This window comes from Balaenoptera ricei, chromosome 13 (genome assembly GCF_028023285.1).
Source record: "Balaenoptera ricei isolate mBalRic1 chromosome 13, mBalRic1.hap2, whole genome shotgun sequence".
NCBI lineage: Eukaryota > Metazoa > Chordata > Mammalia > Artiodactyla > Balaenopteridae > Balaenoptera > Balaenoptera ricei.
Window position 1 is genome coordinate 13,501,531 of NC_082651.1, and position 72,089 is coordinate 13,573,619.

The 72,089-nt window shown below is 41.3% G+C and overlaps 3 protein-coding genes across 3 annotated transcripts in view; all 3 read left to right on the plus strand.

Moving 5' to 3' along the window:
- The window catches only part of IL36G (interleukin 36 gamma), a 4,633-nt gene extending 4,099 nt beyond the window's left edge, over nt 1–534 (plus strand). Inside the window, exon 3 of the mRNA XM_059943487.1 lies at nt 334–534. Coding sequence (XP_059799470.1) covers nt 334–534 — 201 coding nt within the window. The remainder of the gene's footprint in view (nt 1–333) is intronic.
- Nucleotides 535–17,454: 16,920 nt separating this feature from the next.
- LOC132377312 (interleukin-36 alpha-like) lies at nt 17,455–20,022 on the plus strand. Its single transcript, XM_059943488.1, is given in 6 exon segments — nt 17,455–17,467; nt 17,569–17,634; nt 17,637–17,681; nt 17,852–17,893; nt 17,896–17,990; nt 19,807–20,022. Coding segments are annotated over 6 exon segments (477 nt in total).
- An 11,883-nt stretch (nt 20,023–31,905) lies between these two features.
- On the plus strand, nt 31,906–36,382 carry IL36B (interleukin 36 beta). The gene is made up of 4 exons (XM_059943489.1): nt 31,906–31,924; nt 32,480–32,587; nt 35,221–35,360; nt 36,152–36,382. Exons 1-4 carry the CDS (start codon nt 31,906–31,908, stop codon nt 36,380–36,382), a joined length of 498 nt encoding a protein of 165 aa, XP_059799472.1.
- The last annotated feature ends 35,707 nt before the right edge of the window (nt 36,383–72,089 follow it).

Below are 72,089 nucleotides of genomic sequence, written 5' to 3' on the forward strand. Positions count from 1 at the left end.
CCTTCCTTTTCCTGGGGGTGGGGTGGTCCCCGCAGCCTCTTGTGCCGGGAGAGTTCCAATTTGTCATTCAAGGGTGGCCACTTGTTCATGAGCCTGTGCCTTGTGTCACTCCATGCCATCTCTGGATTTGAGGGTGGGGGGCAGGAAGGTGAGATTTCATGTGTGCCCACTCTGCTGTTCCTTTGAAATGGGTTTTTCTAGGCTTGCTCTAATAGATGGATAGGGTTGCTCAAACTTCGGAACATTTACATGTTGTGTACAAGTAATGTTGAACTACTCAAACAGCCTGTGCTTCTCCTTCTGGCATTTTCTGTCCCGTTTCCGGACCGGCAGACACTGTATCTGTGCAACCAAGCTAAGCCCATGAAGCCCTTCCTCTTCTACCATGTCCAGACAGACATTAACTCCACCTTTGAGTCTGTGGCCTTTCCCAGCTGGTTCATCGCCTCCTCCAAGAGAGGCCAGCCCATCTTTCTCACTTCGGACCTGGGGAGAATGTACAGTACTGCCTTCCGTATGAATTTAAGGATTTAACTCAGCCTAGAGGTGGCAGCTTGGTCTTATTAATTTCTCGTTCTCAGCGTGTTTTCACCTGTATTATCTCAGCGTCATTGCACATTGATGCTGAGAGGTGGGCTTGTCCCTGTTCTCATCTTATTTTATGAACGGAGAAGAAGCAATGACCTCGTGGCACCCAAGGAATAGAATGTGGGCTCCAAAGCAGGAGTGAGGCGGTGATGTGTGGCTCTCCTTTCAAGCTGAAACTGTACATCTCTCAAGCCATCTGTACAAGGACATCGGGACCCAAAACACAGTAGGAACACCTGTCCCAGGGGTGGTTATGAAGAACCACGAATTCAGAGCTCACCAGTCTTACCCAAGATCCTGGGACTAGCATGGAGCTGATCTTTGTTTTTGTTTTGCTTTGTTTCCTTTCCTAATGGGATTACATTTCCCATAATCTCTATATGTTTCCAGTATATTGTAAGGGGTGTAATATATCCTTTTAAGGGTTAGGAACTTGTAAAGAAAACCAATTCTTAATTAAATTATTTATGTCTAATTCTAATAATCTGTTACCATCAAACCAAATATAAACTCCATGTGTTTATATGATAAGAAAGCTAAAATTGTTACAAAATGAAATAGGAAACAAGGAGTAATCTGAAATTACCAAGAGTGATTGAATAAGGACACCGTAGTGGGTAAGTCTGGCACTGGGGCTTAGCTGAGGGGAGAAGGACCCTTATCAATGGTGATAGGGTGGTGGGAGGGATAGCGTATGTAAAAGTCACCACTATTTGACTACTTTCTGTATAGTCTCATAGCCTTGCTTTCTTTTTTTTCTTTTAGCCATTCTCACCATCCACCTACTCCCTTTAAAAACTGCAGTAAAGTTGCCTTTTTTTTTGAACAGAGAGCCTAAATTTCCCAGCAGCCATGCTTCAGATGATATATTCTGCTGAAATGAAATAACTGACTATGGGTATAATTGTAGAAGGATGTATCTCAGATCTGGTTCTGCGTATCATAGATTTCTTATTTTGACATACTACAAATGCAGAAAATTATGTTTGCTTGAATACAGTCAACAAAAGAGCACCAGTAACTTAAATTTTTTTAAAGAACTTTTGGACAATCAGACCACATACGCTACTAGGCACGCTAGTAAGCAATCAGTCAACACTGATTTAATGCAGTGTCTCTTGATTCTTAAAAGTTTTCTTCTTCAGTGAAATATATTTTTAACATGCAGTTTTATAAAAGTCAACATTAAAGTGAACACTAAGCTAATTAGTTCTGGAATATCAAATAGAAGAATTAGTCATTGGATATTTAGTACTACACTCAGTGCTAATAAATGGTGACAGGTTGTTACATCTGCCAATTTACATTGCTACATTATCAATTGTTACATCTGACAACTGGGATCTGATGACACATTTGCATGTGACATGATTGTGGTTCTGAGTGCTATGGCATCGCCATCCTACCAGGCTGTGTGATGATTCAGTTTTCCCATCTCCTTTCTCTACTGTGAAATCTTTGTTCATGCAGGCACTGTGACACCCTGGATTGTTACTTGGCACGTGTAGGAACTCACACAAAGCTCTAATATGAGCCCTGGTGCCATGTGGCTGGGCTCAGGGGTAAGGTGGTCATTCTGGTCATCCCCAAGAGATTCTGGTAACTTATTTAAGAGTAATCAAAATGAAAACATATGGAATTCCCAGGTTGTCCAGTGGTTAAGACTTGGCACTTTCACTGCCATGGGCCCGGGGTTCGATCCCTGGTCAGGGAACTAAGATCCTGCATGCCGCGCAGTACGGACAAAAAACAAACAAACAAACAAAAACAAAAACATAATAATCTCATAGCTTGTGGGACCCAGAGAACAGACTTCCATGGACCCCTGGTTTACCCATTGCATTTGAGAAATAACATACACAATATGGCACAGTGTATGAAATCATGGAAGGCCCCTGTGAGCAGCAACCTCATTTTCAGGCGATTGCCTTGCGCGTTTCTGATTTTCACGCATTTGCTGTATCAAATACTCTTACGTTTGAGTACCATGAGCTCCAGGCCAACATTCATTGAAGGATTTGTTTCCTTTGGATTTTTAGCAACTAGATGCGACAGACAGCCTTGATGCACTGGGAGAGGAGCTTTTGGATTCCAGGGGGGAAATTAAGAACCTTGCCACCAAAATCACAAGTATAGAGAAAACAGTTGAGTGGGATGTTTTTCTGTTGAGCTGCTTTGGGGCTCGCATCTTCTGCCACCAGAGTTGGTGAAGGGCAAAGCCTGTTTCCTGAAGACACTGTCCCTTGACTTGTGAACAACTGGGCATGGGGACTAAAGATGCTGCCCCAAAACCCTGAGACCAGTGGTTGTAATGAATAATTATTCATGTCAATGAAACATCAGTTTTTATTTCTTAGACTTTAGGAAGTTATTTAAAAGAAGATTCTTACCAAAATAGTACATGTCTATGGTTAAAAGCAATATTCTCCTGCCTCAGTCCTATTTCTGAGCCAACTGCTTTCTGTTTCATGAGGCAACTGCTAAGTCTTTTGCAGCTCTTTTTATGTTTTCCTCCATGTGTCTAAGTATATGCTTTTACTTCTATTTCTTTTCTTTTTTTAATTTATTTATTTACTTTTATTTTTTGTCTGGGTTGGGTCTTCGTTGCTGCACGCGGGCTTTCTCTAGTTGTGGTGAGCAGGGGCTACTCTTTGTTGTGGTGCACAGGCTTCTCATTATGGTAGCTTCTCGTTGCGGAGCATGGGCTCTAAGCACGTGGGCTTCAGTAGTTGCAGCATGTGGGCTCAGTAGTTGTGGCGCATGGGCTTAGTTGCTCTGCGGCATGTGGGATCTTCCTCGACCAGGACTCGAACCTGTGTCCCCTGCATTGGCAGGTGGGTTCTTAACCACTGCACCACCAGGGAAGTCCTACTTCTATTTCTTAAAGTATAAACTTTGTACATTATCTTTTCTATCAGACTGATGTCATTTACATCTCTATTGGGCGAAAGTCATATGCTCTTTATTTTCTACAAGTTAACAGAAAGTAGTAAGTCAAACAAAGTTGTGTTTGTAGAGAGTGAGATGATGCTTGAGTGGGCCTGGTAGATAATGCTCTAGTATGACCTTGAAAAGACACACAGTGTTGGTGGGAATGTAAATTGGTGCAGCCTCTATGAAAAACAGTATGAGGGTTCCTTAAAAAACTAAAAGTAGAGTTACCATATGATCCAGCAATCTCACTCCTGGGTATATTTCCAGAACAGAGGGAAACTCTAATTCAAAAAGAAACATGCACCCCAATGTTCATAGCAGCATTATTTACAATAGTCAAGACGTGGAAGCATCATGGATGTCCATTGACAGATGAATGGATAAAGAAGATGTGGTCTATATATACAATGGAATATTACTCGGTTATAAAAAAGAATGAAATAATGCCATTTGTAGCAACATGGATGGACATAGAGATTAAAGACAAATATCATATGATATCACATGTTGAATCTAAAAAAATGATACAAATGAACTTATTTACAAAACAAAAATAGACTCATAGAAAACAAATATGGTTACCAATGGGGAAAGGCGGGAGGGATAAATTGGAAATTTGGGGTTAACAAATACACACTACTATATATAAAATAGAGAACAAACAAGGACCTACTGTATACACAGGGAACTATATTCAATATCTTGTGATAACCTATAATGGAAAAAAATCTGAAAAAGAATATCTATATAGATATATATATATACATATAGGTATATTGATATATATATAACTGAATCATTTTCTTGTATACCTGAAACATTGTAAATCAACTCTGTTTCAATTAAAAATAAAAGGCACACAATAATTATTCCCCCACCGCTTTTCCAGGAATTGGATAGTTTTTCTTAATGACATCATTTCCTTTAGCCTTTTCATTTTATAGGTGAGGAAAGGGAGGTGCATGGTGTGGCTGTGACTTCCTGAGGGTGGCACTGACATTGAGTATTTGAACTGGAAATAATGATACTCTTGATTTGGGGTCCTTCAATTTCTGTCTCCTGGAGTTGGGATATTATGAAACACTGTGGGAGAAATCAGCAACAATTATCCAGAGCAAGACAGCAAATATGAGCCACCTCACTCCCATCATTGGGGCTGTACTTATCTAGCAGGGTGTCAGCGGATGACCCACCCCAGGCAGAGCACTTCTGGCCACCTAAGCATCATTATGCAATGACATAAGTGTTGAGATGTACTGTGCACCAGTTTCTCAAACTTGAAGCAATATCAGAATCACCTGGGGTGTAAACTAAAAGCTCTGGTGTTTGGGCAAAATTTAGACCTAGTAAGTTAAACCCATTCCCCTCAAAATTCCAACTTACTAGGTTTAGAGCTGGGCCTAAGATGAAAGAGATGCATATGGCAAGGTATGGAGACAGAGCGCGGAGCTCCCATGCTCTCTGAGGGTGCCACTCTCTCAAGATCTCCACATGTTCACCAGCCCAGAACTTCTCCAAACCCCAGCTTTTGGGGTTTTATGCAGGCTTCATTACATGGGTATGATTGATTAAATCATTGGCCATTGGCGATTGATTCAGCCTCCAGCCTCTCTCCCCTCCCTAGAGGTCAAGGGTGGGTGGCACTGTGAAAGTTCCAAACCCTCTAATCAAGCAGTTCGTTTTCCTGGAAACCAGCAAAAGTCACCACGATTGCTCTCCACACCTAGGACATTCCAAGGGTTTTAGGAGTTCTGTGCCAGAAATGGAGACAAAGACCAAATATATATTTCTTATTACGAATCACAATACATGATTGCATATTGGCTGGGCTGTGTCCTAAAGAGGTAAAATAATATTTAGCTGAGTACATGAGATATCAGGAGGCAGGGTTCCATGTACAGACTTTCCCTTTACCACTCGGAAATCTCCCCCTGTCATATGGGTTGGTAACCAAATCTCGTTCCCAGGCTACAGGGGAAGAAGCACATGTCATCTGCAGGGGCTGGGGGTGGAGAGGGAGTCGGGCAGGGAGGACAGAAAAGGCCAGCTCTCAGCATTACAGTGGTGAACCACTCCCTACCCATACCTTTGTGTAAGCCAACTCATAGATGGGCCATCATTGTTGGTGTGACCCCTTCCTAGGAGCTGGTGAGGCCTGGGAAAACACTAGCCACATTTAGGAGAAAATTTTGTTTTGAGAAGTAGAGAGATCAGAGCTAAGAGGACTGGTGAAAAATTTTATTTTTCTATGTGGAAAACTCAGGCTGTGTTCATGGTCTTTTAAAAATGATGTTTTCCAGAAAAAGACTCACAGACGTAGAGAACAGACTTGTGGCTGCCAAGGGAAAAGGAGGGTGGGGAAGGGATGGAGTGGGAGGTTGGGATTAGATGCAAACTCTTATATACAGGATGGATAAACAACAAGGTCCTACTGTATAGCACAGGGAACTATATTCAATATCCTGGGATAAAATACTATGGAAAAGAATATGAAAAATAATGCATATATATATACATATATATGTATAACTGAATCACTTTGCTGTATAGAAGAAATTAACACAACATTGTAAATCAACTATACTTCAATAAAGTAAATTAAAAAATGTTTTCAAGTACATCATCAGTTGTCTAACCCTTAACATTTGAATTTAAAATAATTTTCCTTTGTCAATAGTGCTCTTTCCGGTTTAAGCAAATTGTGATTGCTAATTTTGCCAGTCGACTATAGGCTATAGGATGGGGAAGTGGCCCTTCTTTTTCCCCACTTGGAGGATGTACCATTGCTTTGCCTGCAGGACCTCGCCCTGAGGTTGTCTAGATTAATGCCCAAGTCTATGAAGAGGGACTAAATGTTATCGTTCTTCACAGATCTATGTTTGGTGATTGTAATATCTGAATATTTATACTTAAAGCTTTGATAAATGATTTTATTTTTTCTCTTTGTAAAATTTAGATGAAAGCATTACTGTCTTTCCTATATGACTGAATTTATTTTTTATCTTTTTTTTTTACTGATGTCTGATTTGTTTCTACCTTTTAAATAATTAATATTTTAGCTTTTTTTTTCTTTTGCTTTACACATGGCTTTTAAAATAATTGTTACATACGGCTTTTAAGAAATTGTTATGAGAATTTAATGAAGGAATGAAATTATGGTAAACAATAAATGATAGATATTGTTGTTGTATTATTCTTATTATTTCCAGAAAATTCAGGAAATCTCTTCAGGACCCACTTTCTCTCTTTTTTTCAAAATTTTATTTACTTATTAATTTATTGGCTGCATTGGGTCTTTGTTGCTGTGCGCGGGCTTTCTCTAGTTGCGGCGAGCAGGGGCTACTCTTCGTTGCCATGCTCAGGCTTCTCATTGCGGTGGCTTCTCTTGTTGCGGAGCATGGGCTCTAGGCGAGCAGGCTTCAGTAGTTGCGGTACGTGGGCTCAGTAGTTGTGGCACATGGGCTTAGTTGCTCAGCGGCATGTGGGATCTTCCCGGACCAGGGCTCCAACCTGTGTCCCCTGCATTGGTAGGCGGATTCTTAACCACTGCGCCACCAGGGAAGTCTGGGACCCACTTTCTATATGTTGACATAAATATTGAGTAGGTATAAGGAATATTTATAACAAATATATCCAAGATATAATTAAGAGGGACCCACATGAACTCACCCCTCAGCTGAAGAAACAGAAGACCTTTAGAACACCTGTGTGTTCATTTTCCATTCTATAGCCTTCCCTTCCTTCCCTCAGATGTAACTGTCATCCTAAATTTGATAGTTATGTTTCCCTTGCATTTTGTTATAGTTTTACCACATATGTATAAGTTCCTAAAATAGATGTTAATTAGTTTTGCACACTTTTAGACTTTATATAACTGAAATCATATTGCTTGTATTCTTTTACATCTTGCCTCATGTTCCTGAGATTCATTCATGGTTCTGTCATGTCAGTTTGGGTGCCTTGAAGAGAAGACACCAAGGTGAAATAAGACATGCAATAAATTTATTGGGAGAAATGTACATGATAGATATGGGGAGGAGGGATCAGGGGTAGTCAGGAAGGGCCTTCAAATCATAATGCAGGACTGACACCAGTGATAGAAAACAGGGAAGAAAGAGTAGGAGGAAGAGCCTCAGTCTGCAGTGCAGCTGTGAAAACTCTGAAAAAGACTTGACAAGACTGATGAGGAGCCCCAGAGCAAAACTTAACCTGTAGAGGCTTCTTTGTTGTGAAGAAGGTCTGGCTCTAGGTGCCCTGCTGCTCTCAGACGTTGGCTGGGAGCAGCCCAGGGAGAGTAGCCTTGGCAGGAACACAGCAGTGGATCCGAAGTTGCAGCAGCCTGAGGCTGTCTGCTGACTATTCTCCTGTGACAGGGTCTCTTAAAGGGAGATCTGAGAGGCAAACCTCTGTGGTCACCTCACTCCACACTTGTGCTGCATGAATCTCCTCTACACGTGTTTGGGAGCAGATCCACCTTGATTCCCATGGGTTTCTTTTCCTGAGGAGAAACTGAGAAGCAGCATGTTAATGGATGGAGTACTGCACCTCTTTCTGCAGTTGGTCCCAGGGCTGTGACTGATTTTCACTGTCTCCCTTCTCCACTACCTATTCTGGATTCCCCTTATCCTCAGCTATCACGTTGGCAGGTCTTAGTGGCTTTTCTGGTGATATAACCAAAACCCTCATTCCTGAGGAGTCTGACCGTCTGGTAATCATGTTCTTCTTAGGCTGAGGTTGCTGCGTGTATTTGGTCACAGTTACAGTTAGGCAAAGGAATACCAAGAGGTACCCAAACAGATCACCTGAGTTCCTCAGGTATTACAAGTGTACTAGTCCCTGCCTTCGTGTGTAAAAGACACTCTACCTCCTGCTGCATATGCTGCATCCTGAAGTGTGTCTTCCCATCCTCCCAGAGTATTGCCACTTAGAGGTACTTTAGTTGTACCTTCAGCAGGCCACCCAATGCTCCATTAAGGTGACTGCTTCTGGATGGACCAATAGATCCAGGGAAGTAGTGGAGTTGGCTCATACTGGCTTGCAAAAACCAAATGTTACATTTTCAGATTTTGAAAGCCAGTTGGTTGCTTGAAATTGGCCAAGGTGGGAATATTTACACCATAGAAATTGACAAGTACTACAAGTCATGGCTTATATTCTGTTTGTTTACTTCCTAGGAAGTCAATAGTTAAAAATTTACCAGCATACTACTGAGTGGATTCAATGGTCATGGGTCTGTTTTAGCCCCTCCTTCAATATAAAATGAATTCTCTGCTTGGATGCTATCTTGTGTGGGATTCCATGCCTGTAGATCAGGCATCCCATAATAGTGATGGCTGAGGCTCCGAAGGCAGGAAAGGCATATGTATCAATCCCTGTGAGGACAAACTGCTGCCCTTCTAAGAGGGAAGAGATCTATTGTAGTAACTTGTCACCATGAGATCAGTTGGTTTCCTTGAAGAATATTGCCTTATCAGGGGCTCAGCATTCGTCTCTGTTACTAATAGGTTGCAAAGTCATCCTTGGTAAGTGGGAATGCATTCTACTGGGTGCTGTAGTTTTCTTTTCTTATATTGTCCTTATCTGGCTTTGGTGTCACAATAATGCTAGCCTCGTAAAAAGAGTTTGGGATGGTTTCCACTTCTTCAGTTTTTTGGAAGAGTTTGAGAAGTTAATTCTTTAAACGTTTAGTAGAATTCACCAGTGAAACATCTGGTCCTGGGCTTTTCTTTGTTGGAAAGTTTTTGATTACTGATTAATCTCTTTATTCATTTTTAGTCTGTTCAGATTTTCTCTTTCTTCATGATACAGTCTTGATAAGTTGTATGTTTCTAGGAATTTCTTCTAGTTGTTAAATTTGTTGGTGTATAATTGTTTATAGTGGTCTCTTGTGATCCTTTGTATTTATGTGATGTAAGTTGTAATGTCTTCTCTTTCATTTATGATTTGATTTGAGTCCTCTCTCTTTTTTTCTTAATTAGTCTAGCTAAAGATTTGTCAGTTATATTTATCTTTTCAAAAACAAAGTCTTAGTTTCATTGATCTTTTCTGTTATTTTTCTGGTCTCTATTTCATTTATTTCTGCTCTGATCTTTGTAATTTTCTTTCTTCTGTGAGCATTGGGCTTAGCTTGCTCTTCCTTTTCTAGTTCCTTGAGATATAAAGCTAAATTGTTTATTTGAAATCTTTCTCTTTTCTTAATGTGTTTATCATTATAAACTTTCCTCTTAGCACTGCTTTTGCTGCATCCCAGAAGTTTTGTTATACTGTGTTTCCATTTTTGTTTGGTTCAAGGTATTTTATTATTTCCCTTTTGATTTTTTTTCTTTGACCCATTAGTTACTCAGGTGCATGTTGTTTAATTTCCACATGTTTGTTAATTTTCCACTTTTCCTCTTCTTACTGATTTCTAGTTTTATACCATTGTGGTCAGGAAAGATGCTTGGTATGATTTTAATATTCTTACATTTGTTAAGGCTAGTTTTGTGACCTAATATATGATCTATCTTGGAGAATATCTGTGTGTGCTTGAGAAGAATGTGTATTCTGCTTCTGTTGGGTGGAATGTTCTGAATATGTCTGTTAGGTTCACTTGATCTAAAGTGTAGTTCAAGTCCAATGTTTCCTTATTGATTTTCTCTCTGGATAATCTCTCCATTGTGAAAATGGGGTATTAAAGTTCCCTACAATTATTGCATTATTGTCTATTTTTCTCTTCAGAATGGTTAGTATTTGCTGAATATGTTTTGTACTCTGATGTTGGGTGTGTGTGTGTGTGTGTGTGCATATATATATATATATATATACACACATACATACATACACAATGATTCTATCCTCTTGATGAATTAACCCCTTTATCATTATATAATGACCTTCGTTGTCTCTTGTTACAGTTTCTGACTTAAAATTTATTTTGTCTGATATAAGTATAGCCACCCTTGCCCTTTTTTGGGCAAGGAATCTCTTTTTTCATTTCTTCACCATGAGTCTATATGTGTCCTTAAAACTATAGTGAGTCTCTTGTGGGCAGTATATATAGTTGGGTCTTGTTTTTTTTTTTTTTGTCCATTCAGGCACATTATGCCTTTTAATTGGATTATTTAATCCATTTAAACTTAAAGTAATTATTGATAGGTAAGAACTTACTAATGCTATCTTATTAATTATTTTCTTGCTGTTTCATAATTTCTTATTTCTTTCTTTCTCTCTTGCTGTCTTCTTTTGTGAATGGATGATTTTTTCATAGTGGTATGATTTAATTCTTTCCCTTTATCACTTGTGTATTTACTGTGGGTTTTTATTTTGTGATTACCATGAGACTTACTTAAGCATCATATAGGTATAACAGCCTATTTTAAGCTGATAACAACTTAACTTCAATCATATACAAAACTCTACCTTTTTACTCCTATCCCAATATTTTATGTTTTTGATTTCTCAGTTTACCTCTTTTTATATTGTGTATCCCTTAATAAATTGTTGAAATTAGAGTTATTTTTAATAATTTTGCTCTTTAACCTTTACACTAGAGTTAAATGATTAACACATGTTTTTCTAGTTTTATTCTCATAATTGCTTTCTAGTTTCATACCACTGTGATAGGAAAAGATGCTCATATGATTTCAGTCTTCTTAAATGTTTTGAGACTTGTTTTGTGGCTAACGTGATATGTTCTGGAGAATGTTCCATGTGCACTTGAGAAGAATGTGTATTCTGCTGATTTTGGATGGAATAATCTATATGTATCTATTAACTCTCTGTGGTCTAATGTGTTGTTTAAGGCTGATGTTTCCTCATTGACTTTGTGTCTGGATGATCTATTCATTAATATAAGTGGGGTATTAAATTCCTCTACTGTTATTGTATTGCTGTTAATTTCTCCCTTTAGGTTTGTTAGTATTTGCTTTATATATTTAGGTGTTCCTATGTCTGGTGCATAAATATTTACAAATGTTATATCCTGTCATTGGATTGATCCCTTTATTGTTATGTAATGCCTTTCTTTGTCCTGTATTACAGTCTTCGTTTTGAGGTCTATTTTGTCTGATATAAGTATAGCTACCCCAGCTTTTTTTGTTTCCATTTGCATAGAATATTTTTTTTCCATTCCTTAACTTTTAGTCTGTGTGTGTTCTTAGATTGAAGTGAATCTCTTGTATACAACATATAGATGGGTCTTGTTTTTTATCCATTCAGCCGCTCTATGTCTTTTGATTGAAGAGTTTAGTCTATTTGCATTTAAAGTAATTATTGATAGGTATGTATTTATTTCCGTATTGTTAATTGTTTTCTAATGGTTTTTATAGTTCCTCTCTGCCCTTTTCTTCTTCTCTTGCTCTCTTCCCTTGTGGTTTGGGGACTTTCTTTAGTGTAACATTTAGATTCGTTTCTTATGGTTTTTGTGTACCTATTGTATGTTTTTGCTTAGTGGTTACCATGAAGTTCACATATAACATTATATATATATTGTAGATATATGTGTATATATATATATATATATATATACAACTTAAAAATATATTAAGTTGATAGCAACTTAAGTTTGAACACATTCTAAAAACTCTACATTTGTATCCCCTACTCCATGCTATGTTTTTGATGTCATATTTTATATATTTGATGTCACAGTTTATATATTTTTATTTTTAGTATCCTTTAACCAACTACTGTGGTCATAGTTAATTTTACTACTTTCCTTTGCCTTTTAACATTCAGAGTAGCTTTATAATAGGTTATAACCATAAATAGTGGTTAATCCCCTACCTTTACTATATATTTGTCTTTACCAGTGAGATTTTTATCTTCATATATTTTCCTGTTACTAGTTGGTACTTTTTCTTTTCTGCTTAAAGAAGTCCCTCTAACATTTCTTTTAGGGTCATTTTAGTGGTGACAAACTCTTTCATCTTTTGCTTATCTGGAAATCTCTTAATCTTTCCTTCTATTATGAATGATAACTTTGCCAGGTAGAGTATTCTTGGTTGAAGTTTTTTTCCTTTCAGTACTTAGAATATATCATGTCACTCCCTGCTGGCCCGCAAAGTTTCTGCTTAAAAGTCAGCTTATGGGAGTTCTTTTGTATGTAACAAGTTGCTGTTTTTAAGATTATCTCTAGCTTTTGACATTTTAATTATTATTTGTCCCAGTGTAGATCTATTTGGGTTCATCTTATTTGGAACTCTCTGTGCTGCCTTGTCCTGAATGTCTGTTTCCTTTCACAGGTTAGAGGTTTTCAGCCATTATTACTTCAAATAAGTTTTCTGCCCCTTTTTCTCTTTCTTCTTCTGGGACCACTACAATGTGGATGCTATTCTACTTCTTGTCGTCCCATAGGTCTCTTAAGCTATTTTCACTTTTTAAAATACTTTTTTCTTTTTGTTGCTCTGTTTGGGTCATTTCCAGTACCCTCTCTTTGAGGTCACTGATCCATTCTTCTACTTCATCTGGTCTGCTGTTTAACCCCTCTAGTGTATTTTTTCAGTTACGCTATTGTATTCTTCAGCTCTGTGACTTCTCTTTCATACTTTCTTATATTTTCTGTCTCTTTGTTAAAGTTCTCACTGTGTTCATCTATTTTTCTTTCAAGTTTCATAAGCATCTTTATGACCATTACTTTGAACTTTTTATCAGGTAGATTACTTATCTCTGTTTCATTAGGGTCTTTTTCTGATGTTTTATCTTGTTTTTTTCATTTGGAACATATTCCTCTGACTCCCCATTTTGCTTGACTCTCTGTGTTTGTTTCTATGTATTATTAGGTGAAACAGCTACCTCTTCCAGTCTTAAAGGAGTGGTCTTGTGCAGAGATGACCCATGGGGCCCAGATGCACTATTTCCCTGGCCACCAGAGCTAGGCACTCAAGGGACATCCCTGTGTGGGCTGTGGGTAATTGCTAGATGTAGCAGGACCACAGCTGTGGCATGGTGTGGTGTGGTGTGCCTAGTGGCTCTAGCAGGTGAGAGGGAGAGTGCCAAAATGGCACCACCAATGCTGACACTAGCAAGGCAGAAAGAGAACTCAAAGATGATGCCCACCATTCCCAGAGAGAGTCTCAGCAGGTTCCTGCCTCTCTGGAAGTCACCCCAAGACCAGCAAGTGTATCTCCTCCACACACAGTCCAGCCGCCCTTTAAACTGCCACTCCTGTGTGAGGTCACAGGGCAAGTGAGTCAGTTCATGAGCCCTTTAAGAGCAGGTTCTCCATTCCCTACAGCTCTATGGTTTTTTCTGGACATAAACCCTCTTGGTTTTCAAAGCCAAAGTTTTGTGGGCTCGTCTCTCTGGCATAGGTCCTGAGGATTTGGGATGCCTGATGTGGAACATAAACCCCTCACTCTTCAGGGTAAAGCTCCATATTCTTTTGAGACCTCTCCCACTTGTGGGTTGCCATACCTAAGGTGGGATTTTTGGTGAGACCAAGTCTCTGCCCCTCCTACCCCTCTAAATGTGGCCCTTTTATCCTTTGTTGTGGATGCACTGTTCAGTTAGTTTTCAGGTCTTTTTCAGAGGAAAGTATTTCATATACAGCTGTAGATTTGTTGTGTCCATGGGATGTGAGTTCAGGATTTTGTACACCACCATCTTGATATAGAAGCCCTCTTCTCCATTTTTAATTATTATATTTTTTCTCCTCTGACTGAATAATTTCAAATGACTTGTCTTCTGTTCCTCTAATTCCTTCTTCTGTTAGATCAAGTCTGCTGTTGAAGCTGTCTATGGAATTCCTCAGATCAGTCATTGCAGAGTTGAAGAGTCCTTCAACTCTAGGATTTCTGTTTGTTTTTTATAGATATTTAATGGTTTCTGTTTCTTTCTTGGACTCATTTTTTAAAAAATGCATTATTTTTCTAATTTTGTTTTGTTGTCTGTGTGTTCTTATAGTTCACTGAATTTCTTTAGAGGATTATTCAGAATTATTTGCCAGTCCATTTATCTCCTCTACTTTAGGGTCAGTCATTGGAGCTATATTAGTTTCCTTTGGTGTCATGTTTTCTTATTATTTGTGATCCTTGTGGCCTTCATTGATGTCTGTGCATTTAAAGAAGTAGTTGCTTCTTCCAGTCTTCGCAGTCCAGGTTTGGAAGGGAAAGCCCTTCACCAGTCAGCCTGTCCAGAGATTCTGAGTGAGGCATCTGGTGGTGTCCATTGGTGGGCTTGCTCCTGGAGTCGTTGGACAGGCAGGTCTGGTGCCTGGGTCAGCAGGTGGCTACACCTAGTGCTTGGATCCACAGGGGCTACACTATGCCTGAGTTCACTGGAGCTGGCCAGGTGCCTGAGTTTGTGGTGGTTTCTGGTTCAATCAAACTGTAAGTATTCAAAGTGAAAATCCTTGTGAGGGACTGTCCATGGCCACAGCCTTCCAGGAATGACTTCTTTTCTTTACTACTCTCATCTCTCCCCCTTTTTTCAGTGCCAAGACAGCCTACCCCATGGGTTCCAGAGACTGAGGAAAGGTGAGGGCGGGCCTAGATCTGATTGGCTTGTCCACTCCCCAGCCCCAGGCAGACGCTGAATCCTGACTTCTTTCTTTTTGTACTGATGTGACTAGAGTGCTGGCAGGGGTGTGTTCTATATCAGCACAGAACATATTGTGGTTTTAATGCTCTTTTATTTCAGGTCCTGATTCTGTAAATCTGGGGTAGAGCCTGAGATTCTGCATTTCTGACAAACCGCTGGATGATGCCAGTGTGGCTGCTCCATGGACCACACTTTGAACATCAAGGATGTACAGAACGAGGACAGTTCCATGTGACAATTTGGCAATATGTGAACAATAGCCAAATTGAGTGGTGGGAATTATGCTACCAGAGTTGGGAAGGATTTTTGGGGCTGAGGTGACTATGTTAGACCTTAAACTGAGAAGTGAAAGATAGATACAAATGGACAAAGGAATTAAATCCCAAGGCAAATCCAGTTCTGGCTAGCTAAAGAGAGTGGGGAAGGTGTATCTCTAAATTGTATTCTTATGGAGTTCTTTTCTAGCAGAGACAGAATTTCCTTCATCACATTTGACTCAATTTCCCTTCTCAGGAGCATCTACCCCCTTGGCTATGAAGGATGCCACTTCCATACTAGGGAGAGATACATAGAGGTCTTGGGTTATCTGGTATCACTGAAGCCCCCATCACCTCCGCTAATGGCACTGTGGGCTAAATTTCCAGGCCATGTAGAGCTCCATGTATTTATAGGATGAAATAAGGAATCTGAAAGGACACATAATTTTTCAGCTGTGGTCCTGAATGAGTTTGCATTAGTATATGCAGCATCCATACCAATGTGTCCTGGATGTTTGCTTCTTTGTACCTGATGGCAGGACATAGAGCCCCTCCTCTTAAGATATCCACGTGCGTCCAGTCCTGTATAAGGAGCATGGGGGTGATGTCATAAGCTCTGGACTTTCTTCTCAGAGCATGGAAATCCACTCACTCTAATGGATACTCGGGACAGGACCTCTTTATAGACTCAGCTTGATTCTGAATCCCAGTTTTGACTCGAGGAAGCCTGTTGTACATTTAATTGTAGGTGATTCATGACTCCACACTCCCGAGAGGACAGCTATGGGACTACCTAGCACAAGATCGAGAAGCAAGAATTCCTTGGAAGGGTATAGGGTGTGAACATGAGGGTGTCTTTATGTGGCCGGGTAGGCTGATGAGGTAGCTAGGAGCCTTATGAGAAACATTAGCATTGTCCCACCAGAGGCCGAAGAGGCTGGGACATTTATTCACCAGTCCCTTCCGCAATTGGTTGAGATTGCTCCTGAGATGCAAGCACTTGAGGTGTGGAGCTGACTGGTGCTGGCAATCACCACAGAGAAAGTGAACTCAGATGGGCTGAAAGGTTGGGGAAGAGTCTCGCCAGCACTGCCTCAGCTTCCCTTTGTGGAAAACCTAATGCATGTCTGCTAGCTCAGGGCACTGGAGTATCTGGGCCAACCTCCCTTCCCCACTAATGTAGAGTCCATGAGGGGCAAGGTGTGCAGGAGTTGACCTTGCCCCAGGTGAGGCTCCCTTGAGTGGAGAAGCAGCATGCACACGGGCTCTGAAAAGCTGGAGGAGCATATACTGGGGTGTTTTTTTTTTTGTTTTTTGTCTGAGATTGGCAGGGGATATGATTACTGGACCAGGAGTGTTTAGAACCTACACAGGTCTTAGGGGACCCATCCCTTTCTCGGTCTACCTTGCACCTACTGTGGATTTCCACTCTTAGGAATAACATTACAGTGTGTCATTTTGCAGTATCAGAGTTTAGTCATTGGCCATGGGGCAGTCACATAATGCTTCTTTCCTCAAACTCAATGTTGATGACTATATTCCCTGCTGGCTGCTCTTAAAAGCTTAGCATGCCTCCTTTTTCAGGGTGCATAGACAGGTCACAACCCTGCTTCCGTTGAAATTTCTTTATATAAAGCCTCACTGAATCCCCCGGCACCAGGAACTGACAAATACTCAAGGTTCAGTCCTAACCCCAGTGAGGCAGAACCTCCTCCCTTCACTACATGGATCAAAGGCTTGGGCCTTATTGGAGTCCATCAGAGCACCCGAGTACAGAGGAAGCCATAGTCCATAGTGGTAGGGACACGGGGTCCTTTGTAACCGCAAAGCCTGCTGACCTTTGATCTTCTCTTGCTTCTGGGCCTCTGGCCTTGGCAGTCCTGTCTTCTTAAGGCTCTGGGTTTAGGTCTGAACAAGATTCACAGGTACAACTGCTTCTGCAGGAAGGTAGGCTACATCCAAGAAGGTGAGCAGGTGAGGGAGTGAGGTGAGTTCTGGGAGTGTAGATTCTGACTGGGGTCATTATTGGGCTGGTCACCAGCTCTTCTTATGATTCAGGGTCAAACTGTGGCTTGGGACTGACTCAGGTCCTCTCGTGGGGTCAGTCTGCACATAAATGTCTTCACACCTTGGCAGTTCTAAAACGTCACCACCAATAATGGATGAAAAAGGTAAGGATTCAGGTAAAGTTCTACATGGAAGGGCAAAAAATTGGAAAGGGGGGACATTCTGTACCTTCATCCTTACATTTGCATTTCGAGTTTCTTTACAGTATTTTCCAGGGCAAACCCTGTTCAGGGGAATATTCAGGATGTCAATCAGCAGGTGTGGGTCCTTAAGGCCAGACCCTCAAAGCAGTCCCAAGGAAGCACCTTATGGATCCAGGTGAGTGGCCAAGATCTGTCAAAGGCAGTCTCTTTGGCCAGTACTGTTGTGTGTTGTGTGCTTAGCTTTTTATTCACTATGAATAGGCTTGTTAACTGGGCATATCTCATTGGCAATAATGAACTAGAGGGTGATCATAGTGTTGTTCTGTGACTATGTTGTGTTCCCAGTCACTGTTAGCTTAATCTCATGCAATTATACGGAGACACTTGAGAGGACAGAGGGAATCCCGTCTACCTGGGACTGAAGGAGCCGGAGCTCTGCCTATTCTGCACGGAGGTCAAGGGGCAGCCCACACTGCAGCTTAAGGTGAGTACGGCAAATAAGGGTCTTGTCCATGCCTGGCTAGGAGGGAGAAGCTCATTTATTTCACAAAGTGCTCATTTGATGGAAACTCTAGCTTTTTAAGAATCTTTTAAAGGACAAGTTATTATCCTTATGCATATTTATTTTTGGTTCTTTTTGGGTTGCATATATTATGAGAGAATAAGAAAAAATTGCAGGGGTGCTTTGAAACTAATCTGCTAAAATCACTTATCTTGCTTAAGAAATAATTCAGCAAAGAGGAAGGCTTTTAGATTTATTCCTGACGTCAATAGAATAAATGTAGATATAGAACATATAGGAGACGAATTGGGAGATTAGGATTGACATATATACACTACCATGAGTAAAATAGATAGCTAGCGGGAACCTGTTATAAAGCACGGGAAGCTCAGATTGGTGCTCTGTGATGACCCAGGTGGGTGGAATGGGGGAGGGGTGGGAGGGATGTCCAAGAAGGAGGGGATATATGTATACATATAGCTGATTCACTTCATTATACAGCAGAAACTAACACAACATTGTAAAGCAATTATACTCCAATTTAAAAAAAGAACATAACACACACACACACACACACAGTTGTCCCTTGGTATCTGCAGGGGATTTGTTGTAGGACCCCTCTACCCGCTATGGATACCAAAGTGGATACTCAAGTTCCTTATATAACCTATATAGGCATGTAACCTATGCACATCCTCTCATATATTCTACTTTAAATCCTCTCTAGATTGCTTATAATACCTAATACAGTGTAAACCCTATGTAAATATTTGCCAGCACACAGTAAATTCAAGTTTTGCGTTTTGGAAATTTCTGGAATTTTTTGTTTTTTTCCAAATATTTTTGGTCCACATTTGGTTGACTCCAAGGGTGCGGAACTGGCTGATGGAGAGGGCTAATGGTAGATGTGTGGGTAAAATCAGCTCTGATGGTTTCAGCAGTTGATTATCACTAGGTGGATGAGCCAATTAAAACATCTTTTTGACAAGAGATAGTTTTCAACTTTAAGCGAACAAACTTAATTCTCTGTAACAAACATTTTAGTAATTGCTATTCTCCATTATTTAAGAAATATTTTAGGTTATAGGAAGATCACAAACCAGACTTCTGTGTGCTTTAGGAAATCTCTTGACCTTTTTCAGCAAACAAGCATAGGCAGACACTCAATTTGATGACAGGATATAAAGCAGTGGTTTTCAACAAGGGGCAATTTTGCTCCCCAGAAATTTGTCAGTGTCTGGAGATATTTTTGGTTGCCACAACTGGGGGCTGGGTGATATGCTACTGATCTCTGGTGGGTAGAGGCCAGGGATGCTGCTATACGTCCCACCGTCCCTCCGTACACAAGACAGCCCCTGACAGCAAAGGATTATCCCACCCAGAATGTCAATAGTTCTGAGGTTGGAGACACCTGACCTTAAACAATTCTGTTTGAATTCAAAATTCATGGTAACTGTTATGTAAATATTCCTTGGCTTTCTCCATTTCTAAGCAACAGGTAATGACTAAACCTGTGCTTTGTATTCTCAAAAACTCTGATGTCAACACTGTTTTCCTTCAAAGGTTCGCAGTAAGAACCACTGAAATTGGTGGTCTAAGGTTTCACTCATAAACTTCACATCTGTAAAGTATCTGAGGCTCATAATTTTTAATGGTATAATATGAAATGGAGGTTCCCAGGCCTGTTTTAATGAATGGAGGAGACTATCATCTTGTATAGGAACTGTTAGTGTGTAAAGAATGTGGAACAACTCTTAACAGTTATGTTTCTCCCTGGCGCTTCCTCCTCGCCCTTCAGGAACAGAACATAATGGATCTGTACCACCGAACTGAGCCTGTGAAGCCCTTTCCCTTCTACCATGACCAGAGCAGCAGTACCTCCACCTTTGAGTCTGTAGCCTTTCCTGGTTGGTTCATTGCTTCCTGCTCCAATGGAGGCTGTCCTCTCATTGTTACCCAAGAACTGGGGAAAGCCTACACCACTAACTTTTGGTTCACTGTACTTCAGGCTTAAGGTTGGTCTAAGGTTGCGGGTGGTTCTCCAGGCAGAGAATCTTGTCTTGGTTTCTTCCATTCTAGCTTTCGAAGTGCTTCTGAAACACAGCACTATAAATCAACTATCCTTTAATTAAAAAAGAAAGAAAGAAAAATAATAGTGCTTCTGAGATGAACGTTGTCATACCAACCATTCAACAAGGGAAGGCAGAGTTGCCAGAATTATGTCCAATTTCTGAAAGTACACACCAGGTTAAAAGGGGAATAAGCAGTCAATTCTTAGTCTAGAAGGAAGGACACATCTGTGGTTGGGCTTTTCACCCAAGGGTACCTTACTGCCCTCCATACATCCATGCAATGACCTAACATCCATGCAATGTTGGGCCGAGCTATATGTGCTCTCCCAGGGGCCACATGGAAAACAGTCCAGGGAAACTGAGGGTCTTTGCTATTGCCATGTAGCTAAATTAAGACACCTTGACAAAAATAATAAAGAAAACTCTACTTAACATCCTTGCTAATTATGCTTCAAATAATAAATGAAGGTGATGATTCTTTCATTTGGAGTCCGGATCTCTAGATTTTCAGATACATTTCTCTGTGACATTGTATCAAGATCTTTTGAATCCTGGTGGGAAGAAGCAGACATAGAAATTCCATAAAAGAAAAGACCAAAAAGAAAGCTTAGGGACTTCCCTGGTGGCGCAGTGGTTAAGAATCCACCAGCCAATGCAGGGGACACGGGTTTGAGCCCTGGTCCGGGAAGATCCCACATGCCATGGAGCAACTAAGTCCGTGCACCACAACTACTGAGCCTGCACTCTAGAGTCCTCGAGCCACAACTACTGAGCCCGTGTGCCACAACAATTGAAGCCCGTGCACCTAGAGCCCGTGCTCTGCAATAAGAGAAGCCACTGCAATGAATAATAGTCCCTCTCGCAGCAACTAGAGAAAGCCTGCATGCAACAACGAAGACCCAAAGCAGCCACAAATTAAAAAATCAACAAATAAATTTATAAAAGAAAGCTGAGCCCCTCCTGGGTGTGGCTTGTGTCTCAGTGAAGTTATATATTCTGCTGGTTTGAATGAAGAACTAGTGGTGTTTATGAAACTTTCACCTAAAGCATTATCACTAGATCTCATGGAGAGTTAAATTTGTGAAATAAAAATTTTGTCTATCAGTTGCTCTGTTATGAATGGAATGACTTTAATGAGATATCACGATCATAATATTGATTCCTTGCATTCATAAGGAGTTCTATCATTTGTAAAGCAGGTTCCCATGAAGTCTCCCATTTCTAAGAACCCAGTAGGATAGTTGGGGAATGTGGTATCTTCCTAAACTCAGGTTTCCCCTGGCTTCACTACTGGGGTGGGTGGTACAAAAAAAGCATCATTAATAGAAATCATACTTCATATTTCAGTGCATAATGCTAGTGCACAGCTAATTGGAAAGTTCCCCCATCCCATCCTGGCAATGGTTTCTGAGAGTCTTCTGTGGGTTTTTTCCATGAACTCACAAGCCATAATCTGACATGGCTCCCATTCATCTAGAGCATATTTATTACAAAGGTTTATCTCTTCTTCTACCTTTTTATGAAATAAAGTTTCTTCCCACATCATGTCGGTAAACTTCATTCTCCATTATATGATGATTTCCCTTGTTGTGATTTTTTTACTTTCCATTATATTTTTACTTGTCCCAAGATTTGGAGAAAGATGTGGAGATACTATTTTTCCAAACACATTGATGACTTCCTGGGCCCCGCAGGCATTGCCCCAACCTCCTCATCCCATCCTAACACCTTCTGCCTTTCAGCATTTGAGTGGCCACATCAGTGTCAGAGATTAGATTTATTCCTGGTGATAGATATCACAGCAATCCCTGAGCTTTCCATTTCTCATGGTTCCTACGAAAAGGTAGACCTGTTTCTCCTCTGCCTTTCCTTATGTAGGTAATTTCCCTAGAGCTGTGAGGTGACCAAGACTCTTAAGAGACTAAAAGGAGCTCTATTAAGAATCACACTGAGGAAATTCCCTAGAGGTCCATTGGTTAGGACTTGGTGCTTTCACTTCCGGGGCTTGGGTTTGAGCCCTGGTTGAGGGGAACTAAGATCCCACAAGCCTCGAGGCACAGCCCCCCCAAAAAAAAGAAAAGAAAAAAGAAAAGAAAAAAAGAAAAAAAAGAATCACACTGGGATGATGGGCATAAACTGGATGCTCTTGGACCAACTGGGTCTATGGTCTCCTGGGTGCAAGGTTGGAACCCATGTCAGGCTCCCTAAGAACTCCCTCCCTAAACACCCTGTCCTGGCTGAGGAGCCAGGGTGAGCCCGAATGTCTCTAGGTATATCGATCATCCAGCTGAAGGTGAAGCTCCCAGTCTCCTCTACCTGTTTGAAAGATTCTCCTGGGGCACTGCATTCCTGATATGGGACAGGAGAGCCGCCCCTGACCCTTCTCCATGAGGGGGACAGGAACTTGCCCCTCATCTCAAGTGATGTTCCTACAAGGCAGCTCTCTCCCTTTCTCTCTTCCCAGTCCTCCTCTTATTCATAGAATACTCCATTCATTCCTTTGTTTATTTAACAAATTTTTATTAATCCCAATAATGGACTAGACACTATTCCAGACATTAAGGATATAGTTAACAAGACACACAAGTTCCTTGGCCCCATGGAGCTGGCTTTTTGGTGGTGAGGACAATGCATACATACATATGTACATACACAAATAAATATCCATGGCCATGGAGACATATATTTTATAAAGAAAATAATAGAGAAGAATTAGAAATCAGAGCATGAGTGAGGGGGCTCTTTGAGATAGGGCAGTCAGGGAAGACATCATTTAGAGATTGTTTTTCTTGCAAATGCATAGAAGTGAGGGGGTGAACCCCATAATGATCTGGGGAAACCCACTCCTGCAGGGAAACAGGAGAGGCTCACTGTGAGGATGAGCTATCTGGTGGGAGAATCAGCAAGACGCCAGTGCAGTTAGAGCAAGGAGGGTTGGAAGGGCAGGGATAGAAGGCGTGTGGAGAGACAAGCAAGGGCAAGGTTATGTGTGCTTGTGTAAGCCATGGTGAGAGCTTCTGGGTGTGATGCGAAGCCACTGAAGAGTTCTGAGCAGGGGTGTGAAGGGACAACATCGACATCTTTGATCTTGCTCACTGCTGGGTGGAAGTTTAACACTAAGGAGGTAAGAACAGAACCAGGGAGACCAGTTAGGGGTTATTGCAATACTCCCAGGGAGAGAGTCGGTGGTGGATTTCAGAGGACAGAACCCTGATCAGTGGTTGTGAGTTACATGGAAGCAAATTTTGGCATAGAATGAGTAGATTTTCTTTTTTCTTTTCTTAACATTTAGGCCTGAACAACAATATGGGTTTCAAGGGTAATGATTCCCTTTCACCACCAATGTTGAGGCTGAGTCTGATTCCTAATGCAGAGATAGGAAGCCAGAAGATCTCCAAGTTTCCACCTACTATGTGAGTCTCCTTGGACACAGTGCAGTTTTTAATATCCACCACTGAGCACAAGGCCTCCTATGTGCTTCAGTTAACACAAGGTGCAGGAGACCATGGCCCAAAGGAAACATATCACATAGTGGTTAAGAACAGAAAGACTGGAGGAACCAAGATGGTGGAGTAGAAGGACGTGCTCTAACTCCCTCTTGCGAGAACACCAGAATCACAACTAGCTGCTGGACAATCATCGACAGGAAGACACTGGAACTCACCAAAAAAGATACCCCACATCCAAAGACAAAGGAGAAGCCACAATGAGACTGTAGGAGGGGCGCAATCAGAGTAAAATCAAATCCCATAACTGGTGGGTGGGTGACTCACAGACTGGCGAACACTTATACCACAGAAGTCCACCCACTGGAGTGAAGGTTCTGAGCCCCACGTCAGGCTTCCCAACCTGGGGGTCCAGCAACGGGAGGAGGAATTCCTAGAGAATCAGATGTTGAAGCCTGGTGGGAATTGATTGCATGACTTCGACAGGACTGGGGGAAACAGAGACCCCACTCTTGGAGGGCGCACACAAAATAGTGTGCGCATCGGGACCCAGGGGAAGGAGCAGTGACCCCAGGGGAGACTGAACCAGACCTACCTGCTAGTGTTGGAAGGTCTCCTGCAGAGGCGGGGCGGGGGGTGACTGTGGCTCACCTTGGGGACAAGGACACTGGCAGCAGAAGTTCTGGGAAGTACTCCTTGGCGTGAGCCCTCCCAGAGTCTGTTATTAGCCCCACCAAAGAGCCCAGGTAGGCTCCAGTGTTGGGTCGCCTCAGGCCAAACAACCAACAGGGAGGGAACCCAGCCCCACCCGTCAACAGTCAAGCGGATTAAAGTTTTACTGAGCTCTGACCACCACAGCAACAGTCAGCTCTACCCACCACCAGAGCCTCCCATCAAGCCTCTTAGATAGCCTCAACCACCAGAGGGCAGACAGCAGAAGCAAGAAAAACTATAATCCTGCAGCCTGTGGAACAAAAACCACATTCACAGAAAGACAAACAAGATGAAAACGCAGAGGGCTATATAGCAGATGAAGGAACAAGATAAAACCCCAGAAAAACAACTAAATAAAGTGGAGCTAGACAACCTTCCAGAAAAAGAATTCAGAATACTGATAATGAAGATGATCCAGGACCTCGGAATAAGAATGGAGGCAAAGATCGAGAAGATGCAAGAAATGTTTAACAAAGACCTAGAAGAATTAAAGAACAAACAAACAGAGATGAACAATACACTAACTGAAATGAAAACTACACTAGAAGGAATCAATAGCAGAATAACTGAGGCAGAAGAACGGATAAGTGACCTGGAAGACAGAATGGTGGAATTCACTGCTGTGGAACAGACTAAAGAAAAAAGAATGAAAAGAAATGAAGACAGCCTAAGAGACCTCTGGGACAACATTAAAAACAACAACATTCTCATTATAGGGGTCCCAGAAGGAGAAGAGAGAGAGAAAGGGCCAGAGAAAATATTTGCAGAGATTATAGTCAAACACTTCCCTAACATGGGAAAGGAAATAGCCAGCCAAGTCCAGGAAGTGCAGTGAGTCCCAGGCAGGATAAACCCAAGGAGAAACACGCTGAGACACAAAGTAATCAAAGTGGCAAAAATTAAGGACAAAGAAAAATTATGGAAAGCAGCGAGGGAAAAATGACAAATAACATACAAGGGAACTCCCATAAGGTTAACAGCTGATTTCTCAGCAGAAACTCTACAAGCCAGAAGGGAGGGGCATGATATACTGAAAGTGATGAAAGGGAAGAACCTACAACCAAGATTACTCTACCCGGCAAGGATCTCATTCAGATTCGATGGAGAAATCAAAAGCTTTACAGACAAGCAAAAGCTAAGAGAATGCAGCACCACCAAACCAGCTCTACAACAAATGCTAAAGGAACTTCTCTAAGTGGGAAACACAAGAGAAGAATAGGACCTACAAAAACAAACCCAAAACAATTAAGAAAATGATCAGAGGAACATACATATCGATAATTACCTTAAACGTGAATGGATTAAATGCTCCAACCAAAAGACACAGGCTTGCTGAATGGATGCAAAAACAAGACCCATATATATGCTGTCTACAAGAGACCCACTTGAGACCTAGGGACACATACAGACTGAAAGTGAGGGGATGGAAAAAGATATTCCATGCAAATGGAAATCTAAAGAAAGCTGGAGTAGCTATACTCATATCAGATAAAATAGACTTGAAAATAAAGAATGTTACAAGAGACAAGGAAGGACACTACATAATGATCAAGGGATCAATCCAAGAAGAAGATATAACAATTATAAATATATATGCACCCAACATAGGAGCACCTCAATACATAAGGCAACTGCTAACAGTTATAAAAGAGGAAATCGACAGTAACACAATAATAGTGGGGGATTTTAACGCCTCACTTACACCAATGGACAGATCATCCAAAATGAAAATAAATAAGGAGAGAGAAGCTTTAAATGACACAATAGACCAGATAGATTTAATTGATATTTATAGGACATTCCATACAAAAACAGCAGATTACATTTTCTTCTCAAGTGCGCACGGAACATTCTCCAGGATAGATCACATCTTGGGTCACAAATCAAGCCTCAGTAAATTTAAGAAAATTGAAATCATATCAAGCATCTTTTCTGACCACAACGCTATGAGATTAGAAATGAATTACAGGAAAAAAACATAAAAAACACAAACACATGGAGGCTAAACAATACGTTACTAAATAACCAAGAGATCACTGAAAAAATCAAAGAGGAAATCAAAAAATACCTAGAGACAAATGATAATGAAAACACGACGATCCAAAACCTATGGGATGCAGCAAAAGCAGTTCTAACAGGGAAGTTTATAGCTATACAAGCCTACCTCAAGAAACAAGAAAAATCTCAAGTAAACAATCTAACCTTACACCTAAAGGAACTAGAGAAAGAAGAACAAACAAAACCCAAAGTTAGCAGAAGGAAAGAAATCGTAAAGATCAGAGTGGAAATAAATGAAATAGAAACAAAGAAAACAATAACAAAGATCAATAAAACTAAAAGCTGGTTCTTTCAGAAGATAAACAAAATTGATAAGCCATTAGCCAGACTCATCAAGAAAAAGAGGGAGAGGACTCAAATCAATAAAATTAGAAATGAAAAAGGAGAAGTTACAACAGACACCGCAGAAATACAAAGCATCCTGAGAGACTACTACAAGCAACTCTATGCCAATAAAATGGACAACCTGGAAGAAAGGGACAAATTCTTAGAAAGGTATAACCTTCCAAGACTGAACCAGGAAGAAATAGAAAATATGAACAGGCCAATCACAAGTAATGAAATTGAAAGTGTGATTAAAAATCTTCCAACAAACAAAAGTCCAGGACCAGATGGCTACACAGGTGAATTCTATCAAACATTTAGAGAAGAGCTAACACCCATCCTTCTCAAACTCTTCCAAAAAAGTGCAGAGGAAGGAACACTCCCAAACTCATTCTATGAGGCCACCATCACCCTGATACCAAAACCAGACAAAGATACTACAAGAAAAGAAAATTACAGACCAATATCACTGATGAATATAGATGCAAAAATCCTCAACAAAATACTAGCAAACAGAATCCAACAACACATTAAAAGGATCATACACCACAATCAAGTGGGATTTATCCCAGGGATGCAAGGATTCTTCAATATACGCAAATCAATCAATGTGATACACCATATTAACAAATTGAAGAATAAAAACCATATGATCATCTCAATAGACGCAGAAAAAGCTTTTAACAAAATTCAACACCCATTTATGATAAAAAACCCTCCAGAAAGTGGGCATAGAGGGAACCTACCTCAACATAATAAACCTACCTCAACATAAAAACTGGAAGCATTTCCTCTAAGATCAGGAAAGAGACAAGGATGTCCACTCTCACCACTATTATTCAACATAGTTTTGGAAGTCCTAGCCACGGCAATCAGAGAAGAAAAAGAAATAAAAGGAATACAAATTGGAAAAGAAGAAGTAAAACTGTCACTGCTTGCAGATGACATGATATTATACATAGGGAATGCTAAAGATGCCACCAGAAAACTACTAGAGCTAATCAATGAATTTGGTAAAGTTGCAGGATACAAAATTAATGCACAGAAATCTCTTGCATTCCTATACACTAATGATGAAAAATCTGAAAGAGAAATTATGGAAACACTCCCATTTACCATTGCAACAAAAAGAATAAAATACATAGGAATAAACCTACCTAGGGAGACAAAAGACCTGTATGCAGAAAACTATAAGACACTGATGAAAGACATTAAAGATGATACCAACAGGTGGAGAGATATATCATGTTCTTGGATTGGAAGAATCAATATTGTGAAAATGACTATACTACCCAAAGCAATCTACAGATTCAATGCAATCCCTATCAAATTACCAATGGCATTTTTTGCGGAACTAGAACAAATCATCTTAAAACTTGTATGGAGACACAAAAGACCCCGAATAGCCAAAGCAGTCTTGAGGGAAAAAAACAGAGCTGGAGGAATCAGACTCCCTGACTTCAGACTATACTAGAAAGCTACAGTAATCAAGACAATATGGTACTGGCACAAAAACAGAAACATAGATCAATGGAACAAGATAGAAAGCCCAGAGATAAACCCACGCACCTGTGGTCAACTAATCTATGACAAAGGAGGCAAAGATATACAATGGAGAAAAGACAGTCTCTTCAATAAGTGGTGCTGGGAAAACTGGACAGCTACATGTAAGAATGAAATTAGAACACTCCCTAACACCATACACAAAAAATAAACTCAAAATGGATTAGAGACCTAAATGTAAGACCGGACTCTATAAAACTCTTAGAGGAAAACATAGGAGGAACACTCTTTGACATAAATCACAGCAAGATCTTTTTTGATCCACCTCCTAGAGTAATGGAAATAAAAACAAAAATAAACAAATGGGATCTAATGAAACTTCAAAGCTTTTGCACAACAAAGGAAACCATAAACAAGATGAAAAGACAACCCTCAGAATGGGAGAAAATATTTGCAAACGAATCAACGGACAAAGGATTAACCTCCAAAATATATAAACAGCTCATGCAGCTCAATATTAAAAAAACAAACAACCCAATCCAAAAATGAGCAGAAGACCTAAATAGACATTTCTCCAAAGAAGACATAGAGATGGCCAAGAAGCACATGAGAAGATGCTCAACATCACTAATTATTAGACAAATGCAAATCAAAACTACAATGAGGTATCAACTCACACCAGTTAGCATGGGCTTCATCAGAAAATCTACAAAGAACAAATGCTGGAGAGGGTGTGGAGAAAAGGGAACCCTCTTGCACTGTTGGTGGGAATGTAAATTGATACAGCCACTATGGAGAACAGTATGGAGGTTCCTTAAAAAACTAAAAATAGATTTACCATATGATCCACCAATCCCCCTTCTGGGCATATACCCAGAGAAAACGATAATTCAGAAAGACACATGCACCCCAATGTTCATTGCAGCTCTATTTACAATAGCCAGGACATGGAAGCAACCTAAATGCCCATCGACAGACGAATGGATAAAGAAGTTGTGGTACATATATACAATGGAATATTACTCAGCCATAAAAAGGAACGAAATTGAGTCATTTGTTGAGATGTGGATGGATCTAGAGACTGTCATACAGAGTGAAGTAAGTCAGAAAGAGAAAAACAAATATCGTATATTAATGCATGTATGTGGAACCTAGAAAAATGGTACCGATGAGCCGGTTTGCAGGGCAGAAGTTGAGACACAGATGTAGAGAACAGACATATGGACACCAAGGGGGGACAACTGCGGTGGGGTGGGGATGGTGGTGTGCTGAATTGGGCGATTGGGATTGACATGTATACACTGATATGTATAAAATTGATGACTAATAAGAACCTGCAGTGTAAAAAAACAAACAAACAAAACAACTAATACTAAACTTTCATTGGGTTATCTGTATGGAAGTATGTTAATATAAATGTTTCAGACATTACATGAAATTTCTAAAAATCTTACATGTTCTGGTATAATGTTATAAGTCATAATTCTAGTTATTACTTTAAAATGTATATCTTAGAAATAACTAAATTTCCTTGTCAATTGCACTATTATGAACTTTCATCAAATCTTTAACCGTGGTCATTTTTAAGTCTTTTGTCATTTACAGACAGTTCTGGGTGTACTCTGATGCTTTTGCAAATATGTTCCTATAAAAGGGTTTCATCTTCAAGGAATTCATAGAAAAGACTCTGACAAGTACAGGTTTCTGGTAACTGTACTGCTGAACTGAATGAATAAGCATTTTCAGAACTCTAATGAAAAACTGATGAACTCATAAAAGTGCTAACAAAAGATCAAGATGAAAAAAAAATTAATTACATGGGACTGAGTGAACTGATGAGGATTATTATAATTTTTGTGACTTTCTGTTTGAATTAAAAAAAAAATCCCACAAGAACTCAGAAGCAAAGAATACACAAATCAATTTTCACTGCAAAGTAAAGGAGCTGTTACAGTGGAGGATTACTGGACTGAATGTCAATATTATGACATAGTATGAGTGTGTTTCATGTTTGGTAATTGCAATCATTGTTGCTTTTGTTGTGGTCATCCATTTACAATGCTTGGTGTCAGTCTATTTATCTCTTGTAAAAATAAAATACAGTGTGTGTGTGTGTGAAAAAAAAAAAAAAGAGCAGAAAGACTTGGCTTTTTATTTTTATTTTTTGGCTGTGCCATGCTACATACACGATCTTAATTTCCTGACCAGGGATCTAAGCCGTGCCCCCTGCAGTGGCAGTGCAGAGTCCTAACCACTGGACCACCAGGGAAGTCCCAAGACTTGGCTTTTAACTTAGCTAAATTTCTCAGTAGCTATGTGACTTTGGGTGAGTTTTGTCATCTCTCAGGGACTGTTTTCTTCCATAACAAATAAAGATGAATGGCCCCTAAAGGGTTGTGGTGAGGATGAAAAGATTAATCCGGTAAATCTCTATCAGATACAGAATGAGCTCTCCATATTGGTTATGCAAAACTCTGAAAGGAGGACAATGAATTGCCCCAAATCAGAGGTGAATGAGGCTATGGCTCACAGAAGTCAGTGAATCAAGAGAGCCACACCTCTGCCTCCAAGCAGTCCAGAAGGAAGTTCTCCTTCACTCAGCACCTGGCCTTTTCTGTATTTCCTCATTGGTGTTTCCTGGCATTTACTCTGCTCTGGTTTCTCCAGGACCCCAGCCCGGCCACACCAGTGTTGCCTCCCAGTCACCCACTGAAGGCTTACAGGACTTCTGTTCCGGACTAGCTTTCTTGCCAAAGTGGGCACACCCAGAGCCAGGAAATAACCCTCCTTCCTTGCTCATTTAAAGTCCTGGGAGTCCTGGACAGCTTTACTGGGCCCTTGGATGCAGGTGGAGCTTGAACATTGGACTCGAGGACAAGAGCATCTCTTTGGACAAAGGTAACTCCTGCTCCTCAGAACCATGTGTGGGGAACCTTCTTTCACTGCTCTGTGTCCAACCTTGAGGAGCCTCTCTGGGCCTTGGTCCAAGACACAGGGTGTCAGAGGAGCTGGGACTGCTTCCAACGGTGTAGGTGGTGGTTTGCTTACTTCCTTTCTGGGGATGACTATAGAATCAGGCGCTGCAGATCCTGAGGCAAAGAGGGATGTGAACAACTGGTTCTCATTGTGGGAAGTTTGTGGTCTTCTTGGGAAACTGTCCTGGGATCCTAACCATAAGCCCAGAGGTGGATGTCCCCTAATAGTCAAAATACCTCATGGCGCCCATGGATGTCCTTGCACAGGACCCTTAGAGATGTCTCTTTGGATGAGGGATGGAGGATGATGGGGGTAAGAGAGACAGGGTAGCTGCCCATTATTTAGGATGTTCAAGCTTGAAGTCGGGAGAATTGGTGGCTTGCCAGCTGTATGGAGGGCTAAAGGGAGATAGGCACACATTCTTTCTTCCTTCCTCTGAATCCAGAGACTCGCTACACTAGAAGGTGGTTGAGCTGATGCACCGGAACCTCCTAACAATCCCAGATGTGACGGATGAGGGCATCCTAGGGCCACTGCAGCCATGACAGTGATGGAAGCTTCCATCTGGGGTTTTATGGCCCTGGAACATGATTTCCCATCCTTTATCTCAAATGTGCATCTATTGATAAGATAGGATCTCAGGGCAGCTTTCTCAAAATTTTTTTTTGCACAGAATTCTGGGGGAGGGGAGAGAAACGGATAACATGTTTTTGTTCCCTCCTCCCCGACAAGACCCACTGCGGACCACAACCTGTCCACCATCTGATCTACTTTGTCCTCTTCACAGAAAGCCCTGAAGCCAACATGGAGATTAATCCCCAGGGTAAGTGGTGAATCACAAACCAGCTTGGAAATACTTCCATCTACCCTCTCCAGAGAAAGAGGGGACAAGGGCCACTATCATTTGCTCAAGTTGTAAATGTGTTTGCTCTTGCTAAAATACTCAGATCACAAAACCCGCATTTGAAAATCTTATTTAGCTCTTTTCTTATGATGTGCATTTAGAACTGCTTATTGATTTTGGTAAAGAGGGTAAAGAAGAAACAAATAACATATTGATGACTGATTTAAATATATTTGGTTTTGTTACTACCAAGAAACTATCAGTCAGGAAAAAAGACAAGTCACTGATAACCCTAGAAAAAAGGGTGACTATTGAAAATCTCTTGGACTATGAATGCCTGGAGCTCCTTTCAGATGCTTTCATTCACAAACCAGCCCCTGCCTTATTTTCCTTCCCTTTCTCCTATAGTTACTCTTTGTCAGAGCAGTAAATCTCCCCCTAGGAATTCAAAAGCCTTTATTACCAGGATGCAATAGGAGTCCTGAAGTTTATAATAACCTCATGTGTATTTTGTGCTTTTCTGTCATCTGGCAGTACAATCACTTCCTAGTTACCATCTTATTCGTGATTCTCAGCAGATGGTGTGGGTCCTAAAAGGAAATTGGTTAATAGCAGTTCCTTTTGGCAGCAATGTGGAACCTGGTGAGTGACAATCAAAGCCACTGCGTTGCCTCTTAAAGGGACATCAGCTCCACTGGGGATGGGGTTGAGCTTGTGTGAGCCTGGAAACCAGCTTCTGGGAACTGGGGACCAGCTCAGTGTCCCCAAGGATGGCAAGAAAGGGCAAGATGGTTCCCTCACATAAAGGAAACCCGTACCCAGAAATGAGGGTGTGATGGAGTGGCAGCTCTCCTTACCAAAAGAAAATGTCCTTAGTTAAGAAGGGATTATTCCTTCAATTAGTAGCTGGCCTTCTCCTTGGAGTTTCTCTCTTCTAACCATCGTAAACTCTGTCCTCAGATTTAAACTCCTAAATCTTTCCATTATCATACCTACACTTTTCTAATTTGCTGTCCTTTCTTCTAATAATGGGGGAATATTCCTTCCTCCCATCACTCCATCACATGTCAATTATACCTCAATAAAGATGAAAAAAAGTTAATCCAAATCAGCTTCTTTCCTCTCTTGTTTGTTCCTTCAATGTTTGATTTAATTCCTCTCTTCCTGGCATATCCCATCTTTGTCTGTCTACTGGATTCTTTCTATTGCTGATAGACATGCTCTAATATAACATTTCCAAGCTTAATACTAAAAACCTCCTCTGGATTTGCACATTTCATTTCTACAACCATTCTATTTTCCTATGTGGCAATCTATATACTGCTCTACATAAAATCATAGTCATGGAAGAGTTGGTTATACAACTTGTCTCCATTTCCCCTCTTGTTCACGCTTACATCAAACAATAGAAATTCTGAACTGTTCTTTGCCCACTCCTCTCCAGCTTCTCTTTCCAAGGCCACCAGACCCACTTCTCTGTCCTCATATCTGGTTCCTCAGCAGCAGTCAGCATAATTGATAACTCTTTCTTTCTTGAACACTCTCCATCTTCTCCTTTGGTAAGAACATTCTCTGTGGTTCACTGGCTCCTCTTTTGCATTCTCCTTTCTGACTCCACTTTCTCTATAAAATCTCCAGGTGTTGGAGATTTTCAGACCTCAGCCAGCCTACAATCATCCTACCACCCCTCTAAAGGGATTGAGAGCCGGTCTCTTGGATTGATGTTTTACCTCTACATTCTGGCATTCATGCTTCCAACCCAGACGTCGCCTCTGAAAATCCTACACATGTCCTTTTGATGTCCTCTCAGACATCTCTAACTACATCTATCCCAAGTGGAACTGTGGATCTGACTCCACAAACTGTTCATGGACCCAGTCTGGAGCCAGAAATACAGGAGACATCTTTATTCCTCCTTTTCCTCAATTTCCATTTAATCCATCAGCAGACACTGATGAGTCTATGTGCAAAATATGCCTATTTATGAGATAATATCATCTTTCACCTTGATCACTGTATCACTTCCTCACTGCCCTCCCTCCCACTTCACTTGTGTAGCCTCCTATCCAGCCATCACAAAGCATCAAGAGTGACTTTCTTACTATGTTAATTGAAGAATATCCTTCCCATCTATTTGTGTTTTAGGGGTGGGAGGTGGGGGAAAGGGAGCAGTGGGGAGATCTCAGGCACAGCAGTCTTCTTTTGGAGACTTGAACTTATCAAGCTCTTTTCCACGTAAGCATCTTTACATTTCTTTTCCCTGTCAACACTGTCATCCAACCCCCTCCACCACCGGATTCCCATTTCTTCATATACTAGCTTCCTCTTAGCTTTAAGGTCTTGGTTTGAACTTCACCTCAGCAGAGAGGTTTTTCGTGGTTCCTATTTCTCAGTTTGGTCTGTCTTCTACTGTCCCAGGCCCTGGCCACATTCCCCAAAGCAGGTGTTGCCTTTTACTGTGGTTCTGGTCATTTCTCTGCTTACATGGTTTAGTCTCATTTTCCGTGGCAATAATGACGATGTCTCTCCTGTTCTCACCTAGATCTCCAGGGTCTTGTCTTGAATGAGCACTCAATAAAGAATGTTGAATGGATAAATTCCCTCCCCCTTGCCCAGAAGGATAGATGCAGAACACACAGGCTCTTGGGAATCACCTACTAAATTAGTTGGGAATTAAATTCAACTGATAGTGACAGAACATCCACCAAACTGGGACTTAAATAAGGTAGAAGTTTCTTTCTTTCTCATGGAAAAGAAGTCTGAGAAGGCAGGTTAAGGCCAGTATGGTGGCTTCATCATGCCACCAGAATCCAAGGATTCTAGTGTTCTGCTTTACCAACTTCAAGGTCACCTCCACCATCATCTAAGTATGAAGACACAGAGTATAAGAAAAAAAGCTCCTCCCAGCCGAGTCAACTACTTTTAAAGGACATTCTTAGAAATCTCATACAACACTTCCACTCCTATCTCATGGGCTACAACTTAAGCATATGGTCAAAGTTAGCTGTAAGTGTGGTGGGAAATTTATTTTTATTTTGGGGAAGTAATGTACCCTGGTGACAGCTGGAGTTGTGATATTAAGGAAGAAAAAGGAAATGGGTTTCAGACAACAATGAAGGGTCTCTGACACATGGCTAGTTGGAGGACCCTTCTGTGGCGGGGCTCCTGGCTGCTTAGCATGTCCTGGCTGGGGGAGTAAGTGAGTGTCACATCAGAAGGACTGGCCTTTCCACTGCTTGGGGCCTGACACCTGTTTCCATTTTCCCTGTTTCCAGTCACTCTTTCCTTAATAGCATGTACAGGCACGGACTTTTACAGTACAGGAAAAGGTACTCCATATTACCTGGGAATCAAGGAACAAAATCTCTGTCTCTGCTGCACAGAAATCCAGGGCCAGCCTACTTTGCAGCTTAAGGTGAGTGGCTTTACAGCTAATGAGAGAAGTGCAATGAGATGAACTTTCAATCTCATTTAATATGTTACTGAATAAAAGTAACAGGTTTGCAATCCTGGATATTCAGTGTAAAGAAGGACAGCTGACCCGGCTGATTCCCAAATCAATACAAGCGACCTTTGGAATGGGTGTAACACTCTTTTTAATGTCAGAGTATCCTCTGCCAGCCAGAGAATACACCCATGAAAATGTTTCAGAAAGGCCAAAGAATGGTGGTTTCTCTATTCTCAGTCTTCTTTAACTGCCTCCCAGGAATTCTCTTAGGTGCTGGGATGCTTCCTTTTAAGCAAAGGCAGTGGAGACAAGAGGGGAGATTGTTAATCAGATTTTGCGGATGACATACTTATGGTCCCCGTACTGAAAGTAAGATTTGTAGTTTTGAAGTGAATCCTCTGCTTATGAAGGAAGCTGTAATGTATAAACCCACCTGGAGGTTGGGAATCTCGTGAGACTGGCCTGAACCATCAGATGGGTGCATCCATGAAAGAGACTTAAAATTCCCTGCCCCCGTTCTCAGGAAGACATGCTGCCTTAAGGAATCAGAAACACCTTGTGTGATGGGATCCTGGGGTGAGGCCAAGCTACTGGGAACCAGTGGGTTGCCTATTTTTAAAGCTGGTGTTCTCCTTTCATCTGCCTGTGTCCCTGGCCTCTGTCCCTCCCTTTGGGGAAATGAGACTCTCCCAGGGCTGAGTTAGTTTAGCTTCCTCCTCCCAGCAATCTTTTCCAACAAGCCTCTTTCCTACCCCCAGGAGGGAAATATCATGAACCTATATGGGAACGTCAAAGGGCAGGAGCCCTTTCTCTTTTTCCGCAGCAAGGAGGGCTCCGCTTTTGTCTTTCAGTCAGTCTCCTGCCCAGGCTGGTTCATAGCTACCTCCTCCATGGGGGGGCAGCCCGTCACTCTCACCAAGGAGAGGGGCAAAACTGAAAGCACTGACTTCTACTTAGAGGATGAAAACGAAATCCAGCCTGGGCTCTAGGTGGCTGGATCAAGCAGTCAGAGATTCTTCTGTTTGAAAACACAGTGGGTCATCTTAAGAGACCACCATGCACTGATGCCCACCCGTAGCCTACCTCATTCTCATCACTCCAAAACCATCTCATCCTCTGGACACCCTCTAGATAGCCTCAAGATATACCATGTCCCCCCCTACTTGAGCATCATTCCAGGGTGAACCTACGAGTCACTTTTTATTCTTTCTTGATCTTGTCCCACCATCCATCTAGTTAAGTCCACTTAAGTCAACATCCCAAATGCTTCTTGTAGCCTCTCTTCCTATTCCTTCTGCCAAGCCATAGCCTAGAGATGTGAATTCCAAACAGTTTAGTTCATACAACCCTATCAATAAAAGAATATTAATTATTAATTCTATGCATGTTTATTATAAATATTATGCACTCCAAAAGAGGAATCTAAAGGGTAAGATGAATGTGAAGTAAAAATTTTACATGTCTTGATAATCACGATAAACTCATAATATCATTAGTTAATAATCTGACACACAGTATATACTCTGGTTAAGATTAATTGTTAACCATAGTAAATGTAAATCAGTCTGTATTTCAAAGAATCACTAATAGTGGTTTACATTTTTTTCAGGCATCAGCTATGATATATTCTTGCTATTATTCATGTTTTCTAGACTCTAGTAGAACTTTCAATCAACAGTTTCTTTATTGAGTTGCTTTTAAGCCAGTTGTCCATTTTGTGAGGATTACTTTAGTTAAAGCCTGTGGTATAATTTATGTATTCACTTAACCAGTGATGTGTAAATTGCAAGTAACTGCAATGTTCTGAACATGAATGTGAGCATGTCAGGCTCTCTTCCTTCAGGAAACCTTGCCCTTCTATCCACATGACGAGCAGGTGTACCGGGATTTGCAATGGCTGGGAATCCTTCACCAATAGGGGATGGGAGCGGGTAGGGAAATGCTGCTCTCTTCCATCACTGAAGTGGACAATTCTGAGATGCATTCCACATGGTTCCTCAGAGGGTCCCAGCAGGACTGAGTCACAGTGGCCCACAGGAGTGCTGAGCTCAGGAACACCTCCTTGCATTGGCTTCCTTCATTTTCCTGCTTCAATTTCCCCAGCCCCCACTCTTGTTCCCTGGGATCACTTCTCATCATTCCAAGATAGACAGATGGAGAAAGAGAGGAGGGACAAAATGGCAGAATAGAAGGACCTTGAGCTCACATGCCCTCACGACAGATGGAAAAAGAGAGCGGTAGCAGTGTTATTTCCCTTGTTCCGGTCTCTGAAACACTGGTTTCTATGACTTTTTCCTCCAGCCTTTGAAATACTCTAATATTCAAGATGTTGATGCTGTTGTTGCTTTCTTAAGCTCAAGTTAAGGTGGCCTTACTCAGATCCAGGGCTGTTGACTGGTGAGTTATCCACAGACTGGCAGAGAGGGGGTTATACCTGTGAGGCTCAAGGATAGCCTTTCTCCTGAATCTCTTCCATTCAGCAACCTGAACCCCCAAATACAAGTCTATTTCAGATTCCTACTCCCTCCCACCCATCCTTTCCACTTTGGGTCAGTGTCTATATTTGCTTTTCCCTTTCTTCATCTCCAGTTTCTTTTATTCTTTGGAAGAGAAAATTTCATAGGCTCTGTGAGCTTGCAACTGAGAATTTTTGTCTCTCACTTAGGTTGAGAACTTTAATTTTGTTTATAATCTAATGTGACCTTGAGGCAAGAAAACACTAGTTATCAATGAGAAAGAAGAAGGGAAGAGAAATATGCAGAAAATAAACTGTCAATTAACTGATCAATTAGCATTTGAGTCATTTATAAGCAGAAGAGCCTTGATTATGAAGAAAATACTCCAGAGTCAACTCTAAGCCGTATGATTGGGTAATGACTCCAGGAATAAGTGGACAGGTCATGTGAAAAGTCGTAACATCACTCCTCATTGGTTCTCTACTTGGCCAAAGATGCAACTAGAAATGAGATACACACTAACAAAGATTGTGCAGCTGATAGAGTGCCACCTCCCAATATCTAATACCAACCATTAAAAGATCAAAACCTACACAGTGATGTTCTCTACTTCTGTGCAATTTAGAAGATCTTTGCAGATTAAAGCTCTGATTAATATCAGCTTCATCTGTGCCTATAATAGCAGCATGACCATAATAAAAGCTGTAACTTACTGACCAAGGTCAAAGCCAGCAGCAATGGTTTCCCTAAACTCACCATGTGGTTTCAACCCCAAATACCAGAACTTGGGTTTATTCTCAAGAGGAGTGTCAGGACCAATAATTTCAATCATTTAGCAAATGTTTTTTGAGCACTTATACTGTTCTAAATGCTGGGGATACAGTAGTAAACAAAGCAGAAAAACATATATCTAACCTCCTGGAACTGACATTAAATTTTGAAGGTTTGGGGGGTACAGTCCCTTACCCATGGTCCCCATCTACATTCAAACACATAGAGAATATACTGATGACAAAATAAAAATCAAAGCAGTGCCTTTATTTTTGATGCAGCTGAGATAGAGAAATGAGAGGTGCCTTCTACTCCCCACCTCAACTTTTGGGGCCTAAACTGTGTTCATCAACTCTGATCTCATAGTCTCAGGCCACTGTGATGATCTGTCATCTGCTAGCAGAACCAAGAGAATAAGGCAGAGGGTTAAGCTCCCAGCTGCTCTAGGCAGCCTCAGGGTGGAGTTGGTCCTCTTACCCACTGCTCTATGGTGGTCAGAGTCTTGTTGACCAGAGGAGTTACTTCTCTTCCCTTTGAGAAACTCACAGCCTCTGCTTATAAACTACTTTCCTCACAACCCATTCACTCTTTCCACTTTAAAAAATATTAATTTCAGCTGTTATTAATACATGGCTGCATTCTCCTGTAAATTATAAAAAGTAAAAACATAACTGATAAATCCAAATCCTTTCCCCAAACCCCAATTCCCCCCTCCTCATCCCAATGATAACCATTGTGATGTGTTGGCATCCTCGTGGTCCATTTCCTATGCATTTACATACTCATATGTACCTATTGGAAACACTTGGTGTTGTTCTGTGTGTGTGTGTTTCCCTAATTGGTATGATACAATACCTATATTCCTCCAACTTTTTTCACTCAACAATATGTTCAAATAGCTAGTTATGCTTATATGGATGGATCTATCTCATTCTTTTCAACTGCTGCAGTTTCCAATAGAATGATTTTTACCATTGGTTGAATAGTCATCCCTTCATTGATGGACAGTTAGTTTCCATTTTTTGTTGTTGTTTTACAAACAATGTGTCAGTGAACATTCTAGTATATGCTTCCTGTGCACACACACAAGACATTCTTTAGAATAGATTGGTGAGTTGCTTGACCATAGATTAAAGACATTCTTTGGGCTTCCCTGGTGGCGCAGTGGTTGAGAATCTGCCTGCCAATGCAGGGGACACGGGTTCGAGCCCTGGTCTGGGAAGATCCCACATGCCACGGAGCAACTAGGCCCGTGAGCCACAATTACTGAGCCTGTGCATCTGGAGCCTGTGCTCCGCAACAAGAGAGGCCGCGATAATGAGAGGCCCGCGCACCGCGATGAAGAGTGGCCCCCACTTGCCACAACTAGAGAAAGCCCTCACACAGAAATGAAGACCCAACACAGCCATAAATAAATAAATAAAATAAATAAATAAACCCAAAGTTAAAAAAAAAAAAGTATTGTACCAATGTCAATTTCCTATTTTTTTTAAAAAAAAAAAGGACATTCTTTATTTTCTTTTTTCCTTCTTTTTTTAATTCTTTGCCTCTCCTTGTGGCATGCAGGATCTTAGTTCCCCGATCAGGGATTAAACCCGTGCCTCCTGCAATGGAAGTGCGGAGTCCTAACCATTGGACGGCCAGGTAATTCCCTGGACATTCTTTATTTTCAACTGCTACTGACAATCTGCCCTTTGATGTAGATTTTCCAATGTATACTCCCAATTATGTGTTAATTCCTCCCTGCCCAAAACTTACTTTCAAGTTAAAAAAAAAGTTTTGTTCATCAGTGTACAAAGAATAACCTCTCGTTGTTACTTTAACTGGTAAGTCCCTGATTACTAGTAAGCCATTTGCTGTTCAGAACATTCTGAAGTCAAGACCTCTGACTTTTGACTTCTCCACCAAAACCTTTCTTTTGAGCATCACCAATGATGTTGTTGTTGCCAAATCCAGTGGACACTCCACTGTCCTCACCTTAATAGGCATTGGACATGGTCTGCTGCTCTCCCCTCATCTTTACCCTCAATGCTAGGGGTTCTGCAGCAAGTCACTCCTAGTTTTTCCCCAACCTCGCTCTCCGTTACTGGTTCCTCCTTGTGTGACTTCTGAAGGTTAAAGTTCCTCAGGGCTCATCCCTTGAGTCCTTGTTTCCTCTATACTGTTTGACTGGATGATCTTACTTGTTATGAATTTAAATTCCAAATGGATATTGACAATTTGATCCGGTCCAGAGCTCTTCTTGGAACTCCAGATTTGCATTTGCAGCTACCAATTTGGATTGTCTCAGAACTTGCAAATTGAGTATGTCCTAAGTAGCACCCTTGATCCTTGCCCAATATGCCTATTCCCACTCCCAGTATTTTCCATCTCAGTTACTCAAGACAGAAACCTAGGAGTCATCCTTGATTCCTTTTTTCCCTACAGACCTACATCCAACCATCCAACCCATCAAGTCTTTTTTTTTTTTTTGCCAACCCATCAAGTCTATCCACCAAGAAGTCTATCTTCAAAATACATCTCAAATCCATTTGGAATAACTATTGAGAACCTGCTTTAAGCTAGATGATATGGTGGGTACTTTCTCATAGTAATATCTTCTTCTTCTCTATACTTCTTTATTTTTTAATTTACATTTTAAAACAACCTAGTGAGATATTATTCCCATTTTGCAAACGAGGTGAAGGCACTTGTTTAAGAGTTCTCAGTTAGGGGATGGCAGAGACTAGATCTGATACAAAGTTCAGTTATTTAAAAAACTCATTTTCTTCACTGCGGACATCAGTTCAGCCCTGGATTACCTGCAGTAAACTGTTGAAACATGGACGGGGATCAATACAGCCCTGATGTGCTGATTTATATACAAAGGAGGAATTCTTCCATCACTCAACACCTGCCTAGATCAGAGCCCCTCAGAGTGTGGTCCCAGCTTCAGCATCACCCAGCAACCTACCAGAAATGCAAATGTTCAGACTCCACCCGGACCTGCTGCCTCAGAAAAACTCAGGGGTGGAGCCCAGCCACCGTGTTTTAACAAGCTCTCCAGGTGATTTCATTTTAAATTGAGGTAAAATTCACATAACATAAATTCACCACTTAAAAATATACCATCCAGCGGCTTTTAATACATTCACAATGTTATGCAACCATCATCCTAATTCCAGAACATTTTGCTGAGCTCCCAAAACAAACCCTAACCCATGAAGCAGTCATTCCTCATCACCCCTCCCCCCAGTTCCTGTCAACCACTAATCTGCTTTCTTTCTGTATTTGCCTAGTCAGGACATTTCATATAAATGGAATCATTCAAAAAAGAAAAAAAAAAAAACACCTCAAATCCACCTATCCCTCTCCAAATTCTCTGCCACCCACCACTGCATATCTGGCAACCACCATAACTCACCAGTCCTGTAAATCTGCCTCCTGACTGGTGACCTCCATCTACTACTCCATCTATATATTAAATCAGTTCTCTATGAGCCAGCCAGGATTATCTCCATAAATGGAAATTCAACTATGTCATTTCAATGTTTAGACTTCTTTGATGCTTCCATTTGCAATTAGAATGAAATGCAAATTTTTAAACCATAGTATACAGGTTTGCCTGGATGGTCTGGCCCCTGCTGGCCCAACCCTTCTTCCAGGTCACTCTCTCCATTGCCATATTCAGTCATGCTAATCTGTCAGTTCTTTGAACATGCCAAGTCCTTTATAGCCCCAGGACCTTTGCATGTGCTATGCTCATGTACGTCCCTTTTACGTGTATTGGCTTATTCTCATTCTTTGCCTTTCTGGCTCCTTCAAGGAGCTCCTTATATGTCACATCCCCAAGAGGCCTTCCCTAACCACCATGTCTGAAGTAAGCTGTTTCTTCTACCTCCTGAAATTTCTATCTCCAGTTTTTCATTTTTTCCTTCACACAATTTGTAATGACTTTATTTGCCACTGTCTTTCTTTCCTTCCCTCTTTGCAATATAAAGTCCTTGACTGCAGGGAAGTAGTGTTTGTCAAGTTCACCATTATATCCCCAGCCCCTAGCACAGTATCTGTGTTTAATAAATATATGTTGGGGCTGCCCTGGTGGCGCAGTGGTTGAGAATCTGCCTGCCAATGCAGGGGACACGGTTTCGTGCTCTGGTCTGGGAAGATCCCACATGCCGCGGAGCAACTGGGCCCGTGAGCCACAACTACTGAGCCTGCGCGTCTGGAGCCTGTGCTCCGCAACAAGAGAGGCCACGATAGTGAGAGGCCCGCGCACCGCGATGAAGAGTGGCCCCCGCTTGCCACAACTAGAGAAAGCCCTCGTACAGAAACGAAGACCCAACACAGCCAAAAAATTAAATTAAAAAAAAATGTTGAATAAGTAAATTAATTATTAATAAATTGCTAAGTGAATGAATAAGTGAGGAGCTGACTTCCTCTCCAGGCAGCCCACCCTCCCTAGCAAGACTAGCCTCATTCAGAATAAAGCCTACCTTCCTGTTCCTAATCCTAGATGTCACAGAGAAGGGAGCTTCTAAGTCCCCACAAGGGCTTCAGCTTTGTGAAGGCAGCGCCCATGGCCCTCTTTAATTTCCATTTGTTACCAAGGCTGTTGCCCCAGAATCATACCCCTGCCCCTCCCTTGAATGCAAACCAATTGCTCTTATCTAGGTTTCAGGAGGAAGCTGCAAAGAGAAAAATAAGAACTGGTTAAAACCAACTAAGCCCAAGATGGGGGAAGATTTGACTTCCATTAGACTGTGAGCCTCATTATACACTCATTGTAATGCATTAGCTAAGTCACACACACACACACACACACACACACACAGAATTGACGGTTGACATGACAGCAACCGAAAAAGCCTAACAAGGACTGAAAAGGAGTGTTGCAGCAGTTCCAGGTCCAAACCACACCCCAGTTCATGACTATTCCTCCCTCTCTTTCCAATTCCCTCCCTTTTACCTCAACCTTCTGATATGTACACCAGTGTCTCCACCCAAATTGGATTGAGAAGTTGATTTGTGAACTAAGTTCTCACTTCTCCATTCTTTGGCAGTTGAATAAAGCTTGTGCTGTTCCAGTCTCAGCACTGGTTTTGTTATTGGCTGTGCAAATCCGAGTGGAAAAAGAAACTCCTTGGTTGAGACGAGGGATCTCCGCCAGGGTCTACTCTACCAATTCGGTAACACTTTCCCCTTTGCCATAAACCACCAAAGAGGGAAAGCAGTTCTTCCTCACTCATGATGTTTCCTTCCGTGATGCACCTGGCCTTCTTCCTCCCCTGCACTCCTACTACCCAAGTGGAGGGAAGACCACACATCCTGGTGAACACCTATTGTCCTGGTGTAATTGCTGATACCATCTTCTTCCACTCTCAAAAGTGCCATATTATAGGATAAATATGGGGTCACCTTATTTATTAGAAGCTGGGATTGTATGGCCCACCTATTTACCTATTTTCTATTGGGAACCAACTGAATTGAAGAAAGCATCCCTTCTACTCTGCTCCTTCATTATTTACATTTTTGTGAGGAAGTCTGGGAGAGTCCAGAGCTGCCTGTGGCTGGGCATGACTGTGATTTTTCCTCAGTGCTTCATTTGTTTGCAAAGAGGAATCCATGGGACTTCGTTGGTGGTCCGGTGGTTAAGAATCTGCCTTCCAATGCAGGGGACGTGGGTTCGATCCCTGTTCGGGGAACTAAGAACCCACATGCCATGGAGCAACTAAGCCCACGCGCTGCAACTACTGAACCCCCGCACTGCAACTACTGAGACTGCACACCACAACTAGAGAGGAGTCCGCACGCTGCAACTAGAGAAGCCTGCGTGCCGCAAGGAAGAGCCCATGCGCCACAATGAAAGATCCCATATGCCGCAACTAAACCCTGATGCAGCCAAATATAAGAAACAGAAAACTTCCCCAGACACCTCCCCAAAAACCAAAAAAACCCAAAAGGAATCCATACTCTCCAAAATCAGCTTTATCAGTAATACCCTCCTTATCAGTAAGCAAAAAATTGGACTTTGTCTTAATTCTCAATTTGTTCATAACTCAGGGGGGAAAGAGGGATGCCATTACCCCTCCCCTCAAACTCTAATAATTAACACGGCAAAAAACGCAATTCTGGCCTCACTGCCAGGGTCATCGGTATCAATGGATGTGTCCCACTCCAGGTTGACCTAATATTTGGGTTCAGTCTGAAGTGACAACTAAGCACACGTGACACAGCAGCACTGGTGAAGGAGGAGGCTGGAAAGAGCAATCAGAGCAGCAGTGCATATATTAGCCACTTGTCTAGAATATCATGATGGGTACTTGGATCTGCTATCATGGTCCAACTATGAAGAACCCATGCCTGGTTGTCACAGTGTCCCCATCAGCCTAAGACCACCAGGAACAACTCCATAGCCAGACAGCGTCAGGTTAATTGACTCATTGCAATAAGGGAGACTGTCCACCAGGAGCTGTGGGCCATCTCACCAAACAAAGGAAGAGAGACAAGTTATTGATTTGGGGCAAGGGTAATGCTTAGGCAAAATTTAAGTGAAGCAGTGTTTTGCTGGATCCACAGCAAAAAGACTGTGTGGAAAGGGATCAACCTCAGTCTGTGAAAGGCATCCCAGGTCTGTGTCCTTTGAAAGTACAAAGCTGAGATAGATCTAGAATGTTGTGCCCAGAACACTCTCTGAAACTCTGTGTTTGGGCTGGAAGTCAAGGCTGCTCCTCTGTGTCAAAGTGACTTATATCCTTCAGGTAAAAATAGATGTTTCATTCTTGCTGATATAATTCAAACAGCCAAATTTCTTTTTTTTGTCTGTTTGTCATTTAACTTTAAAAAAAATTGAAATATAGCTGCTGTACAATAGTATATAAGTTACAGGTGTACTCTATAGTGTTTCACAATTTTCAAAAGTTATACTCCATTTATAGTTATTATAAAATATTGGCTATATTCCCCATGCTACAATATATCCTTGTAGCTTATTTTATACCCAGCAGTTTGTACCTCTTACTCCCCTACCCATTTATTGCCCCTCCCCACTTCCCTCTCCCCCCTGGTAACCACTAGTTTGTTCTCTATATCTGTGAGTCTGCTTCTTTTTTGTTATATTCACTAGTTTGTTATATTTTTTAGGTTCTGCATGTAAGTAATATAGAGTATTTGTCTTTCTCTGTCTGACTTATTTCACTTAGCATAATACCCTCCAAGTTCATTGATGTAGCTGCAAATGGCAAAATTTCATTCTTTTTTATGGTTGAGTAGTATTCTGTTGTGTATATATACCACATCTTCTTTATCCATTCATCTTTTGGGTTTTTTTTGGCCGTGTTGGGTCTTCATTGCTGTGTGCAGGCTTTCTCTCTAGTTGTGGTGAGCAGGGGCTACTCTTCATTGCGGTGTGTGGGCTTCTCATTGTGGTGGCTTCTCTTGCTGCGGAGCACGGGCTCTAGGCCCACGGACTTCGGTAGTTGCAGCACGCAGGCTCAGTAGTTGGGGCATGTGGGATCTAGGGTGCACGGGCTTCAGTAGTTGTGGCACATGGGCTCAGTAGTTGTGGCTCATGGGCTTAGTTGCTTCTCGGCAGGTGGGATCTTCCCAGACCAGGGCTCAAACCCGTGTCCCCTGCATTGGCAGGTGGATTCTTAACCACTGCACCACCAGGGAAGTCCTCCATTCATCTTTTGATGGACACTTATGTTGCTTCCATATCTTGGCTATTGTAAATAATGCTTCTATGAACACTGGGGTGCATATATCTTTTCAAATTAGTGTTTTTGTTTTTTTTGGATGTGTACTCAGGAGTGGAATTGTTGGGTCGTGTGGCAGCCCTATTTTTAGTTTTTTGAGAAACCGCCATACTGTTTTCCACAGTGGCTCAAACAGCCAAATTTCTGATAGTCCAGGGTTTTAAAGAACAAAGTCTCCGAAAAAAGGGGGATGTTATGCCACTTTTCAGCTGCAGCATGTTTCCTGTTAATGCCCAGTTGGCTGTCTCTGTGTTGTTAGCCCAGCCTGAAGAGTGGCTGGGCTGTTTTACTCTCTTACACTCTCTCGGTGTCTTCCCACTGGAGGTCCCCTTTTTATTCCTGAAGGGAAGGATGAGGCTTAGGACAACCTATGAAGCCTAGGAGAGCAACAACTCGTGGAAAGTAGACTCGTCAGCAGTGCATGGGGGTTGCATTCTCAAAGCCTGTGAGGCCAGGGAAGGACCCTGAGGCCTTCCCAACCCATCAACTGCTTTGAGCCTCGGTCACAAGGGCTGGAGGGATACTCTGGGATGGGCCAGGAAGCGAGCATCGCAAAAGGTGAGCAGATGCATCTGCTTAGAACTTGCTGCTCTCTGGCTCTGGATAAGCATCCCCTCCCTGTCTCATGCCGGGACAGCAAGGTACAAGCAGGGGGAAGCGCATTGTCCCCTCTTAGAGATCAATGTCTCCAGGCCTGTCCGCTCCCTGAGGGTCCAAGTCCAGTTCAGGGCCAAAGTCCTTCAGTGTTCTTGTTCTCTGTCTCTAGTCCCACCCCTTCCCAGCTCTGTTGTGAGGAACATTGTTTCACCAACTCACTGCCCAATGAGAAGCAGCTGTCTCTTTGAGTCCTGTACAGGCTAAGTCCCTTGTCTGTGGCCACCACATGCCAAAGGCACAGCAGTGATCATGGGATCAGGGCCAGCAGCTTCCCAGCACAAGCTAGGCTCAGGGGCCCAGACACCAATGTGGATCAGGGTCTCTGTGTTCTCGTAGACACAGCGTTCTCTCTGACAACCCCCTGTTCTCTGACCAGATCAGGACTGGCTTCTGGGCTTTTAGCCAGAGGAGCATGTGGAGGCTTCTCTCCCTAGAAAACTGCTCGCTGGTGAGGCTTTGGGTGGGGAAATGACAGTCACAGCACAGGTCAGACTACTCAGAGCTGCTCAAAGATAAAAAGCAGGGGAAGTCCCCAGAACAGTGAAAATAAAGACATGAAACGACAGGAATATTTTGTGGGACTGTCCTGAGTCAGGTGCTTGGACCCTGTTCCATCTGAATTTGGGAGTTCCCTGGGGGCTGGGAGGGCACTTCCTAAGGCTGGATGAAGGGGTTCTGGTGAAAAGCACCCCCATCTGACAGGTCCCCAGCTCCTCAGAGCTCAGGGCAGGCCACCTGCAGGCATGGTTGTCCATGATGATGGATTCAACATCCCTCCATCAGGATCCAGAAGAGAGAGAAATGCCCTCCAATGCTGAAGCTCTGGTTCATGGCTTCTCCCAAAGCCCATTTCCCAATTCCCAATGCCTGCAAAGTGTGGGGCATTCCAGAGATTTATGAAGATAGAAGACTCTAGCATTTTCTATGCCAGCAGAGCTTAAAGTGACTGTGGGGCAACATCTTGGTGTTGGTGAAAAATTAATAGTCAATCTAAGATAGAAATGGAAAATTTTATTTGGGCCAATCTGAGGATTGTAACTGAGAAGACAGTTTCTCAGAGAGCTCTTGAGGACTTTTCCAAAGAGGTAAAGGGGGAGGCCAGTATATATGTGATTTTGGCAAAGGGGTACGTGCATGCAATCAAGCACTCATCTCGGTAGAAGTTTACTGTTATCGGCAAGGAACAGATATCTTAGTGTTTTTAGTGCTTTTCTAAGTATGGGAAGGTGCAAGAAACTGGGTTCATAAAATTTTCACCTGAAAATATCTAACTACGTCAGGACCAGTCTGTCAGTTTTCCCAGAGTACAAAGTACCTCATCCTGATCTTTGCCCTGAATTCCTTTCAGGGTGTACTGTAGGTTAGTTACTGCAGTGGCTAGTGGCTTGTTTCTTATAGAACAAGATGGTGGGCAGCATTCTTTATTTTACAACCCCTTCCCTTTTGGTCTTAATTTCAACGAACGTTTGGGAGGCATTTTGTGACCAATTTGTCCCACGGTGCTAAGAATGCTGATTCTCAGGTCAGAAGAGGATTTCATTGATTGGCTACTCAATGTGTTTTACTAGACTAGGCCCTGTTAATGATAGCCAAAAGCCTCTGGACCACCTATCTTCCTGGTCTGTAATGGCCCAGAAAATGGTTCCCTCTGGTTGCTTCTTCCCATACTTAGAGTTACACCATTACAATCACTGATCTTACAGAACTATATGTTTGATCAAACGTTTCAAGTTACCTAATCATCATTAATTTTGTCTGAGGCTCAGTCACACATTTGGTAATGCAAGAAACAATAATCTTGTAAAAGAGGCAGGATACAAGTAATATAGCTAGTAACATTAATAAGGTCATGAGTAAGTATTTAAACTAAGAACTTCCATTGGGTGTGGTTCAGTATCTCCTTAAGTCATCTGACCAGTCTGTTCTGCACCAATTGCTGTCTTTAAGGAAAGGCTATATTGCCATTGCACATAAAGTTCACCAAAGATGTCTGAGTGTACAAGGTGAGTGGTGGGTCATTGTGATCACTTACAGGACTGAGAAAGGAATGTTATCTCTTAAGGAGTTACATGGCTGGCGCCAGAAGAAGAAAAATTGATCTTTATGGTTGAGCAGGTATTTCTGCCATTGGGGAGGTCTGGTTGGTTAATGCATAATACAGATGCACAATGCACACTGGAGGGGAAGGAGGAGGCCAAAGGTCAGAGAAAAAGTTTTACGTTTAATTTTTTTCTTGTCTTGCCTTAAAATATGAATTTTATTTCATCATTGGGAAGCAGTTGGTGGAAACTCCCACTGCAACTCAGAAGTTTGAGATGCTTGGTGGGGTGGCGGGGATAACATAATCCCAGAGGCCCTCATGACTTTGTGTGAAGGAAACCTGAGGTTGGCAAAAGGCTTGGAACTGTGGGGTTTTTCTCCAAGGGGTCAAGGGGTCAAGTGGTGAGATGCCCAACCAGGAAGAGTTTGGGTCTGGGAACTATGCAGGTCCCTCTTAGGATGCTAAATGGTGGGAAGAGTCAGGGTGATGCTGGTGGTCTCACTCTCCCTGACAGCTACACACATACTGCTATAGACAAGCAAAATCTGCTGTCCCAGAATGTGTCTCTTTGGCATGAGGATTATTTTATTTTTAAAATTTATTTATTTGGCTGCACCGGGTCGTAGTTGTGGCACGAGGGATCTTCATTGCGGCATGTGGGATCTTTAGTTGCGGCACGCAGGATCTTTTTTAGTTACGGAATGCGGGATCTAGTTCCCTGACCAGGGATCGAACCGGGGCCCCCTGCATTGGGAGTGCGGAGTCTTAGCCATTGGACCACCAGGGAAGTCCCCAGGATTATTTTAGGTGATTTTTTAGAAACAGAAGACACAGAAAGTCTTTTTACCTCCCCCTTAGCTGCCTAAAGACTACATAAAGGGCCTCTTCTAGGAACAGAGCTACCGCCAGAGATGTCTGCAAAGAATATGGGCTAAATGTGGTAGGGAAACTCGGCAGGGCCTAGAGATCAGAGTCCAGTCTGTGTCCCATTGTCTCTGCCTGGCCCAGCAAACATCTGTTTACCAAACATTTGCTTTTCCATCTCCACGTCATTGCCTTTCTCCCCTTTGAAGTCCCAAAACACTACCCAAACATCCTTTTTGTCTTTAGACGAAATAGTATTTAAGGTGAGGGTTTCGAACATTTTGACAGGTCACTCAGCTTTCCTGGGTCTCTCTCTTGTATACATGTTATTAAACTTTTGTTTGAGTCTCTCCTATTAATCTGTCTCATGTCAATTTAACTTTTATAACAGCCAGAAGAACCTAGAAAGGTAGAGGAAAATTTCTTCCTCCCCACAGCACCTACTGAAATCAGATAAAACCAGGCTGCACCAGCAAGTGTGGGAACATCTCCCCTTGCAAGCCTGAAGCCAGTGCCATACAAACTCTGCGTTTCTATTCCTGCTCTGCCCCTAACATCTCAGCACTTAGGCCTGGTAAAAAGAAAGGGAACAGCTTCCTCAGAGCCAAAACATAATCTCCCCATTCTCCCCACCATTCTGAGAAAAATGACAAGAAATTTCCCACACCTGGGATGTTTCTAGAGGACCTGACACCTAATGGGAAAGATGGAGTGAATAAAGTAAAATCTAAGTGGTCAGTGCAGCCCCCAATATTCATTGCAGCATTATTTACAATAGCCAGGACATGGAAGCAACCTAAATGTCTATCAACAGAGGAATGGATAAAGAAGATATGGTACATATATACAATGGAATACTACTCAGCCCTAAAAAAGAACAAAATAATGCCATTTGCAGCAACATGGATGGACCTAGAGATTGTCATACTGAATGAAGTAAGTCAGAGAAAGACAAATATCACATGATATCGCTTAAATGTGGAATATAAAAAATGATGCAAATGAACCTATTTACAAAACAGAAATAGAGTCACAGATGTAGAAAAGAAACTTATGGTTACCAAGGGGGACTGGGGGGAAGAAGGGATAAATTGGGAGATTGAGATTGACATATACACACTACAATATATAAAATAGACAACTAATAAGGACCTACTGTATAGCACAGGGAACTCTACTCAATACTCTGTAATGGCCTATATGGGAAAAAAATCTAAAAAAGAATGGATATATGTATATGTATAACAGATTCACTTTGCTGTACACCTGAAACTAACACAACATTGTAAGTCAACTATACTCCAATAAAAATTAAAAAAATAAAAAGTGGACAGTGCAGAAAAGGAAAGGAAAAAGAAATATTTTGATGTTTATACCTAGATGATTTGATGGCCCTTCCTAATGGGTTAAAAAGAGAAATAGACTAAGAAGACGGAAGGCCCAGGAAAGAGACATGGGGATCCTGGGATGACCCCATCTTGGTATAGGGAATATTTTTCCTGACTAGAGCTGAGGACTGGACTAAAAGAAGGAAAATGGATGTCTGAGAGGAGTGGACATTGGGGGAAAGGTGTGGGCAGGGATCTGTTGTTTGTAGTTATGCACTTTTAAATTCTATCTGAATTTTTAAAGCAATATGTATGTATTACTATGGTAAAAATTAAAATGAATTAGGATAGTATGATTCTGTGTCCTTGTTTTACTCATTTGAAAATGTCTTTCTCTTTTTCACCAGGATGGGGACTGAGTCTCCTTTAAGGAGATCAATATAAGAAATCCAGGAGGATTTATCCAAATCACAAACCATGGCATCTTTCCTCTTTTCTCTTAGAGAGGAAAATCAAACATCTGAAGAATGCACTTGAGGGCATCAAGCTCATTTTTCACGCTGAGGTTGGAAATTCTGCCTCAATTCTTGTCCTTCCTGGTGACAAAGTAAATGACGAACTGGAATTTCTATTTCCTGTCTCCGGAAGAGTACATTTCTGTGATGCCCAAGTAGCTCAGTTCCAGGATAGGTCATTCTCAGGCTTTCAGAGGCCCTTGAGCCCAAAAAAATGAGTAAGCCTTTGATCCTGTGCAGAATTCCTCATTCTGATTTCTCAAAGCTGAAAACCCAGATGTTCCTTTCCTGGTTCAGAGTGAGGTGGATAATGTTGGAGGCCCAGCCTCGATGATTCAGGCATTCAGAGGAGGCCACATCTGAGCCAGACAAAATCTAGGACTACACTGCTCCACGTAGATTGCCCACCCTGCCTGCATCCCACCTGTAGAAAATTTGCCCTTCCCTAAGTTTCTCCAGTCTGGAGAATGTAATAGAATCACTGTAGCCATAGCAAAATAATTGCTGAGACTAAACCAGAATCTCCTCTAACCCTTAGGTGTGTTTGAAGTGCTTGAAAACCAGTTGGCATCTCCCTCTGTTCCTCCCTGTGATGAACATGGGTATCTGTGTGGAGCTGTGACCACAGATGGAGGATGGCTCTCAACCTCCATCAGGCCATGTATCCAATGTAGGAGAGCCAATTTGCCACTCCAAATTGTGTCTCCTTAGCATGAAGATTCATTTAGGCTGATTATTTTTAAGAAACAGAAGACTCAGGAAGGTTTTTTTTAACCTCCCCTTGCTGCCTAAAGAATGTAGATAGGAACTTGTTCCAGGAATGGAGCTATGATCATAGATAACTATTAATATGAACTAGGTAGAGTAGACAGGGAGGAACCTAGCAAAGTCTGTTTGTTAAAATTCCTCTCTGTTTCCCATTGTCTCTGCAGGGCCAGCAAACATTTATTTACCAAACATTTGCTTTTCCATCTTCATGTGAATTGCCTTCCTACCCTTTGAAGTCCCAGATCAATACCCCCAACACCCTCTTTTGTCTTTAGCTGAAGATGGTATTTAAGGTGAGAGTTTTGGCCATTTTGGTGAGTTACTCAGTTTTCCTGGGTCTCTCCCATGTGTACATGTTATTTCACCTTTTACTTGATTAGCTCCTGTTAATCTGTCTCATGTCAATTTAATTTTTATACCCGCCAGAAGAACCAAGAAGGGTAGAGAAAGTTTTCGCCCTCTCTGACACCACCATATCCAGATCCTTCTGTCTCTGTCATGGGCCTCCAAGGAGGTTCCAGCATCAAGACCCTTTGTTCTTTCTAGTAGTTCCCTTGAGACTCAGGTGTGGATTCTCTCAACAGACAGAGTACAAACCTGTGTTCTTTTGGAAGACCTAGCTCCTGTAGAAGACCCAACTAGTCCATACTTTACGTTTTTGTACACTCTTTGAATTATTATGTGAATAATGGGATTTTTCTACAACCTTATAGTTTTTAAAAATATTTTACCTATTTTTGAACACATTTAAGTACTCTTTAGGAAATTTGTTGTAATAAGTTTTATGCTTTAGAGGTAAATTCTCATCAAAATTATGTACTAAATTTTATGTGCTGATTTGACCCTAGGTCAGATCAATTAAAAGAGTAGATGTTTGATATTACTAAATTTGCATGAGTAATTTTGTGTTTCTTAGTCCAGTTTAATTTATGCATCATAATTAGGGTAGATCTGCAATGAGAGGTCTTTTCTGGGCATTTCCTTCCTTGAGAGAATGAATCAGAGGAATTTGGCCACGAATTGAGGAGGTTGGTTGATATGGGGGCAGATGTAGAATAGTGAAGACTTCAAGCCTAAGTCTCAGAGGAGAGGCTTTGGAATGGGTTATTTTGGTAGAGCATAATCCCAGATCACCAGGAGAAAAGATAAGCTTTATGACTTCAAGGACCAGTGGCAGGAGAGGGAAACCAGAAGTCAGAGATGAAGACAAAAGATTGAGCTGTAGAGAGTCTATGGATTCAGGGACAGGTGGAAAGAGCCCGTCCTCTCAACTGCTCCATCTCCACCTATGTTTGTGTTGCAGCTGAAGAACTCAGCAATGAGAGTGACTCAGTGGGCAGCTGTCTATTCCAGGCCATACAAGCCACGTCCTCTTGTGATCTTCTCCCGTTATCATCAGACTGAAGGGAAATAATCATGCGTTCTGTCCTTTCAGTTCAAGGGCTGAGGAGGAAGGATGGATGGACATAGATTTTTGCATATAGCCTCCTGTCTCTAGGTTGGATACCAACTCGTCCACATTGGTCCCTGATGCCTGATTCACTCCAGTCATCTTCAGATCCAGTATCCAAGGACATAGTCAATGTTTGCTTTGTAGGATGAGGCTGGCACCAGCTTTGAATTCTGCTCTTACTTGGCACTTCAACAAGACCATTACAAGCCAAATGGTGGAGAGGCCCACTCTGTCCTCATCACAAAACTCAGGGGACACTTGAGGAGGGAAAACTCAGATACCCCAGGAGGTAGTCACCATCCTACCCTCATGGCCACCCTCACTATGGCACAGTTCCCCAGCTAAAAATAATGACTAACTTTGTATTTAGTTAAGTCAAGAAAGATTGTTAAAATAGCTAGAATAACTATTGAATTAATTGAGAGTATGTAACTTCCAAACTTGATAAGAAGAAGAATAAAGGAAAAACAAACAAAACCACCTCACTCCATCCAATTGAAGGCACTAGAGGAAGGAGAAAAAGAAAGAAACAAACAAAGGATATCAGAAAGAAAACAAAGAAAAAGTGGAAGAATGGTGGAAATAAATTGAGGTATTTCAGCAATCTGTCAATTTAACTTATTCTCCAGTTGACAGAAAATTAAGAAATTAGGGGGGAAATGCTGCAATGTGCTAATTATGAAAGCCATTCTTAAAATAGAAAGATATGAGTTTCTTTTGGTGTCTCGTATAGGCTCCTCTTGGACCAAGACTTTCACAAAAACAACTATAAGAGCTGGCGGGGAGGCACCTGAGTGCAATGGCAAGGGAGCACAAGAAAACACGTGCAGGGAGGTTCTAGAGGGAAGTAGCCACTTAGGAAAATGATCTGCAATGGTCAATTTCCCATTTTTACAGTTTTAGACTGCACGCAAACTAACGTTGCCCAGTATGAAACAACTAAAACAAATAGAAAACCCAACAGTCTTTCTTGAAGGACTAGGGGACAGATCTGGGGACAACCACAGCCAGTGGAAATTGAGGAGATAATCTTAGGAGAGAGGCAGTAAGAGAGAAAGCCACAAAGTTCTGTGTAAAAACTGCCCAAATCTCTGGCTGATCCTGGAACCATGCCTAGAACCCCAGCTAAAGATAAAAGAACTGATCTGAGATATACACTGTTGCTTGAAAGACAGAATTTACATTTCATGTCAAAGTTAACTGCATGCTAAAACAGAAATATAAACTTCTTCAGAGGAATGGAACAGAACCCATTCTATAATACAGCATTTACAATGTCCACAGGGCAATCCAAAATTACTCAACATATGAGGAACTAAGAATGTGATACCACCCGTCAAATGGTTCCTTTTCCTCTCCCCCTGCCGGAAGCACAGAAGGATTTTTCTCTGATATTTACTGTAAGAACCTGGTCCACATCCTGGAGGTAAAATTCACAGTGTGTCGGGGCTCCCCTTGATGGGACCCCCTTCCAGTTTTTCATTCTCAGACTTGTCCCCTCTGAGCCTCCAGCAATTTGTCAATTACAGTTCTGCTTTTCCTACCCTGGCTCTGGTTTCCACAGAGGTTTCAACTCCTGAGTTTTTGCTCTGATGGCAACTGTATCATCACCACGTGTTGAAAAGACTATTCCTTGTCCCTGACCCAGAAATCTTGTGTCTTCGGCCAGCATTCGTGAAGCCTGACAGCCTAACTTGTTAGCAGCTTGCCCAGGTATAGAGGTTGGCGGTCCCCAATCAGAGTGACAGCGTGATGGAGCTCTGAAGTGGGTGGGGGTACTTTAATCCCTGAGTACTGGCATTATCCATCCATCATGTTTTCATTTAAATAAGGACACATTAAGTTTCTGGAAGACCAAACTTATTGTGATGAAGAGATACAAACTAGTGAAAATTCCCTCTTTTTTCACACTAGATATATATACAATATGAAAAATGCAATCATTGCATGTCAGCTTCAATAGCAGCCTTTGTTCAAATTTTGCCATATTTTAACAAGATGATAAAACTTGTACAATCAATATTATGACATCTATTTTAATTATACCACAGAGATGTTTCATATCCTGTTTTTTAGATGTTTGTTCTAAATTTAAAATCTAAGTGAATCTGTAGTAATCCTCACTTCGTGTATGTCTACCTACATCTAACTTGCATTGTTTAATAGTAAAAACATGTAAATGAAGGTGAAAGCACTAAAGTAGTTTATGTATAGATGACGTAACATATATTTATAATTTACTCATAGGATAAATATATAGAACTCACATCACACCAGACACTATCTCATTTAATCCTCTCAGCAACACTATAAATATGGTCGTAACACTTAACATGCAAACCAGGGTACTTCTGAGGATGAATAAGATTACTATTAATAATTATTTTGGGACAATAGGCAAAAACCAGAATGACTAGTCACTCCACCCACAGGGTGAAAGTTTTCTTGACTAACCCATCCCGGAATGATTCTTCTTTCTCAGCAGTTTATACCCCATTTACAAATGAGGAAATCAAAGTTTAGAGAGGCAAAGGAACTTACATAAGTCCCACATATATTAAGCATGTTAGTTGGAATTCAAACTTGGGACATATGCTAAAGGTGACTGCTATCATAACAAGTGAAGAAAATATGCACATTTCAGAACAGAAATTATAGCATATTATCCTTGGTTAAATCTACATGTGCATGTTTAATTATAAAAGACATATGTCTAGAAAGATACATAAGCAAACTGTTAACAGTGATTACCCAAGAAGAATCGATGGCTGGAAATGGAAAGGCTTTCATTTTATTATGTGTATATTTCTATATTGTCCATTACCATGTGACTCATCTTCCCATAATCTCTCCACTCAGCCAATTGCATTACTTACTTAGAGAAAATATCATCATTGTTTAAATTTTAACTTTTTTTATTAGAGACAGGCAAAAGTTAACATGCCTAAAATATTACAGATATAAAACCAAATTTGAACACATTTAAATGACATCCTGCTTCATAAGGATTACACTGATTTCAGGTTTATCCTAACTTAAACCAATATTTTCAATTTTAAATGAAAAGCTTTAGAAGGTTTCAATTGTATAATTAAAGCATTGAAAGTATACTCACATATTGGTGAGGATTAAAAACTATGCTGTATTAAATACTTTAAAATGAAATTAATTAAATAATAGACTTTACTTTTCAAATCTAATTGAGATTTTATTCTATTATTTTCTTGCTTTAGCAGGGTTTTGGCTTAAATAAATGAAATGGTATAGCTTAATAAATTAAGTTATATTAACACTCGACATTAATCTTTATCACTTGGGGTAGGTAGTGTTTGCTAGGTTTCTCCACTGTAAAGTTACTCTTTTTTCCTCCTTTCCATACTGTGATGATTGGAAGGAAGTCACTAATGCAGTCCACACTTAAGACACGTGGAATATGCTTCAACTCTTTGAGGGCACAGTACCAACATAAATTATTTGGAACTCACTTGAATGGGGGATTTGTTTGTTCTTCGCCATTTATTTATTTAATCATTTATTTATATCAGTCTGGTTTCATGAATATTTATTTTATACTTTACATTATAATCCAATGCTACTTCATTAATTTTGTTGCTCAAATTGTTCCATCCTTGGCCATTGGATACTCTTTCAGTTAGCTCTTGTGTCTCTTTGATATACCTCATCATTGTGGATTTTTTTAAAAAAAGTATTTTATTACTTTCTGGCACTACAGGATAATCCAGGCTCATCTTCCTGCCCCAGTACTAAAATCAGCCATTTTCCCAAGGGCGTGGGATATTTTGGTATTCCTAAAAATATTCTCCAGCTTTGTTCTGAGACGCGATTAAGCTCCTGGGAAAGAGTTTGATCATTTTGGGTCTTGATTTCAGATTTGATAGGTGGGGCCACAGCAGTATTTAGTCCAGGTCTAATTACTTCCACTTCTTAAGCAAGGCCTTTCTGAATACTGTACCCCAATGCCTTGCGAATTATGAGGCTTCTAGTCTGGATGGTGGGAACAGGTATTGTTCCCACTAATCTTTTAGAATGTTTTAATCTCTAGCCTTGGGTAGGTTCCTCCCCTACATGCACTGATTAGCACTCTGGTGATTATGCAATGGGGACCTCCTATAGATCCTCTGGATTCTCTTTCAATGCAGCTCTTCCCTCTCATACTCTATTTTATGATCTCTAACTGCCTTTATCTCCATGAACTGAAAAGCTCCATCTCCTCTACTCACAAAGGATGCAGGGCCCTGCCTGAGTTTCTCCTCCAAAGCTGGGGTAATTATTGAGTCACCTTATTTGTTTCCTGTCTCTCAGGGATCACTGTCCTTCACTGGCTGATGTTCAGTGTTTTAAAACCACTGCTTCATAGATTTTATCTATTTTTTGTTTTTGTTTTTCAGTTGAGTCCAGTGGGAAGTTAAATTTGGTTCTTGTTACCCCATCTTGCTGGAAGCAGAACTCAGTACATTTTAATACTACAGAAGCCACATTTACATTTATAGCAAGAGTCTCAGATTAGCCACTGTATAATACAGTATGATTCAGCCTCTCATTGTGCACGATGAACTAGTCTTCTCAAGATTTTACTGGGTATCTGGAGAGAGATTTCACATGCAGATGAAACTGTTATCAGAAACACCAGATCAAAGTTGGAATGCAGGTAGGTGATAATTCAAATAGATGTTTATAGCATGATATAGTCTTAATATAGGGGGTGGTGCTCAGGTATGGAGAGATACAAAAATATTAAGATCATTTCTTGACCTTTGCCTGTCATTAACCTGATGGGGGGAAGCAGGCCTAGGTTCCCCACTACATACAAAGTGGACAATGTGTACCCTAACTAAGGAAGCACGGAGAGGCAACATTTGACTGGTGATCTAGGGGTTGGCAAACTTTTTCTGTAAAGGGCCAAATAATAAATACTTTAGACTTTTCAGCCATACAGTTTCTGTGACAGCTATTCAACTCTGTTGAAGTAGCAACACAAAATAGGTATAGACAATGTATAAGTCAATAAGCAAAGCTGTGTTACAATAAACCTTATTTACGGACACTGAAATTTGAAATTCATATAAATTTTACTGCTATGAAATATTCTTTTAAAAATTTATTTCACTCATTTAAAAATGTAAAAAATGTTCTTAGCTCATAAACTGTATAAAAAATAACTAGTGGGCCAGATTTGGTCCATGGGGCATAGTTTTCTGACCCCTGGTCTAAATTGGCCTTAATATCTAATCCCTCACTTTCTTATAAGAAATAAAACTCTAATTTATTTAAAGCACATACAATTGGTCCTCAGTTAGGTCTTGTAGAATATAACATGCTGAATAACAAATAAACATAAATTTTTAGAGAAAATGAAAAGTAAGTTTAAATATGTGTATCAAAAATTTAACTTAACTAGAATAAAAATTAAAATAGAATTGTATGCTTCTAACACATTAGAAGAAAATTAAATGAAACAAAAAAAGAATAAATCAAGCAAACAAAAAGCACGAATGTAGCATAGCAAAAATTATGGTAGGCAGCAAACCTAATATAAAATCACAGGATAGGGCTTCCCTGGTGGTGCAGTGGTTGAGAGTCTGCCTGCCAATGCAGGGGACACCGGTTCGAGCCCTGGTTCGGGAAGATCCCACGTGCCACGGAGCAACTGGGCCCGTGAACCATAATTACTGAGCCTGTGCGTCTGGAGCCTGTGCTCCGCAACAAGAGAGGCCACTATAGTGATAGGCCCATGCACCGCGATGAAGAGTGGCCCCCACTTGCCACAACTAGAGAAAGCCCTCGCACAGATACGAAGACCCAACACAGCCATAAATAAATAAATTAATTAATTAAAAAAAAAAATAAGGTGTCTTTAAAAAAAAAAAAATCACAGGATAGACCCAACAAAATACATTTGTAATCCCAATAAAAGAAAATGTATTAAATTTATTATCCACACTAGGACACTTTAAAAAAACACATATAAGGACATACTATTAATCCTTATGCTGAAGTAACAGGAGTAAAACTAAACAGTTCCCAGCAAACTGAGGCATATTAAAAAGCAGATAATGGTTGCACAGGATTAGGGATTGGGGGTGGAGGCTGGAATGTGGCTATAAAGGTATAGCATGAGAGAGCCTTGTGGTGATGGAATAGTTTTGTATCTTGATTGTGGTGGTTATTGTACAAAATTACAGGGGTGCTATCATTGCAAAGAAACACATATATGAGTGTGTGTGATAAAGGGGTCAGTTCTCCAAAAAGACATTATAATCTTAAATGTGTATGCTCTTAACAGCAGAGCTTCAAAATACATGAAGAAAAACTAATGGAACTGAAAGGAGACATAGACAATTATAGCTGGAGAATTCAACATTCCTCTCTCCATAATGGAGAGAACAAGTAGACAGAAAGTCAGTAAGGATATAGAAGACTTGAAAAACACTATCAGTCAACTAGGCCTAACTAGCATTTATAGAGCACTCCACCCAACAACAGCAGAATGCACTTTCTTTTTTAGTGCACACAGATTATTCACCATGATAGGTCATATTCTGTGCTATAAAACAAATCGTAGTGAATTTAAAATAAGAGAAATCACACAATGTGTATTCTCAGACCATAACTGAATTAACTAGAAATCAATGAGAAAAGAAAATCTCTGGAAAAACTCCAAATATTTGGAAATTAAACCATATAATTCTAAATAATTTGTGGGTCAAAGAGGAAGTCTAAAGGGGAATCTTAAAATATTTGAATTAAATAAAAATAAAAATACAGCATGTATAAATTTGTGAGATGTAACTAAAGCATGCCTGGAGGGAAATTCATAGTGTTTAATATGTATAGTAGAAAAGTAAATGTGTCAAATTAATAATTTAAGCTCTCACCTTGAGAATCTTTAAAGAAGAATAATATAAACCCAAAGCAAGGAGAGAAAAGGAAATTTAAAAGATTAGAGCAGAAATCAATGACACTGAAAACAGAAAGCAATAGAGACTCTTTATGGAACTAAAAGCTGGCTATTGAAATAATTCCTAGGCAGTCTGTTCAAGAAAAAAAAAGAAAAGGCAAATGACCAGTGTCATGAATGAAAGAGGGGATATTACTACCGACTACACAAACTTTAAAAGGATAATAAGTGAATGCTACAAATAACTCTAAACCCATAAATTTGACAACTTAGAAGACAACTTTGAAAGACAAACTACCAAAACTCACAAAAGAAGAAACAGATAACCTGAATAGTCCTATATCTATCAAGAAAATTAAACTTGTTTAAAACGTTTAAAAGGCTAGTTATCCTTCTTATTATTAGTGATGATAATAAAGAAGAGGATCATGCAATGATGGTGACAATGACAATGATGGTGATGGTGGTGATGGTGAAGGAAGTGGTGATGGTGGTGGTAGTGGTGATAACAGTAGTGATGGTAGTGGTCGTTATAGTGTTTATGGTGGAGAAGGTGCTAAAATAGTGGAAGTGGTGGTGGTGGAGGTAATGGTAATGATGGTGATGATGGTAATTGCGGTGGAGGTGCTTATAGTGGTGATAGTGAAAGAGGAATGATGGAGGTGGTGATGATGGTGGTGGTGGTGATGGTGGAAGAGGAAAGATGGAGGTGATGATGATGGTGGTGGTGGTGATGGTGGAATAGGTACTGGAGGAGGTGGTGATGGTGATGAAGGTGGCAGTGGTGATGATAGAGGAGGTGGTGGTGGCAACAAAACTGGTGGAAGTTGTGATGCTAGGCTGGAACCAGCCTCCAACTCTGAGACATTCTTGGTGCTGAGGCTGTGGTGTCTTTTTTCCTCTAGCTGATCTTAGTCCTTTAGTTATGCTCTCATGAGTTGTTGTTTACCTCTCAGAAGTTTTCCTAGTCCCTCTTCAAATTTACCCACTCCTACCCACCAACCAAATGATTCTAAAGCTTATATAGAAAGGCAGAGGAACTAGAGGAGGTAGCATCTGTCCAGCCTAAATACATTTTGTAGAAAATAACACTCTTCTTCCAAAACATTTGTTTTAGAACTACTAAAACAAAATAAATGGTTCAATATCTGCAGGGCAGATCACTTTTCTCACCATCAGAAACAGAAGTGCTTGTCAATCAGTGGCAATTTCTTATACTTAATGAAATGCAATGAAATGAAGTAAAATAAATTACAATGAAGTAAAATAAGTCTCATCATTGGATACCCTGGTACCAGAATTTTTTGTCAATTTTCAACAATGAGCTTCTATTATCTTTCTGGTAAAAATGATAGTAATACAAAACAATCTTGAAAAGAAGAAAGAAGCCTCACATTTCCTCATTTCAAAACTTACTGTAAAGTTGCAGTAATCAAAAGTGTGGCACTGGCATAAAGATAGACATACAGACAAATGGAACAGAAGAGAAACAAACCCTCACATAGATGGTCAAATGATTTTCACAAGGGTGCCAAGACCTTTCCCCAGCGGGGAAAGGACAGTTGTTTCAACAAATGATGTTGGGAAAACTAGATATCTACATTGCAAAAGAATGAAACTGGGGGATTTGTTCAAGATGGCGGAGGAGAAGGACGTGCGCTCACTCCCTCTTGCAAGAGCACCAGAATCACAACTAACTGCTGAACAATCATTGACAGGAAGACACTGGAACTCACCAAAAAAGATACCCCACATCCAAAGACAAAGGAGAAGCCACAATGAGACTGTAGGAGGGGCGGAATCACAATAAAATCAAATCCCATAACTGCTGGGTGGGTGACTCACGAACTGGAGAACACTTATGCCACAGAAGTCCACCCATTGGAGTAAAGGTACTAAGCCCCACATCAGGTTTCCCAACCCAGGGGTCTGGCAACAGCAGGAGGAATTCCTAGAGAATCAGACTTTGAAGGCTAGTGGTATTTGATTACAGGACTTCGACAGGACTGGGGGAAACAGAGATTCCACTCTTGGAGGGCACACACAAAGTAGTGTGTGCATCGGGACCCAGGGGAAGGAGAAGTGACCCCACAGGAGACTGAACCAGACCTACCTGCTAGTGTTGGAGGGTTTCCTGCAGAGGTGGGGGTGGCTGTGGCTCACCGTGGGAACAAAGACACTGGCAGCAGAAGTTCTGGGAAGTACTCCTTGACGTGAGTCTTCCCAGAGCCCACCATTAGCTACACCAAAGAGCTGGGTAGGCTCCAGTGTTGGGTCGCCTCAGGCCAAACAACCAACAGGGAGGGAACCCAGCCCCAACCACCAGCAGACAAGCGGCTTAAAGTTTTACTGAGCTCTGCCCACCAAAGCAACAGTCAGCTCTACCCACCACCAGTCCCTCCCATCAGGAAACTTGCACAAGCCTCTTAGATAGCCTCAGCCACCAGAGGGCAGACAGCAGAAGCAAGAAGAACTACAATTCTGCAGCCTATGGAAGGAAAACCACATTCACAGAAAGATAGACAAAATGAAAAGGCAGAGGACTTTGTACCAGATGAAGGAACAAGATAAAACCCCAGACAAACAACTAAATGAAGTGGAGATAGGCAAACTTCCAGAAAAAGAATTCAGAATAATGATAGGGAAGATGATCCAGGACCTCGGAAAAAGAATGGAGGCAAAGATCGAGAAAATGCAAGAAATGTTTAACAAAGACGTAGAAGAATTAAAGAACAAACTCCTAGAAGAATTAAAGAACAAACGAACAGAGATGAACAATACAATAACTGAAATGAAAAATACACTAGAAGGAATCAATAGCAGAATAACTGAGGCAGAAGAACGGATAAGTGACCTGGAAGACAGAATGGTGGAATTCACTGATGCAGAACAGAATAAAGAAAAAAGAATGAAAAGAAATGAAGACAGCCTAAGTGACCTCTGGGACAACATTAAATGCAAAAACATTCACATTATAGGGGTCCCAGAAGGAGAAGAGAGAGAAAGGACCAGAGAAAATATTTGAAGAGATTATAGTCAAACACTTCCCTAACATGGGAAAGGAAATAGCCACTCAAGTCCAGGAAACGCAGAGAGTCCCAGGCAGGATAAACCCAAGGAGAAACACGTCGAGACACATAGTTATCAAACTGATAAAAATTAAAGACAAAGAAAAATTATTGAAAGCAGCAAGGGAAAAACGACAAATAACAGACAAGGGAACTCGCATAAGGTTAACAGCTGATTTCTCAGCAGAAACTCTACAAACCAGAAGGGAGTGGCATGATATACTTAAAGTGATGAAAGGGAAGAACCTACAACCAAGATTACTCTACCCAGCAAGGATCTCATTCAGATTGGATGGAAAAATCAAAAGCTTTACAGACAAGCAAAAGCTAAGAGAATGCAGCACCACCAAACCAGCTCTACAACAAATGCTAAAGGAACTTCTCTAAGTGGGAAACACAAGAGAAGAAAAGGACCTACAAAAACAAACCCAAAACAATTCAGAAAATAGTCATAGGAACATACATATCGATAATTACCTTAAACGTGAATGGATTAAATGCTCCAACCAAAAGACACAGGCTTGCTGAATGGATACAAAAACAAGACCCATCTATATGCTGTCTACAAGAGACCCACTTCAGACCTAGGGACACATACAGACTGAAAGTGGGGGGATGGAAAAAGATATTCCATGCAAATGGAAATCTAAAGAAAGCTGGAGTAGCAATACTCAGATAAAATAGACTTGAAAATAAAGAATGTTACAAGAGACAAGGAAGGACACTACATAATGATCAAGGGATCAATCCAAGAAGAAGATATAACAATTATAAATATATATGCATCAAACATAGGAGCACCTCAATACATAAGGCAACTGCTAACAGCTATAAAAGAGGAAATTGACAATAACACAGTAATAGTAGGGGACTTTAACACCTCACTTACACCAATGGACAGATCATCCAAAATGAAAATAAATAAGGAGACAGAAGCTTTAAATGACACAATAGACCAGATAGATTTAATTGATATTTATAGGACATTTCATCCAAAAACAGCAGATTACACTTTCTTATCAAATGCGTATGGAACATTCTCCAGGATAGATCACATCTTGGGTCACAAATCAAGCTTCAGTAAAGTTAAGAAAATTGAAACCATGTCAAGCATCTTTTCTGACCACAATGCTAAGAGATTAGAAATCAGTTACAGGGAAAAAAACGTAAAAAACACAAACACATGGGGGCTAAACAGTACGTTACTAAATAACCAAGAGATCACTGAAGAAATCAAAGAGGATATCAGAAAATACCTAGAGACAAGTTACAATGAAAACATGACGGTCCAAAACCTATGGGATGCAGCAAAAGCAGTGCTAAGAGGGAGGTTTATAGCAATACAAGCCTACCTCAAGAAACAAGAAAAATCTCAAACAATCTAACCTTACACCTAAAGGAACTAGAGAAAGAACAAACAAAACCCAAAGTTAGTAGAAGGAAAGAAATCATAAAGATCAGAGCAGGGCTTCCCTGGTGGCGCAGTGGTTGAGAATCTGCCTGCTAATGCGGGGGACATGGGTTCGAGCCCTGGTCTGGGAGGATCCCACATGCCGCGGAGCAACTAAGCCCGTGAGCCACAACTGCTGAGCCTGCGCGTCTGGAGCCTGTGCTCCGCAACAGGAGAGGCCGCGATAGTGAGAGGCCCGCGCACCGCGATGAAGAGTGGCACCCGCTTGCCGCAGCTAGAGAAAGCCCTCGCACAGAAACGAAGACCCAACACAGCCAAAAATAAATAAATAAATAAATAAATTTTAAAAAAAAAAGATCAGAGCAGGAATAAATGAAATAGAAACAAAGAAAACAATAGCAAGGATCAATTAAACTAACAGCTGGTTCTTTGAGAAGATAAACAATATCGATAAAACATTAGCCAGACTCATGAAGAAAAAGAGGGAGAGGACTCAAATCAATAAAATTAGAAATGAAAAAGAAGTTACAACAGACACCGCAGAAATACAAATCATCCTAAGAGACTACTACAAGCAACTCTATGCCAATAAAATGGACAACCTGGAAGAAATGGACAAATTCTTAGAATGGTATAACCTTCCAAGACTGAACCAGGAAGAAATAGAAAATATGAACAGGCCAATCACAAGTAATGAAATTGAAACTGTGATTAAAAATCTTCCAACAAACAGAAGTCCAGGACCAGATGGCTTCACAGGTGAATTCTATCAAACATTTAGAGAAGAGATAACACCCATCTTTCTCAAACTCTTCCAAAAAATTGCAGAGGAAGGAACACTCCCAAACTCATTCTATAAGGCCACCATCACCCTGATACCAAAACCAGACAAAGATACTACAAGAAAAGAAAATTACAGACCAATATCACTGATGAATATAGATGCAAAAATCCTCAACAAAATACTAGCAAACAGAATCCAACAACACATTAAAAGAATCATACACCATGATCAAGTGGGATTTATCCCAGGGATGCAAGGATTCTTCAATATACGCAAATCAATCAATGTGATACACCATATTAACAAATTGAAGAATGAAAACCATATGATCATCACAAGAGATGCAGGAAAACGTTTTGACAAAATTCAACACCGATTTATGATAAAAACTCTCCAGAAAGTGGGCATAGAGGGAACTTACCTCAACATAATAAAGACCATATACGACAAACCCACAGCAAACATCATTCTCAATGGTGAAAAACTGAAAGCATTTCCTCTAAGATCAGGAACAAGACAAGGATGTCCACTCTCACCACTATTATTCAACATAGTTTTGGAAGTCCTAGCCACGGCAATCAGAGAAGAAAAAGTAATAAAAGGAATACAAATTGGAAAAGAAGAAGTAAAGCTGTCACTGTTTGCAGATGACATGATACTATATATACAGAATCCTAAAGATGCCACCAGAAAACTACTATAGCTAATCAATGAATTTGGTAAAGTTGTAGGATACAAAATTAATGCACAGAAATCTGTTGCATTCCTATACTCTAATGATGAAAAATCTGAAAGAGAATTTAAGGAAACACTCCCATTTACCATTGCAAAAAAAGAATAGAATACCTAGGAAGAAACCTACCTAGGGAGACAAAGGACCTGTATGCAGAAAACTATAAGACACTGATGAAAGAAATTAAAGATGATACCAACAGATGGAGAGATATACCATGTTCTTGGATTGGAAGAATCAATATTGTGAAAATGACTATACTACTGGAAGCAATCTACAGATTCAATGCAATCCCTATCAAATTACCAGTGGCATTTTTTACAGAACTAGAACAAAAAATGTTAAAATTTGTATAGAAACACAAAAGACCCTGAATAGCCAAAGCAGTCTTGAGGGAAAAAAAACAGAGCTGGAGGAATCAGACTCCCTGACTTCAGACTATACTACAAAGCTACAGTAATCAAGACAATATGGAACTGGCACAAAAACAAAAATATAGATCAATGGAACAGGATAGAAAGCCCGGAGATAAACCCATGCCCCTATGGCCAACTAATCTCTGACAAAGTAGGCAAGGATATACAATGGAGAAAAGACAGCCTCTTCAATAAGTGGTGCTGGGAAAACTGGACAGCTACATGTAAAGAATGAAATTAGAACACTCCCTAACACCATACACGAAATTAAACTCAAAATGGATTAGAGAGCTAAATGTAAGACTGGACACTATAAAACTCTTAGAGGAAAACTTAGGAAGAACACTCTTTAACATAAATCACAGCAAGATCTTTTTTGATCCACCTCCTAGAGTAATGGAAATAAAAACGAAAATAAACAAATGGGATCTAATGAAACTTAAAAGCTTTTGCAAAGCAAAGGAAACAACAAACAAGACGAAAAGACAACCCTCAGAATGAGAGAAAATACTTGCAAACAAATCAACAGACAAAGGATTAATCTCCAGAATATATAAACAGCTCATGTAGCTCAATATTAAAACAACAAACAACCCAATCCAAAAATGGGCAGAAGACCTAAATAGACATTTCTCCAAAGAAGAGATAAAAATGGCCAAGAAGCACATGAAAACCAGCTCAACATCACTAATTTTAGAGAAATGCAAATCAAAACTACAATGAGGTATCACCTCACAACAGTTAGAATGGGCATCATCAGAAAATCTACAAACAACAAATGCTAGAGAGGGTGTGAAGAAAAGGGAACCCTCTTGCACTGTTGGTGGGAATGTAAATTGATACAGCCACTATGGAGAACAGTATGGAGATTCCTTAAAAAACTAAAAATAGTATTACCATATGACCCAGCAATCCCCCTACTGGGCATATACCCAGAGAAAACCATAATTCAAAAAGACACATGCATCCCAATGTTCATTGCAGCACTATTTACAATAGACAGGTCATGGAATCAACCTAAATGCCAATTGACAGATGAATGGATAAAGAAGTTGTGGTACATATATACAATGGAATATTACTCAGCCATAAAAAGGAACGAAATTGGGTCATTTGTAGAGACGTGGATGGTTCTAGAGAGTGTCATACAGAGTGAAGTAAGTCAGAAAGAGAAAAACAAATATCGTATATTAACCCATATATGTGGAACCTAGAAAAATAGTACAGATGAAACGGTTTGCAGGGCAGAAATAGAGACACAGATGTAGAGAACAAATGTATGGACACCAAGGGGGGAAAGTGGCAGGGGGCGGTGATTGTGTGAGGAATTGGGAGATTGGGATTGGCATGTATACACTAATATGTATAAAATGGGTAACTAATAAGAACCTGCTGTATAAAAAAATAAATAAATTAAAATTAAGAAAAAAGAATGAAATTGGATCCATTCCCTATACCATATACAAAAACTAATTCAAGGGGGAGGAGAGAAGATGGCGGAAGAGTAAGACGCGGAGATCACCTTCCTTCCCACAGATACAGTAGAAATACATCTACACGTGGAACTGCTCCTACAGAACACCCACTGAACGCTGGCAGAAAACGTCAGACCTCCCAAAAGGCAAGAAACTCCCCCCGTACTTGGGTAGGGCAAAAGAAAAAAGAAATAACAGAGACAAAAGAATAGGGATGGCACCTGCACCAGTGGGAGGGAGCTGTGAAGGAGGAAAGATTTCCACGCACTAGGAGCCCCTTCGCGGGCAGAGACTGCGGGTGGCAGAGGGAGGAAGCTTCGGAGCCACGGAGGAGAGCGCAGCCACAGGGGTGAGGAGGGCACAGCAGAGAGATTCCCGCACTTCCCGCACGGAGGCTCGGCGCTGACCAGCACTCACCAGCCCGAGAGGCTTGTCTGCTCAGCCGCCGGGGCGGGCGGGGCTGGAAGCTGAGGCTCTGGGCTGCGGTCGCAGGGAGAGGACTGGGGTTGGCGGCGTGAACACAGCCTGAAGGGGTTAGCGCACCACAGCTAGCCGGGAGGGAGTCCGGGAAAAAGTCTGCAGCTGCCGAAGAGGCAAGAGACTTTTTCTTCCCTGTTTCCTGGTGCGCGAGGAGAGGGGATTCAGAGCGCCGCCTAAACGAACTTCAGAGACGGGCGCGAGCCGCGGCTAACAGCGCGGATCCCACAGCAACAGGGGCGCAGAGGGAAAAACGGAGAGACTCCCGCACAGAGGCTCGGCGCCGAGCAGCGCTCACCAGCCCGAGAGGCTTGTCTGCTCCCCCGCCGGGGCGGGCGGGGCGGGGAGCTGAGGCTCGGGCTTCGGTCGGATCGCAGGGAGAGGACTGGGGTTGGCGGCGTGAACACAGCCTGAAGGGGTTAGCGAACCACAGCTAGCCGGGAGGGAGACCGGGAAAAAGTCTGCAGCTGCCGAAGAGGCAAGAGACTTTTTCTTGCCTCTTTGTTTCGCGGCGCGCAAGGAGAGGGGATTCAGAGCGCCGCCTAAACGAACTCCAGAAACTGGCGCGAGCCGCGGCTATCAGCGCGGACCCCAGAGACGGGCGTGAGACGCTGGGGCTGCTGCTGCCGCCTCCAAGAAGCCTGTGTGCGAGCACAGGTCACTCTCCACACCGCCCCTCCCGGGAGCCCGTGCAGCCCGCCACTGCCAGGGTCCCGTGATCCAGGGACAACATCCCCCGGGAGAACGCACTGTGCGCCTCAGGCTGCTGCAACGTCACGCCAGCCTCTGACGCCGCAGGCTCGCCCCGCCTCCTCTGTACCCCTCCCTCCCCGCGGCTTGGGTGAGCCAGAGCCCCCGAAGCAGCTGCTCCTTTAACCCCGTCCTGTCTGGGCGGGGAACAGACGCCCTCAGGCGACCTACACGCAGAGGTGGGTCCAAATCCAAAGCTGATCCCCAGGAGCTGTGCGAACAGAGAAGAGGAGGGGAAATCTGTCCCAGCAGCCTCAGAAGAAGCGGATTAAAACTCCACAAACAACTTGATGTGCCTGCATCTGTTGAATACCTGAATAGACAACGAATCATCCCAAATTCAGGAGGTGGACTTTGGGAGCAGGATATATTAATTTTTCCCCTTGTCCTTTTTTTTTTGTGAGTGTATACGTATATGCTTCTGGGGGAGATTTTGTCTGTATAGCTTTGCTTTACAATAGCTTTATTTTACTTCACTATATTATAGCTTCTTTCTTTCTTTTCTTTCTTTCTTTCTTTCCTTCCTTCCTTCCTTCCTTCCTTCCTCCTTCCTTCCTTCCTTCCTTCCTTCCTTCCTTTCTTTCTTTCTTTCTTTCTTTCTTTCTATTTTTTCTCCCTTTTACTCTGAGCCGTGTGGACGAAAGGCTCTTGGTGCTTCAGCCAGGCATCAGGGCCGTACCTCGGAGGTGGGAGAGCCAACTTCAGGACACTGGTCCACAAGAGACCTCCCAGCTCCACGTAATACCAAACGGCAAAAATCTCTCAGAGATCTCCATCTCAACATCAAGACCCAGCATCACTCAATGACCAGCAAGCTACAGTGCTGAACACCCTATGCCAAACAACTAGCAAGACAGGAACACAGCCTCATCCATTAGCAGAGAGGCTGCCTAAAATCATAATAAGGCCACAGACACCCCAAAATACACCACCAGACGTGGACGTGCCCACCAGAAAGACAAGATCCAGCCTCATCCACCAGAGCTCAGGCACTAGTTCCCTCCACCAGGAAGCCTACACAACCCACTGAACCAACCTTACCCACTGGGGACAGATACCAAAAACAACGGGAACTACAAACCTGCAACCTGTGATAAGGAGACCCCAAACACAGTAAGATAAGCAAAATGAGATGACAGAAAAACACACAGCAGATGAAGGAGCAGGGTCAAAACACACTAGACTTAACAAATGAAGAGGAAATAGGTAGTCTACCTGAAAAAGAATTCAGAATAATGATAGTAAGGATGATCCAAAATCTTGGAAATAGAATAGACAAAATGCAAGAAGCATTTAACAAGGACGTAGAAGAACTAAAGAGGAATCAAGCAATGATGAAAAACACAATAAATGAAATTAAAAATACTCTAGATGGGATCAATAGCAGAATAACTGAGGCAGAAGAAAGGATAAGTGACCTGGAAGATAAAATGGTGGAAATAACTACTGCAGAGCAGGATAAAGAAAAAAGAATGAAAAGAACTGAGGACAGTCTCAGAGACCTCTGGGACAGCATTAAACGCACCAACATTCGAATTATAGGGGTCCCAGAAGAAGAAGAGAAAAAGAAAGGGACTGAGAAAATATTTGAAGAGATTATAGTTGAAAACTTCCCTAATATGGGAAAGGAAATAGTTAATCAAGTCCAGGAAGCACAGAGAGTCCCATACAGGATAAACCCAAGGAGAAACACGCCAAGACACATATTAATCAAACTGTCAAAAATTAAATATAAGGAAAACATATTAAAGGCAGCAAGGGAAAAAAAACAAATAACACACAAGGGAATCCCCATAAGGTTAACATCTGATCTTTCAGCAGAAACTCTGCAAGCCAGAAGGGAGTGGCAGGATATACTTAAAGTGATGAAGGAGAAGAACCTACAACCAAGATTACTCTACCCAGCAAGGATCTCATTCAAATGTGATGGAGAAATTAAAACCTTTACAGACAAGCAAAAGCTGAGAGAGTTCAGCACTACCAAACCAGCTTTACAACAAATGCTAAAGGAACTTCTCTAGGCAAGAAACACAAGAGAAGGAAAACACCTACAATAACAAACCCAAAACATTTA

Bases quoted from the DNA above. Each gene is read 5' to 3' on its own strand.
- IL36B (XM_059943489.1), top strand. The intron at 32,588-35,220 runs GTGAGTGACAAT...CCCTGTTTCCAG, and splicing joins TGGCAGCAATGTGGAACCTG to TCACTCTTTCCTTAATAGCA. The intron at 35,361-36,151 runs GTGAGTGGCTTT...TCCTACCCCCAG, and splicing joins AGCCTACTTTGCAGCTTAAG to GAGGGAAATATCATGAACCT.